The 56,743-nt window shown below is 38.9% G+C and overlaps 1 protein-coding gene across 2 annotated transcripts; it reads left to right on the plus strand.

Annotated features, from left to right (window-relative positions):
* The first annotated feature begins 14,444 nt into the window (after positions 1 to 14,444).
* On the plus strand, positions 14,445 to 56,432 carry ZNF148 (zinc finger protein 148). Of its 2 annotated transcripts, none has more exons than XM_063116658.1 (7): positions 14,445 to 14,691; positions 34,713 to 35,058; positions 36,162 to 36,290; positions 39,226 to 39,349; positions 39,955 to 40,038; positions 48,629 to 48,747; positions 49,805 to 56,432. In XM_063116658.1, exons 2-7 carry the CDS (start codon positions 34,729 to 34,731, stop codon positions 51,407 to 51,409), a joined length of 2,391 nt encoding a protein of 796 aa, XP_062972728.1. In that variant the 5' UTR covers positions 14,445 to 14,691; positions 34,713 to 34,728; the 3' UTR covers positions 51,410 to 56,432. The 2 variants fall into 2 exon arrangements, with proteins under 2 accessions (XP_062972728.1, XP_062972729.1); XM_063116659.1 differs by having other exon boundaries at positions 36,165 to 36,290.
* The last annotated feature ends 311 nt before the right edge of the window (positions 56,433 to 56,743 follow it).

The following is a 56,743-nucleotide window of genomic DNA, read 5'->3' on the forward strand; positions in this document are numbered from 1 at the left end:
AATAACCATTGCTTTTTACAACTTATATTTGAAACATATTTGGCATAACTTTCTGGACTGCTTTGATAAACTGGGTTTCATCATCTTCTGAAGCTTGCCTCTCTTTGATTTCTTTCCGTGCCCTGTGCAGTTTGGGCACGCTACTTGAAACAAAATGGCATTCCCAAAGTGTCTCAGAACAAGTGTCTTCCCATATAGGCTCCTCAGACAGCTCAGCAATGCTGTGAAACTATGTTCTGTGCTTGAAATATTGGCCACTCAGAGATAGAACATCTTATGCAGAGCCTATCTAGAACGTTTCTGAAAGCAGGTGGATGGAAATGTCTTCCTGTTTCATCCCCTAAATAACACATAGAAGGTGATGTGATTTCTCTCAAGCCTGCCATATTTAATAAACTTTTGCCCATATTAAGCTCAGGTTATGAGAATTTATCCACATTACTATGGTTCCAGAAAGACAAGCTCTCAGTTAAGCACATTTAGTTTCCTTGTAGTATCCCAAGAAGGCTGTCAGGAATATGCCAATCATAATTATTTGTTCTGTGGTCTACAACTTAAGCATTTAGCATATAAAGTTTAGGTATTAGCAGTGGGATACAGGCATGCACTCTGTTTGTCCTATATCATCCTTTAGCAAGGGAGCCCACTACCATTACTATCAACTATACTTGAAGTTCTGTCAATTAAATTTTAAACCTGTAAACTACTTTATGCAAAAGGAATGTGTGTATGGTGTACATAAACATTCAGGATTGTATCCAGTGGTGACCATCACCAGATTAACACACTGCTTTCAGAATGGATTCCACCTCCCTCTACAACTTCCCACACCCATTAAATCTGCTCCAAAACATTGGAGGACCCTCCGAACGAGATTTTTTTTGGGGGGGGGGGACGGGACATGGGGAATGCAGGGAGTAGAGGAAGTCCCATTGTGCAAGTGGAGGTCTGCTCACTCAGTGCTGGATGTAGCCCTTAGATATTAAGTAGTTTCCATATATATAAGTATCAACACTATAATTTATTGACTGAAGTATTGATATGTCTGTTTTTGACATCTCAAATAAGTAATTTCCTGACCACCATACAGATACATTACTATATTAAAAGCTAAAAAAAAAAATCTGACTATGAAAATAATTCTTCAGACCTGTTTTATACTCATTTCTAAAGGTGTCCAATCATGACTTTGTTTTCTTAAATACAGCTAAGAGTTCACCAGTTGAAATACATGAAACACTTTAAGAGGATTGAAAAGGTAGAAAAAAGAGGCAGCATCTCTAAACTTCTGAATAGTTGCTGGAGTTTGCATAGCGCCAACCAGTACTTTCCAGGGAGACTCCTGAGGAATTTGCTTAATACATGATATGGTTTGAAAACTCTCTTAATTCTTTTTAGCTGCACTTATTTGTTGAATGAACTTGTGTGCAAATATTTGCTTGAAGCAAAAGCTTGCTTTTAGCATAATTTGATTTATGAATGTATTTAAGTGATTGGTTTGGTTTTATAAAATAGTATGTGTATACCAATGTGAATAAACATTCCTCACTCTCTACTAATATTAATGTTGTAAGAATTAAATGTGATTAGGTAAAATAAATGTTTAATAAATATTGCCCCCTAGTGTCTTAAGTATTTCAGGATGGACCGAAACAAAATAAAAATAAAATTTTATTATTCATTCATTCAGTACATTTATATCCTGCTTTTCAGAGAAATACCCTTGCAAAGTGGATGAAACAGCATTGGATACAGCACATATAAATGTACAAAAACAGCATTATCAGAATTGAGAGAATTAAGTGCACTCCAAAAGTCAAAGGCCATGGAGTAGAACAGAATTCACATAATAATAATAACAACAACAACAAGCATAAAATACTAATTAAAAACATAGTATACACTGTTAAAAAAACATCCTAAAAGCATACTAAAAGTATCCTAAATTTCTACTGGATAGGCCTGCTGGAAGAGATCAGTCTTGATAGCTTTCTTGAATGCTAAAAGATTGTCAAGCTGACAAGTCTCCTCCGGCAGGCTATTCCAGTGTCTGGGAGCAGCAGAAGAGAAGGTCCTCTGGGTAATGGTTGTCTACCTAGTCTTTGCTGACTGAAGTAGATTCTTCCCAGAGGACTTGAGTGTGTACAGGAGAAGGCGATCCCGCAGGTAGCCTGGACCCAAACCTAACAATCTTCTGTGACTGGATAGGACTGGAGCCATTGAAACACAGTGCCTCCTCAAGGCAGATAACCAACTCAAGATACTATGACCAGTGGTATCAAAAGCCACTGAGTCACCCAACAGGACAAAGAGGGTTGTACTCCCACCATACAATTTGAAGTGGAATTCATTCCCTAGAGCACCCTTGCCCAAGCTGGTGCACTCCAGACATTTGGACTATAGTTCCCATCATCATTGACCACTGGCCATATTATTTATTTATTTATTTATTTATTTACATAGGACCATCAATGTACATGGTGCTGTACAGAGTAAAACAGTAAATAGCAGGACCCTGCCACATAGGCTTACATTCTAATAAAATCATAGTAAAACAATAAGGAGGGGAAGAGAATGTAAACAGGCACTGGGTAGGGTAAACAGGCACAGGGTAGGGTAAAACTAACAGTATAGAGTCCAAACAACATCAGGTTTTAAAAGCTTTGGGAAAAAGAAAAGTTTTTAGCTGAGCTTTAAAAGCTGCGATTGAACTTGTGGATCTTAGATGTTCTGGAAGAGCATTCCAGGCGTAAGGGGCAGCAGAAGAGAATGGACGAAGCCGAGCAAGGGAAGTAGAGACCCTTGGGCAGGTGAGAAACATGGCATCAGAGGAACGAAGAGCACGAGCGGGGCAATAGTGTGAGATGAGAGAGGAGAGATAGGAAGGAGCTAGACCGTGAAAAGCTTTGAAGGTCAACAGAAGAAGTTTATATTGGATTCTGAAGTGAATTGGCTAGAGTGGAGGGGTGTAGTTATAGGGAAAGCTATCATAGAGTTATGAAGGCTGCTTCTGACCCAAATGCTGCCAGAATTATCTGTAAGAGATAAGTACTCCATAACAATTCCCTTCAAATGTTTCCCAATGTGAAAAGGGAATGGTAAAGCCATTGTAAATTCGCCACCTTTTGTTAGCTCCAAGACGTCCTATATATGTACAGCTAAGTAGGATCTGGCTTGTTGAGCAGTTGGGATCTGTTTTATTTGAACTCCAGCTACAAACTATTATATAATGTCATTGTTGGCAAAGGTTTTTTTAAGTATCAGCTTTGTGAGCAGGTGAATTGGAAGGAGAATCAAGGCTTAAACGCTTCACAGCTACTTCTGATAAAGACCCATGAGCCACAGCTTGCTCCATATGCCCAGTAAGACTTAAGATTTGTGTTGCTCAGAGTGAACCCATCCTTGCCTCTGATTTCCATACAAGAAAATGCTTTTTGAAATTCAGAATAGTTTCAAAAGCAATTATGATGCAGCACAGAGTTTGCGCTCCAAAGAATAATGGTACAGAATTTCAGTGGCCTTGTGTAAGCACTTGGACATGCCTAATACAGCTCTCTGGATTGTAGCTTTCACTGTATTTTAAACCTGCTTAGTTTTGACAATTTGTTATCTGCTTGAGTGGATAACCATTGGGAGTGCCATATGAATCACTCTGAGCTTTCTGTGGAAGACTATATAATGGTCCAATTCTGGCATAGTTCATTTTATTACATTTCTATATCACCCCACAGCCAAAGCTTTCTGGGTGATTTGTAAAGATCAAAAACTTAGGTTTTACAAGGTCTGTGAAGAAGCTATATTTACCCGAGGTAAAGGTTGCATATTGTCATGTGTTTTGTTTTGGAATAAAGACTGATGTGTGGAGGGTTAACTGAAAAGGGGAAAAATGTGTATTTTACTTTGGTTAGGGCCAGAGAAATGATACACTGTTCAAAAGTTTTGCTAGTTGTCTGACAACTGACAAATTGGCATTTTGTTCCTTATGGTTACCAAGGAGGTGGCAATGTTACATGTGTATGTGAGGTTCCTGGGTTTTTTATACCAGAGTGTGGAATCAAAATGTGTTCAGATAGAATTGCTTCACTTGTGGACTTTCTATCCAAATCTATTGGTTCATTATTAGTCTAGTGGTAGTGGGGAATTCTACCCCCCAAATGACCACGTCATACTTGAGTTCTTGTTTTTAAAGGAAGCAAAAGCTGAGTGTAGCCATATGCATACTCTGGGTTTTAGGAAAGCTAATTTTAATAAACTCCGAACTATGATGAATAAGGTCCCATGGCAACTGACCCTAATGAAACAAGGAGTCCAACATGGGTGGGAGTTTTTTTTAAAAAGGAATTTTTAAAGGCCCAATTACAAACAATTCCAACAAGGGAAAAAAGATAGACGACAACAAAAACCAATGTAGCTCCACAAAACGCTTAGAGATGACCTAGAAAAAAAGAAGACACATATAGAAAGTGGAAGGAAGGCCAGGCTACAAAAAAAGAGTACAGACAGGTACACAGAAGTGCAGGAATGACATCAGGAAGGCTAAAGCTGAGAATGAGCTGAGGCTAGCTAGGGATGCTAAAAGCAACAAAAAAGCTTTCTTCATGTACATGCAAAGTAAAAGACAGAGTAAAGAAATGGTGGTTCAACTACTCAATGAGGATGGCAAATTGATAACAGATGACAAAGAAAAGGCCGAAGTGCTCTATTCCTACTTTGGTTAAGTCTTCTCCCAAAAGCAGGTCTATGCACACCTGGCAAAAATGAAGTACAAGCTGAAGGGGAAGGATTGAAGCTTGAGATTGATAAACAAATGGTTAAGGAACACGTAATTTCTTTGAATGAGTTCAAATCTCCAGGGCCCTTAGGGTGCAATCCTATGCATGTCTAGACAGAAAAATATACTATAACTCCCAGCATCACCCAGCCAACACTGCTGTAGGAGTTTTCTGTGTCTAAACATGCGTAGGATTGCACCCTTATTCAGCTATACCTAAGCCAGGAGAGAAAACCATCTCAGCGCAATGGCCCAAGAATAGCAGTTCGTTGGGAGAGAAAGTTGTGGAAGAGTTAGAACAGAAACATCACAACCCCACTGACATTTGGGCCAATGCTTTAACCATAATTCCCCTGCAATTTAAATAACCATAGACTGCCAAACAAATTTGAGAAGGGATGGATACCAGATGAAGGAGTGGCCTTTGTTATGCTAGAGGCCTTTAATTCTCTTTCTCATCGGGGAACAGACTAGACATGGTGGTTTAGACCCATATGTTTAAATCCATATCTGCCCCAATCATGTGAGAAACTGTGAGTTGAGGGTCCACATTTAACACACTAGGGAGATGCTAGATTAGGGCAGACCCAGTTTTAAACAAATGGCTCTTCTTTCATGTCCATTTTGGCATCTGAATTACTTTTAAAAATATGCAACGAGCAAAAGAAGCTGGAAACATACTTGTCACAAAAGAGGCAGCATTTGTAAAAGTGGAACATACTTTAAAAGAATATATATTTTGAATTAAATTTCCATACTGAAGTAGTAAAATATAAGTTCATTTTAGGATAAACAAATAACAACAGTAAAACACTGTGTGTACTGCCTACATGCAAGCAATGTCAATTTACAATTATTTAAGGGATAAGATAGGCTATTAAAACATGGAACATTCAGGAAAAAGTTGAATATCCTATTATCTGCATATTGCAATCTCAATTCCCTGTTTCTCCATTGCTCTTTCCACCCCAGGAACATAACCCTATAAAAGGCTGCCCCATGAACTTCCTACTACACAGGGATAGAGACTACATGAGTACATGCACTATGGAATAGCAGAGTACATGCACTATGGATTAGCCATGCTTTGTTTACTTCCCTTTTACAGGCATTTACTTGACATTATAATCAAATGGCTTTCCTGTGTTTTTCCATGTTCCCTCTGTTTATTCATACTGAAAAGCATCTTCAACCTTTTTGGGCCCATGGATACATTTGGCTTTTTGAGACACAATTGTGGGCACCATCAAAAATGGCTGATGTTGGAGGGGACGGAAGGGAGTCATAACATTTACTGTTGCAACAAAATACCCATTTCACAGAAAAGCAAAGAGGTGAGGCTAAAAGAGAAACAAACACAGTAACTGAGTTCTCACGTCACACCAGGCCATGGTGAGTTGTCATTGTGGGTGGTCATAGAGTGGATTATAGTGACGTCCGAACCCAGAGTGGTTTTCCACTCGTAGATAGTTTTGTGCAAACAAACCATCCTGAGAATTCATGGCTTGTAGTAGGGTTGTTTAGGTTGGCTTGTTCTTAGGGTAGCATTGTCTGAATCTGGCAGGGTGATTTTTTCATGGGTTATTGGAAAGGCTAGCAAGCTGGCTGGCAAGAGCAGCAAATAGCAAAACAACACAACAGCAGAACACCTGCCACTCCATGTGATCTCGCTGTCTTTTGAACCCACAGATTTCTGCTCCAAGAAAGACAAGAAAAATCAATTTCATAGAAAGGCAAGGATGTTTCCCTAGTCATCTCTAAATACGGTCTTATAAAAGTATTACCTCCCCAAAATAAGATCGTCCACAAGACATTCCCCCCTAAACACATACACACACACACCCCACCAATACACGAAAACTACACTCTCTTTCAAGATAACCACTGCCCCCTGCCCCAGAACCTCCCCCCACCACTCTGCTCTGGATCATACCCCCCCCCTCTCTCTCTCTCTCTCTCACACACACACACACACACACACACAGACATTCCATTCACCCATTGCATAAATGCAACACGCCCACCCCAACTGCCCAAAGATTGCTTCCTAGCCCACCTCCGCCACTGGCTCCCCCAACCCCTTCTGCTGGTTTCTCCAATAATCTTCATTAGCTTCCTCCCTAGTCCCCCCTCCCACCCTGGCTGACCCTCTCAGCACCCCCCCCTTTCCTTGCCCCAATGCTGGCTTCCTCAACCCTAATGCTGGCTTCCCCAGCCCTTCCCACAAATGCAATCTTTTTAGAACTACTGTTCCATATTTTTAAGAGGGTTGATGTGACAGTGACATTTCATGCAGGTGAACTTATCACCCACATTTATAACTTGCCACACCTTCAGGATTACCTTTCCAGTCAGCAGCATTTTACCTACATATTCTTTCAATCTCTTTATTTGTACAAGTTGGTTCCTGCAGACAGTTCGCAGAGAAAAATCAAATCTAATAAAAGGTTTAACTTAAATTAACAGAGTTTATTGAAACATTAAAGGTGTTACATCTTTTACCTTTACAAAACTTCCTTAACTCCTGTTATGCTCCTGCACTCCAGTCCTGAGTGGAGTGAACTAGCAAGGCTTTCAGCACTTACTCAGACTTTGGTTTCCTAGAAGGGGGCACTGGAGACCTGTGGTGTTTCTTTTATTTAAAAAGGTTTGTTTACACTGTGCTCAGGATGAAGGCCTACAAGATCACAACTTCAAAGAAAACCCTGCTTCCTTTCAGCTGCCCAGGGATCGACTTCTGCAAAGCAAAAACTTTCCCCAGATTCATTTCCTCCTGCCTCTTCAGGTCTTGTAGAACAAAGGTTATCCATTCAAGGTAACTTTTCAGGAACTTGCCCAAAAGACTGCATTGGGGAAAATCTTCAGCTTCTTTGTACTCACCTGCACTAAATGGTAAGGGATTCCTGGAGGTAATAGACTTACCCCAAACACATAACAATACCATGGTCTTGATGTAAACAATGGTGTAAACTCCAGGGCGGCCGCTATAATGTCCTTCTTCTGGTCCATCAAAGATTTGAATCTTGAGGTTTGCCAACGAGCACACACAACTTGTGGGAACATAGAGTTGTTGTCCATGGCAGGAGACAGGTGTAAGCGGATAGATGCTAACTTGGTCCACAGCCTGTCCCTGGCTCTTGTTAATGCTAATAGTAAGGACCAGGTGAATGGGGAACTGGTAACACTTGAATTGGAAGGGGAGAGATGGTTGGAAGGTGCAAGTCTGATGTTTGGCAGGAAGATCTGCTTGCCCTTAGCCTGTCCAGTGAGGGCTTTCTGATGCAGACAGTTGTTGTATGTAGCAAGCACAATGAACCTTGATAAGACCCTGATTCATGTCCAGATTCCTTAGCAGGGTGACCACAGCACCCTTCCTCAGAGTCAACTTGCTTGGCAGCAAACCATTATGGTTTAGAGTGTTTATGGACATAAACTCCAGACTTTGAATTATAGTGAATACTGTTGTTATTTGGGGAATCTGCATTTCAAGAGCTTTCCAAAGAAATGTTTTTCACGAGAATGGTCAACAGGAAGCCAATCAAAAAGGGATGACCTTTGAATATATATATTCAAACTCCTGACTTTGAATATATATATATATATATGAATGATTTTTATTTTGTTTTAAAAATATTTTTTGCAAAAGCTCTTAAATGATAAAGTATTTTAGGTCATTTTTTTAAAACACACACACACACACACACATTCTGTCAGCACCATTTTGTCACTGTTTATTTTTTTCTTCTCCCTCCATTTTAAAGTAATAAAGTAATAACTCAATGATGAACATTTTTTTTAATTTAAATTATATTTATTCATTAAAATACTTCTATATTGCTTAATATAGTAAAATCGCTAAGCAGTTCGCATTAAAATACAACATAACAATCCAACAGCCCAGATAAAATAATAATTAAAAAAATTTAAAACATTTGAAAACATGACAATACCATAACAAGAAGGTAGGAACAGTTTCTCTCACAAGTCAAGGAAAGCCTGTCTGAATAGGTGTTTCAAGAGCCGTTTAGAACTTGCCACTGTTTCTGCCTCTTGAAGCAAACGTTGAAGAAGGGTGGGTCCACCACTAATAAGGCCTGATTATGCACTGCTACCAAGTGTCATTCTGTTGGCCACAGAACGACCAGCAAGGCCTCCTCAGAAGATCTCAGATTGCAACTGGGTATCTATAAGGGAAGACAGTCGGCTAGGTATGCTTTGGTATGAATGTTCTAAATAGTTTTTTTTTTTTAAGTAAAAAAAAGAAAGATGGCATGCTCAGGCGAATTGTCCCTTCCACATCCACAATGCTATGTCACACCAACTAATGTGAATGGAGCATAGTGGGACACACACACACCATTATACACCATGAAATGTGAGTAGTCAATTACAGTTATGCATGTTGTGGAAGAACTGTTAGGTAGCACTCTTTATTTAGGAGCCATCGGTTTGGAAGCAACTTATTAGTGCAGCACAATCCTATACATGTCTGCTCAGAATTAAGTCCTATTAAGTTCAATGGGGCTTGCTCCCTTGTAAGAATGCAGTATAGGAGTGTAGCCTGAGTGTCTTCTTGTTAGCTACTTCTCTGGGACGAGTAACAGCTCCTGGGCAACTTGTCTAGGAAAACCACTTCTCAATCCGCCTGGAGATTGACAGTACTGGTGGGCTGGTGTATTTATACATCAAAAACAAGATGAGTACAGATTGCAAACTTTCAATTCCTTTTGAAATGTGGTCTATTTGCTGAGGTTTAATTTTATGATTAATCAGGTAATGGAATCTCACACATTTTGTCTCTTGTTAACTTTGCTATTATTGTATGTGGTGCTTCTATTTTTGTTTTAATTTAGCTTAATTAAGATTAGCTGTTTCTAACAGCATGATCTAAGCATGCTATGGAGATTGCCCAGCTACTATGATATCATGGCCAGCTTGTGACACTCCAGCTTATGTCTGCCACCACTCTCAATTCATCCTAATTCCTGAATAAGAGAAGTTGCAGTTTAATTTTGAACCTGGGAGTAGGAAACTACCAGCTACGTAAATTCACATTTTTGTGCAAATTCATGCTGTTTCCTCCTTCCCTCTTTTTCATTAAAGTGTGTTGTGTGAAAATGCAGTCTGACATGCAGAGAAAAGATCCTTGAGTTCTCAGAAGTACACAGTCAAACCTCTGGTTTCAAATTAAGCTTTATTGAATTTACAGATGGAGATATTTATTAATTAATTAATTTCATTTATATACCACCCCATAGCCAAAGCGCTCTGGGTGGTTTACAAAGATCAAAAACACTGAACATTAAGAACAGATATAAAAAAAAATTAAAGCATAAAAAGCATAAAGAGAGATGATCAACTCAATATATGTTGATAAATGCCTGGGAGAAGAGCCTTAACCTGGTGCCGAAAAGATAACAACACTGACGCCAGGCGAACCTCGTCAGGGAGATGATTCCATAATTGGGGGGCCACCACTGAAAAGGTCCTCTCCTTGTTGGTGGGGTACAGTTAGGTAGGATAAAAAGAAACAAAACAGTTTACTCTCTAGCAGTATAATCCTATATGTCTACTTAGATGTAGGCCCCATTGAGTTCAGTAGAACTTACCACTGGTAAGTGTGTACAGCAGGGATGGAGAACTTGAGGCCCTTTAAATGTTGTTAGACTACAATTCCCATCATCCCACCCCTTGGCCCTTCTGGCTTGGAATGATGAGAGCTGGAGTCTAACAGCATGTGCAAGGCCACAGTTTATCCAATTGCAGCCTAAGTAACCTAAGCTGGACACGAGGAATCTCAAATTTACTTTGGCAGAGCAAAAATCACCCAGCAGATCAAGGGTGAGCAAGAAGGTAGCTCTCCAGAAGCTTTGGACTTCAATTCCCAGAAAGCTCTTGCCAGCATGGCCAGTTGTCAGAAATGCCAAAACATCTGAAGATCTACTTTCTGCTCATTCCTGCAGTGCATGACATTCCCACCCACCCATAAAGAATAGTCTCCATATTTTTTTTTAGCCCTGTGGATTCAGGGGTGGGTGCCCAATTGGCTGTCTTCTTCTTAATATTGTAAATTATATAGTGATATCAGAAAGGAAAGATTAAGTACTATAAAAATTGTATATCTTGCTAATAAAATATCAGTGGAGCACTATTTATCATTATTACAAGCATCAGTGTACTATTTAGCATTACTACAAACATTAGCTTCTGTGTGCGTGTATGCATGCATGCATGCAGGGAGCTTGGGATCATGACTGTCTTGTCCTAAGTGCACTGACATAGTTCTCCCAAGCAATTTTTTTCTCACTGGATTTTTGTACCTTGAATGTATGCTGATTGACATAGCTTTTTTCCTCATTTCACTATGGTTCACTTTCTGTACTGTATCATCTTCTGGTGTCTTCAGACCCCTTATATCTGTTCCGATCAATAAAAAAGTTCCCCTACCACACAGAGGCCAGTATTCTGTTCTGTTGCTCCTTACAGTTCACTTCTTCTTGTCATATTGCCTTAAAGAGCTGCTACCCCTCCCATCCCCTACTGTTCACAATCCTCTTCATACTTCTCTCATTGCATCCTTTCCTTGCAGCCTCCTACTCTGTTTCTATGCACATTTTCTCTGCCCCAAAGCTTCCTTTAGTCATCCATCCAAAGCTAGAATGGTTCTGTGATTGCCTTGTTGGATTTGGGCCTTTCAACAAAGGCCCAAACTTGTTTCATGGGTTTGTTCAGGAGAAATATCATAAAAGTACTAGTGGTGGGGAGAGAAAGAAGAAGCTAGATGAGAAGGTAAATATTTCTGGTGGTGGCACAAAGTCAAGGGTGCGTAGTTATTCTTAACACACTTTAACTGTCTTGTCATACAAGTATATGTACGTGGGGTTAAAGGGAGGTGATAGGGTGGATGTTCCCATGTTGCCTAAGAGCATCATCAGGCGAGCATTTTATTGCACTCTTGTTACTGCCCACTCACGTTTTTTCATGGGTCCTTTTGATGACGCTGTCAGCCGCCTGCGCATCTCCCAGTCCTTCTGGTCTTCTTTCCACAACAAATAAGACCTCAGTAAAGCTGATTTTGGGGGGAAAGCGAAATGTACTGCCATTTCCTGCTGTGGGCAGGAAAAGCAATGCGATAAAAAATCCCACTGAATAGGTCACGTGGTCATTGTTTACTTCCTCTTTCTTCCGTGTGTGAAGAAAGAGGAAGTACTGTGGGAGAGAAGCGGGGAAAAGCAATGGTAAGGAAACATGATTCTGCCCCTTCCCCCGATGATGCTTTAAGACTGAAGTGGGAAATCTAATCTGGATCAGCTAGTGTGAACGCAGAACCAGAGTTGGTCATTGTTTTAAACCAAATAATACAGAAGGTTCAAGCCTTTCTTTTATTTCTGCTGAATACTGAAATCATTATACACAGGCTCAGGAACACTTTTAAAATGCTTCCTTGGTGTTCCAGGGCTCTGTTCTACCATTTAAAAGTGGAGATTGAGCTGTTCTCTTGTTAAAACCTTGCTCAAATTGTACTCAATTTAGCCTGATCTTACTGTACATTGTGATACAACAATGCAAATCTGCTGTCCCAATGAACATAGCGGGCAACTTCCAACTCTGGCCATGTTTGTATGTGTAACTTCAGTATTACACATTTTAATTCCTGGACAGTTACTGCTGCAAGAGAAGTGAAAGTGTAAATGGTGGAAGAGAACGTACCCATAGTCCATACTTTTGTTTCACGTACCTTTAGAAATGGTTTGGAAACTGCAGTCAGTTCAAAATGCAGCTGCCAGACTACCGATAGAAGCAAGACGGGCAGTGCACATTATTCTTTCTTTTTACCAATGACACTGATTTCCAGTTTGTTTCCAAGTCCTATTTTAAAGTGCTGTTTTAACCTTTCAAGTCCTTAATGATCAAATTATCTGAAGGACAGACCCTATATGAATCTGTGCGAGCCCTAAGATCAGCAACTGAGGCCCTGCACTCTGGCCAGATGTGAGTAAAGTTCAGATTCATGGGTACCAGGCCTTTTCAATAGTGGGTCTGCAACTGTGGAATATCCAGAGAACCCTGCCAGGCTCTCTGTCTTTCTGCTTTTAAGCTTTTATTTTGCAAATCTTTTTATAAATTTATTTATTTATTTATTTATTACATTTTTATACTGCCCAATAGCCAAAGCTCTCTGGGCGGTTCACAAAAATTAAAACCATGAAAAGCATAAAAACAACCAACAATTTAAAAACATGAATACAAAATACAATATAAAAAGCACAACCAGGATTAAAAACACACAGCAAGAATTGATATAGGTTAAAATATGGAATTAAAACAGCAAAGTTTAAATTTAAGTTAAATTAAGTGTTAAAATGCTGAGGAAATAAAAAGGTCTTCAGCTGGCAACAAAAGGAGTACACTGTAGGCACCAAGCGAACCTCTCTGGGCTCATTCCACAGCCGGGGTTCCACAGCAGAGAAAGCCCTTCTCCTAGTAGCCACCTGCCTCACTTCCTTTGGCAGGGGCTTGCGGAGAAGGACCCCTGTGGATGATCTTAAGGACCGGGCAGGCACATATGGGAAGAGGCGTTCCTTCAAATAACCTGGCCCCAAGCCATTTAGGGCTTGATGTTTTACTGGCTCTTATTTATTTATTGCATTTTTATACTGCCCAATAGAATCATAGAATAGCAGAGTTGGAAGGGGCCTACAAGGCCATCAAGTCCAACCCCCTGCTCAGTGCAGGAATCCACCCTAAAGCAACCCTGACAGATGCTTGTCCAGCTGCCTCTTGAATGCCTCTAGTGTGGGAGAGCCCACAACCTCCCTAGGTAACTGATTCCATTGCCATACTGCTCTAACAGTCAGGAAGTTCTTGTATACATCATCAGAAGCTCTTGTATACATCATTATGCTGATGTGCTTTTTATTTGTCTTATAGAATTTCAACTGCAATTTTATTGTCTTGCAGTTTTTATTATGTAAGCTATCTTCTGGGGGGATATTTTTAAAGGAAGGGCACAAATGACTAAATGTGTATGGCCTGCTTCACCCACTCCCAGCAGAACACCTCTTTGTCCACCATAAATAGTTACCGTTGCACATTCTCTCTTGCACATAAAAAGTGTGAGGTGTACAGAAGCCACACCTTCTCGAATAGGCCAAAACAAGAATACCTAACAGTTTACTTTTATTTGTGTGAATGCAGCCATTGAGTCCAGCCTCCTCGGACACTCTTTAGATAACTGCCCCCTGCCATTCTCTTCTTCTATACGCACGCCCCTCGCCCTCCCCTAATCTGCTTATCAGTGCTTCATTTCCAGTGCTAAATTTCAACCCAGAAGTCCAAGCCTGCTTGGAAACCACATCCTTTGACCTAGGCAGTCCTTGATGCTGGTGGCTGTAGTCACTCAGTGACAGACAAGGGGAAAACACGGTCTTTACATGCTCAGTGGCACTTCTTAACATTACCCCAGCACTCCCCCAGGGGCCCTGCTTCTGCGCCGGCGACTCTCAGAACCGTCCCCAGGCCCTTTTCCTTCCCTGCCCTTTACCCTCGCTATTATTCCTTTTGCCGTCTTCCCTCCCGTTTCCTTCAGGTGGCGGGTTCGGATCCTGCGGGCGGTTTCCCAAGCTGCACCGCGGCGGCAGCAGCGGCGGCGGCGGCGCTCTCTGGCTCGGCCCGTCGCTGTCACCGCCAGCAGGAGGCTGAGGCGGCTGCGCTTTTCCGACCGGCCTGCCGCCCGCCCGCCGCTTGCAGGAAGGAGCCGTTGCTGCTTCTGCCGCCGCTGCCGCCATCATGGTGCCCGGGGCAGGATCCGGAGCCGCGGCCTGGGGGCTCTGAGCCCCCCATCACCTTTCCCCCTCCTTCCTCTCCCGTCGTCGTCACAGCGCTGCCGCCGCCCTTCTCTCCGCAGCTTTGGGCCGCCGGTAAGAACCCAGCAGCGGAGGGAGAGAGAGAGAGAGAGGGAGGGAGGCGGGCCCGGGCTCATTCGCTCGTCTTTCTGCCGCTGGTGGGGCCTTGTCGCTTGAGCTCTGTGGCATTTGGGAGGCGGCGGGGGGCGGGAGGGACGCTTTGGGCCTGGGATGTGAAGAATGTGAGGTAAACGGGACTGGGCTGGGGGGAACAGATTCGGGTTCTTCCTCCTCTCCTCTCAACAGCCCCGCTTTCACGGGGCCTCCAACTGCTCGAGAGCAGGCGTGTTGGGAACCCGGCTGTGGGCAGCAGCGCAGCCAAGCAAGCAGGCCTCTCAGCCCGTTTCAGCCTTCGTAGGTCGGCGAGCCCAAGGCAAGACAAGATAGGCAAACAAAGGAAGGGGCTACAGGGGCGGGCAGGCAGAGCTTCCAACCCCACCTTACTACTTCTTCTTCTTCAGCAAAGGTGGCCTCCTTTAAAAAAAAAAAGGGGGGGGGGGAGCCTGGCAGACAAAGGGACTTGTAGGGTTGACCGACTTTCAGAAATGCACATTACTAAATCTTTTCCTGGAGTGATCTGTTCCTCTCTTTTTCTTTCTCTTCCTTGGCAATTTTATAACCTTGGTTGTTAAAAGAGGCACTCAGACTACCCTTCAAATATTTGACACTGGGACAATCATGACTACAAAGAGTGACCCCTACCATAAGCCCCTTGAACTACCTGACCCTGGAATTGACAGCCGGATCCAGAAGTGGCCAGCCCCAACTCTAGTTGCTTCCTGTTTTAGCAAAGGGTCTCCTAGGATTCCAGAAGACAGACTGATAAACATAAGAGACAAAGGAATTGACAGATCCATACAAACAGGCATCTGCAACCACCTAACACATTGGATCCATCCACGGGCAAATGTTCTGAATCTTGTATTTTGGTAAAGGGTCCTGCAGCACTGTCTCACTTTGTTTTTCAAATCTGTCACATAGAAACTGAGAGACCCTGAATTTGAAAACCCTTAAAATAGATATGAAGAACCAAAGATATCTGACTTCTTTTTCCTGTTTAGCAGGAGACTTCAGTCTACTTAGAGACATATTGTCAGAACCATAGATTAAGGGTGCAATCCTATGCATGTTTAGACAGGAAAAAGTCCTACAGGTCCCAGCATTCCCTAGCCAGTCATGCTGGAAGATGTAGCACTTTTTTTCTGTCTAAACATGCTACAATCCCATGCACATTTATTTACAGGAGAGGAAATCTGATTAAACAAAGTGGATTTTACTTCTAAATAAGCATTCATAGGATCAGGCTTCAAAAAGAGTGACCAATCCAAAAATGCATCAATTCTCCAGACGGTGAGCAATTTTAATCCCTTCTTTCCTCTACTACCAGTATAGGCCAAAAGATTTTCCTTTTTTAGGTATTGAATCATGGAACTGAGCAATGCAGACACCAATTGAGAATACATACTTCCCACCTTTGCTATTTCAATGGTTATGTATCCTGGGTTATACTCCTATACAATAAGAATTTTGCAATTTACTTTTTGGGTTCATTCGTACTTGTAGTTGGCCCTGAACACCATATAGGTAGCAGTCCTATATGGTGTTCATTGTAAGTCCATAGAACTCAGTGGGTATACAAGCAAAGGATTGCATAGTTAGTCTTCAATAATTGACATGTATTTATTTGTAGCTATCTCTTAAAGTGACTAACTTGCCACAAGGAGAGCATGTCTAAGCAGACCACAACAGGGTTTTTATTATTTAGGGCAAACTCATCATGAATAGGAAAATACAAGCAGGGGTGACCCTAGGTAAAAGCAGCCTAATGAACCCATGAATACACCTACCGTATCTTCTAGCTAGAAAAATGGTTGAACCAGGACATATGCTTAAGATCATCTAATATTTAGGGTCTCTTCTAGCATTGTGTTTCCTTCAGTGGAGAAATATGAACGTGATAAATTACTTTGGAATTGTTCATGGATTTCTGAGGAAATGTTTGTCAGCAGTAGTTTGTGGCCATGATTGTTTGCAGATTGTGTCTAAAAATGTATATGGATGAACAGTTCCAACACAGAGTTGTTCATGTGTATACCTGCATGAGAATAATTTGAAAAGTGTTTCCAAAATGGCTTTCTTAAGTGATGGTAAATCTTAGCCAAAAGACTTCTCCCTTCCTTAAAAAATGTTTGTAGACTGGACAAAAACATGCAGACCTAAACTGAAATGGCGGCATGCCTAAATATCACTGCCATCCTCTAAATTTTTGAATGTAGTATTGTCAGAGCTGTGACTGGGCTACATATCACTTTCAAATTAATTTCTGATTCCTGCTCTTTAATCTGGTTACATCCCACAAACACAATATATTGGAATAAATGTAAGGAGATTGTAAAGCATGAGAAATATCAGTGCTCTCCATTTGCAAGCTGAAACATTCAAATGAAATTTCAGTTTTATTTTTAAGAATTCTCTAAAATGTAAGACCTCTACTAAGGTTTGGTAACACTGGGGCTGAAATAAGTGAATGCAAAAGGTAATTCATGTTGAGATAAGTTTAGTGAGGTCTTCTTGTGCTGTGTTCTATTTAGACCTTGGGGATCCATTTCTAGAGTACATGTAAAGTTGAGATTTGTGTTGAATATCATTCTAAGACTAGGTTTGGACATCACAATAACCAGTGATGAACTAAATAAGTGATGATGGCTTATTTAACCCATCATGGGTTATTGTGTTATCTGTCAGGAGGTTTTTTTTAACCCACAATGGCTCATGTAATAAAATGTAATAAAATAAATAATAAATAAATAAATTGGACCAAAATAACCCACTCTGATAAACCAAGGTCTGCAGAGTGGGTTATTTAACCCATCATGGGTTATCTTGTTGTATGGCAGTCACAGTGGGTTATTTTAGTCGCCTATGGAGGCACTTGGGAAGAGCGGTCAAAACTACTGCCACCATTCTCCTCCACCTGGCAGATCTGTTTCCATGATTTGCCTAGCAACTGCCTAGCAGTCTGACTCTATCCTAATCCTTTCCCCTGTAGTGTCCTCTGCAACCTCCCAAAGTGTCAAATGCAGTCTCGGTCAGTGGCAGCAATTGCGCAGGGTTGTCATTTTGTCTTATGTGCATCCTTGCCAGGGGATGCTATCTATGAAGTTTTGTCCCTCTCCTGCAAACTTCCATGGAGTTATAGCTGCCACCCCCTTTTTGGTGAAAAGGTGCTTTCGTTCACGTGGCTTTGTCAGTGTGCAGGGTTTTTAGTGGTGCATTCCTCCTAGGGGAGGCTCTGTATGAAGTTTGGTCTTGATCTTGCAGACTTCCAAGTTGTGCCACCCCCTTTTTGGTGTACCTGGGGGTTTCACTCCTTTGTGTGTAATTGTGTAGGGTTTTGATAGTGTATCGGGTGCCTCCAGATTATGGGAGGCCTTGTCTGAAGTTTGGTCCATAACCTGCATATTTCCAGCACTTTAGAGTGCTGAAGTATCCTTTCGTGAATGGAATAGAATCTTCCTTCCATTTGTGGAAGGGACTTTAATTCAACAGAGGCTTCCTCTGGCAGACTCAAGGGGGGGGATTTTTACTGTCATCTCCTTAACCCTGCAGCCCCAAGAGTCACCACCTATGCTATTCTGAAGGGTCCTCCAACACTTAGGAGCCGTTTTTCTTGGGGAATAAGTGAAAATTGATCTACCAGTAGGAGCATCCATTGAGCAGACACTTGCTCATGGGAACTTAAGATTCAACCTGATGTATATTATATGATGACATACTTTTAAAAGATAAGACAACTTGCATTTTTGTATAAATTCAATGGGTTAATTCCAGAGGTATACAGAGTAGAACTCTGCAAACTGGATGATCCTACGGGCAGAAGGGTGGGAACAGTGATGCTGAGTGGAACATTTTCCAGTAATTTGTTTTTCCTTGGAAAATTTTCCATTTCAGAAGTTCGTTAGCAAGAATGTATGTCAATTGTAAACACAATATTTGGCAAGTCTGGCAGTTTAAAAGTTGTAATTAATGCTTTTCAGGTGATTATCCCTAGTAAGTATGTGAGAGAACACATGTATGTCAATGAAATACATATATATCTAATTGTGAAATGGAACTAATAAGTAATGACAGCAAAACTGTGGGTGTCACAACAACCTTAGTGGTAGAGAGAGTTGGACTCTGTTGTAATAGTTATGTGGTGGTCAGCATACTATGCACAATTCTTCAGATTGCTAAAATTTAGTGCAGCCTTTCCCAACCTGGTGTCCTCCCAATGTTTTAGACTCAGCAAGGCTGGGATGCTGAGAGTTGTAGACAAACACATTTGGATGGCATCAGTTTGGGGAAGGCTGAATTAGTGTGTCAGTTTTCAGTGCCTTTGCAGTTTTTAAATTTAGGCAAGGCAAGGCAAGTCCATGCTATTGTCTTTACATTTGTGCAAGTATTCTAGTAAACATGTGTACATAATATAATATTTAAATCACATTGTGTGCTTTAATTCCGTCCGTCCCCCAAACATTCAGGTCAAATAGTTGTGTTGTATTGGGCCAAAAATGATCATGGGGGTACTTTCTAAGCTTTGTTTACTAAATACTAGTAAAGTTAACATGCTAAATTAAGAACATAAGAGCCATGCTGAATCAGACCAAGGGTCCATCTAGTCCAGCACTCTGTTTTCTCAGTGGCCAAGCAGCTGTCGACCAGGAACCCACAAGCAGGATACAGGTGCAACAGCTCCCTCCCCACCATGTTCCCCAACAACTGGTATATATAGGCTTTCTGCCTCTGATACTAGAGATAGCAGATAGCCCTCAGGTTTATTGGCAGCCTTCTCCAGGAATTTATTCAACCCCCTTTTAAAAACATCCAAATTGGTGGCCATCACTACATCTTGTCGTAGTGAATTCCATGCTCTATGTGAAGAAGTACTTCCTTTTATCTGTCCTGAATCTCCCACAAATTAGCTTCTTGGAATGACCCCAGGTTCTAATATTATGTGAGGGAGAAAAATGTCTCCCTATCCACATTCTCCACACCATGCAATTAGATTTCTCTAGCAGACTTGCCCAAACTACCGTCCTTCAGATGGCTTTTGACAACAGCTCCCATAATCTGAGCCACTGGCTGGGACAATTGGGAGTTGTAATCCAAAACATCTGGAGGGCACCAGATTGGGAAAGTCAGCTATAGAACAGCAGAAAATTCTCTGATGCAAATGGTCCTATGCAAACGAACCTGATTTGTATTGGAAAAATTTCTAGCTCAGAAATTTTCCAGAATTACTGGGAGGAAGGACATTTTTTGCACTTTCTTCTCCCCTCCTATAATCTCCTATGTGCCCCAGCAACCTGTTCTATAAGATGGTGGGCTGGGTGGGTTGCAGGGAGAAAGAGAATTCAGCGAAAAAAGGTGCCCCATCTGCTTCCTCAAGCATGGAGCCTCTGCTGGATCCGGGTTCTCCCTGCCAACAGAAGGAGCCCTTATGCTCGTGGAGAAGTAATTCTGGATGCAATCCTATATATTTAAAAAGAGTCTTCTTGAAGTCATGTCCAATTGATGGGAGGAAATATCAGGTAGTTGTTTAATTATTACTAGAATTTCACAAGTTGGAGTTGTGCTAAGAGTGCTTATGTAAATAGTCCGCTTATCATTTTGACTGTGTTGGTCTGAGTGGCAATAGATTACATGATGATAAAAGGGCATCCTTGCAGTAATAAATGAGCTCTCATAATTTAACAGTGTGAATACAACTTAATGGGGAATTCAGTATAAATACCAAGGTCCTTTTGTTGTCTGTTTTCCTATCTTTTACCAATTAAAACATATATTGGATTCTTTAGGAGAAGATGCAGAGGAGCAGAAAACCCAACAACAAATATGTAGAGATGCTCTTAACTGTCATAGTTTGAGATCAGCTAGACAGCATTCAGAGGACAGATACATTTCATTTTTTTTTCTTAAACCAAGTATAATAAAGCTGATCTAATGATTATTTTTTTCAAAAAAATTCAATAAAGTCAGCAAGGGTTAAAAGTTAATTAATATATTCAGACTATTATTTAAAGAGCAAATTGTGTACTTTTAGTGAAGTAAAGCATGGCCCCTCCACTGAGAAACCACACGTATAATCATAACCATGCTATAGGATGTAAAAACACTATCCTTCAACAGGTATAAGGAAATACGTACAGTTTACAATAGAATGATGACATAGTGATTTTAGATGAAACAAGAGAAAACAATATATGTTTTGAAATGCTAATGTTGCAAACAATTTCATTAAAATCCTAGCTCCCAGTGGGCCTCCAATATACCAAGTAAAGGTATGTGGTTGGAAATTGCTCAATAAATTGAATCTGAAACGATTAATATGGAGAAAGGATGCCTAAATTTATTTCTCTCATTCCTCCATGAATTACCAGGTCTTTCAAGATAACATGTTGATTAATCCATATATTTTCTTTTAAAACTTCATTTGAAATGTCATTTTTATCATGTCAAGGAACCTTGTACACTTCTAAGATCCATTGGGCCAGATCCATTTCAGGACGACGTATGGGACAGAAACTGCTTTGGTTGTCCTATGGGATGACCTATGCCAAGACGGGATATGCAACCCCCTGGTTCTCTAGGCTGTTTTGGTATCATCAACCATGGTATCCTTCTGGATAGGCTGTATTGTGATATAGGGAAACTGTATTGTAGTGGCTCTGCTTCCCACAATTCCAGAAGGTGGTGCTGGGATTATTGCTCTGTCCAATGGCAGTTATGCTGCAGGGCTCTATTTTATCCCTCATGCTTTTCATCATCTAATCAAATACAAGTGAAGCAGTTGATGTTCTGAACTAATGCTTGAGCAGCATAGTGAACTGGATTGGAATCAATAAACTGACACTCAGTTCAGACAAGATGGAGATAATGGTTGTGGATGGTTCAGCTGCCTGGCTGAGTGGTATTTACGTATTCTGGAGGGGGTTGCACTCCTAAAAGAGTAGGTGTGTAATTTGGGGCTGCTTTTGGATCCATCACTGTCACTAGAGGTACAGGTAGCCTTGGTGTCTTGGAATACCTTTTATCAACTGAGGCTGACATGCCCACTACGACCCCTATCTGGACGGGAAGAGCCTTGTGATGGTTATTCATGCTCTAGTAATCTCCCATTTGGATTATTGCAATGTGTTATATGTGTGACTAGTCCAAAAATTTCAGTTAGCCAAACACAAGGCAGTTAGGTTGTTAATGAGGATTGCATAATTCCAATACTTTGCCATCTGCTCTAGCTTCTAGGCCCTTTCTAGGCCCAATTCAGAGTCCTTGTTTTAGACATCCTTTTCAGTGGTACTGTCCTGCTTGTAGAATGCCCTCCCAAGAGAGGCTCAACAGGAACCTACATTATTCTCTTTTTTGGTGTGAGGTGAAATCCTTTTATTTTCCCAGGCATTTTAGGAACTGTGTTTTTTTTTAAATGCTTTTAGATGTTCACGCTGTTATATCCCTGCTGCTGGTTTTATTTCTGGTTTTATTATGTGCTGCTAGTTTTTTCTGTTGATTCCTCCTATCTAAAGCTCCCAGTACCACCTTCCCCTGTTCCTCTGGAGCAGGCTTTTAGGGAGCATAGGAGGCTGCAAGGGTAAGGAGGAATTGGTGAAAACCACTGCCCTGCTCCCTTCCTCCAGTGCCAATGAAAGCCCATTGAGCCCAACTCTGGATCCAAGCTCTTGTTTCTTTATGGCTGCATGAGATATTTTTATAGTCAAGTTATTATGGTTTTGGCTGCAACAAATAAAGCTGCAACAAACTAGACTGGAGTTAGTCAATATTTAATAAGAAGGCAGGATTTAGATCAATGTGAGAATTTGTTATTCCTATATTATTAAATAAGCCATATGTCACCCTCACAAGTTTTTTTTTTAAAAAGTCATTATAGCGCTTTACTGCAAGTTTTCTATTTTTTGAGTAGTTTGACATTTGCACTGAATTTTGAATTTTGAAAAGAGCTGTGTTCAGTTTGAATGAAATGTTAACAAAATTAATGTAATTATCCTGTTGGTCTTAAAAACATACAGTTTAACTTGAGTCTTCGGTGATCATTGGATGATATTTATTACTGTAAACATCTTACCAACATCTGTGCACCAACATGGTGGTTTTAGATACCTCCCGATGTCCCTCCTGAATTTTTAATTATAATATTTTTTGGATTAAATTGGGAGGCTGATGTGCTGCAAAGTGACACATTGGCCTTTTGTGTCATCTTTATTTCCGAGAATGCCTCTGGGCCCCACATGGGCCCCAGATAATGGCACTGGAGGCTGCAGCCCAGCACTTCATTTTGAAGTGTGCTGAGATACCCAGGAAAAGGAAAAGTCAACATGGGTGGCGGCATTGAGGATCCTGGAGGGCTAGGGAGTGGGGAAAGGATCCTGGAGAGGCTGGAGGGGATGGCAGGGAGTGTTAGGAGGTTTTTTACTGTGTTGTGCATGTGTTGCCTGTTTTTGTTTTGCTTTTGTTTTTTTTGGTATAGTGTGTGTGATGGCTAGTTTATTTGCTTGTTTTGATGTATGTGTGTTTTTTGCGTGATTGGTTTGGGTGTTTTGCCTGTTCTCTGAGCATCACCAGTTTGCCTTCTGTGAAATGGGTATTTTGTTGGGGCAAATAATGTAATTTCGCATTTTGGGCTCATACCCCACTACTGACTTTATTCAGTTTCTTAGCCTCGTCACTCCTTTCTGACCCTCAGCAGTTTTCCTCTGTGAAATGGCTGTTCAGCCAGAAACTGTGGGTTCAAAGAGTGTGTTTAGCATCTCAGTCACCTCCTTTGCCTTGTCCGTTGATGCTTGGTTGCTTTTCTTTTAGCCTCATAAGTTTCTTTTCTTGAAAATGGATGTTTTGTAACTAGACATCCCCTCTGTCCCATGACAGCCATTTTGTGAAATGCCCACAATATATTCAAAACATTCCAAATGTGTTCACTGTATTTGGGGGGTGGGGATGTTCCTCAGTGGGAGAGCAGATATTTTGCATGTAGAAAGTCCTAGATTCAATTCCTGGCATCTCCAGGCAGGGCTGGGAAAGTATCCTGCCTGAGACCCTGGAGAGCCGCTGCCAGTGAGTGTCAACAATACTGGACAAGATGGACCAATGATCTCACTCAGTATACTGCAACTTCCTATGTTCATAAGTTTGGGGATCTCCTTCTATACTCAGTTATTACAGAAAATGAACTGGATACTTCAAAATAAAACTTCATAAAATGTATAAGATGATTACTTAGCCATCTGAATAAATAGACAACAACAATTCTACTTATTAGAGGATACTGGCCAAAGAACCATGGCAATGTTGTGAAAATTGCCATGTTGCGGATTTCAGATGGAATCAAGATATTACTTCAGAATTTGCCCCTCATTTAGTTTAAGGTACATATTTCAGTTGTCAGTCAGTCTTTTAGAAACAGCCATGCAAATAGGATGAACTATTTGGTAAGTTATGGAAAAATCAGATAGTTCATATTTACCAAATGCCATCATCGTATATTTATTTTATTTAAAACATTTATATCCCGCCCTATATCATTAAGATCCCAGAGCGGCGTACAGATAAAAGCATATTGACCATTCTTTCTACTGACCTATGTACTTTTGTACTGCCTGCTTCTCTCATGTACAGAGGTTTACAATTTCCCTCTTTTGTCGCATATCTAAGGGCCACTTGGACATTACAGCGCTCCAAGTCCAGAAAAAATAAGGAGACAATTATATAGAAAAAAGACCTTCAAAGTATTTTGAGGATAAGTGTTTCAAAGAACATACATTTTAAAGATAAATCAAGGCTTGGAGTCTCCATGCTCAAAGTTTTTCTTTGTTATCACAAGCTTCTTTTTGTACTATGGTATGTGGCTGCATTTGGAATATTTTATTTAGAACATATGCTGCAGGGATAAGCAATATTGCTTTAAAATGTAGCTGAACTAGAATATAAACATTTGGCCAAAGGAAAGACCATCTATTCATTAGCATCCTGAAGATCAACCAGTGCAGCCCACAGTATGTCATAGAGGCCAAGTTCTTGTAGAACTGGTAGTCCCAAATGACTTAAGCAAGAAACCCAAACCAATTTAAAGATGAGATCCTTTGGATTCCAAGTAATATTTTGGCCATCATTTTTTTATTATTGCTGAAGGCAACCAGGCTTCCTAATACTTGCTTACCTGCTTTAAAAGTGTTGTACAGAACTTTTATATAAAAGACCAAATACACAAATAGTAACTGTGTGGGAGAAACCTAGTTATCCTTTAAATAGCAAATGAGCCTTCAGAGAAATTATTATACTCTAGAACAGCCATAGATAAACACTATTCTCAAACATCCATTCCATCTGTAGTATTTTGGCTTTTATCCAGCAGAGAAAATCTAATACAAAAGTCCCCCCCCCCCGTCCCCGTCCCCCCCCCCCCCCGTCGGCATCATTGGTGCTGTTAATTGCCTCAATTGTTACCTCAAATAGAAAAGCAACACCCCCACCCTAAGACATTGCCACTCTGCACAATGAATCTGAAGAAATTTACAAAGTAAAAACCAACACACACAATCTGGAGGCTTCAGTAGGACTTCATGCCTGATCCTATGAGCACAATAGCTTGCAGTGCGCATTTGATCTCTTAGCTCCATTACTGTCTTGCTGCTGGTGCTGTCATACCAGTTCCTCCTGCACTAGGAATTTGCTATGATTCTGGTATAGGGAAGAATGTGCAGTGACTCTTGCATGAGATTAAGAGGACTGTCAAATGAGTCTCTTGTTCCTGTTTACAATTCTGGTCATTTAAGCATCAATTTGACCATGGTCAAATATTCCATGAAGCCAGAAATGCCTATGTGTATATCGTAGCCTAGTTTTCTATTGCACTGTGGTGTCATTGGATAGCAAAGTTCTGCAGGAATCGGCCCTTACCTCTCGTTTAGGAGTGGGAACCTCCTGTCTTGCAATCAGTGTTGTGAAAGCCAATTTTATATCAATAGGAAAACATGAAAAAGAGAAGAAAAATCAGAATGAGAGCAATAACACTAGAAAGATTGCAGATTTGGAAAATGTGCATGTGCAGAACTTCAAACTTTCTGTGGCAGGACACCAGCTATTATATTGTGAGTCAACTCAGAATGTCTGGATTTAATTTTTAAAGATACTGAATTTTCTGGACAGTAGAAATACTGCTTGATTAGTGTTACAGAGAAAAATGGAAATGAAATTGCTTTAGTCTTCACATTTATTTTCATGCTACAGGAGTAATTTTAAAATTTGTAGCCCTTTCTATTATCTCCTCTTGTAGTGCTAGCAAAATCTTATGTCACAAAAGCCATGATGGCATGTGTTGCAAGCAAATGGAGCAGCCGGAGATGGATTGGTTCTACTAGCTCCAACTACTTGGGACAGTCCTTTGCTATAGCTCCTTGTTGGCCCCAGGCTGCTCCAATGTAAGAAATTCATGTCCTTTCTTCCCATCCTGAAAGGTTTCACAGTGTTTCTGTGATATGAAAGAGATTTTCTCCTGTTCTTGGGTAGGAATGCCAATGGCTACTAGTGCTTTGGTGTGGTGCGACTCTAGCTACCTATCAGGATGTTCCCATTCTCTATTTTTTAAAAAATATTTTTATTTTCTACAATACTTAAACATACACCATTACAATTAAAGAAACAACATACTACATAAATGTTGAATAACATCAATATCATATCTATATAACATGATCAAACTTAACATATACGTGCACCCCCCACCTCGGGATCTCATTCCTGATTCCAAAATCTCATACTTTCTTCTGCTGGTGGTTTCCCACTACCCTTAGAAAACACGAATATTAGGAACTGTTTCCAGATTCCTTCAAAATCATTTGTTTTAGCTATACCTCTTCTGAATTTAATATTACAAGTCAATTTATTATTAATAGCTATGTCCCATACTTCTTTATATGATTCTTCAATACAATAATCCCCTTGAACCTTCCAGTTCCTAGCTACAATCAATCTTGCTGCAGTCAGCAAATTCGTTATCAATTCCTTAGTTTCTTTTTTACATTTTAAATCTTCAAATAGTGACAGTAATGCAACTTTTGGTGTTCGTTCTATCTTCATTCCCACAATTTCTTCAATCTCCAAAAACACCATCTTCCACAATTTTTGAACATATTTGCATTCCCACCACATATGTAAATACGTTCCTTTCCCCCCACATCCTCTCCAACAATTTGCTGAGTGCTGATTATTTATCTTATTTAATCTAACCTGGGTTAGGTACCACTTCCATATAATTTTAAAGTAATTCTCTTTTATTCTTACTGACATATTTCTCAACGCTCTTTGTTTCCATAGTCCCTCCCAGTTCTGTTGTCCTATTTGTACATTCAAATCTGTCTCCCAAACCATTTTACCTGAACTATCCATCGACCCTTTCTTCAACAATATTCTATATATTTCACTCATTAAGCCTTTTGACGCTGTTCTTTTTCCCTTATCATTTTCTTTTTTAACTATTAATTCCTCAAACTTCGTCAATTCTCTACAATCTCCATTTTCTCTTACCCACTTTTTGGTCCACTGTTCTAATTGCCAATAATTTAACCAAGTTATTTTTTTATCTTTTAAAAACTCTTCCAAATCCTCTCTTGTATTCATTTCTCTTAACCATTCCCTTAATTTCATTTTATTTTTTTCTATTAAAACTTTACTTAATCTACTCTTTAATTCCTCCGGGAAATTCTTAAGCATTATTACCGGTGATAAAGGTGAGTTGCTCGGGAGCAACTCCCCTTTATATTTACTCCAAACTTCCCAGTGAAACCACAAGAGCGGATTACCTATACTTTCAACCCATTTTTTTTCTCCTTCCCTAAAAAATACATTTTCCAACTTCATCTCTATGTTACTTGTAGTTTTATCCTCCATCCAGTCTAAATCTCCTACTCCTATAATTGCTTCCACAATATGTCTTAACCTATTAGCTACATAATACAGGTTAATATTTGGGAGACCCAATCCTCTCTTTTTTTTACTTAAATACCATTTATTCTTATTTACCCTCGCTTTCTTATCCTCATTACAATAATTGTTTATGATATTTTGCCAACTTTTTATCTCTGATTCTGAAATTTTTATTGGTAACATCCTGAACACAAAATTAATCTTTGCTAAAATCTTCATTTTTATTAATGCTATTCTTCCAAACCAGGATAAATTTAATCTTTTATATTTTACCAATTTTGCTAAAATCTCTTTTTTTAAACTATTTAGATTCTCCTTCTCTAAACTCTCTAAATTTTGTGTAATTTTAATTCCCAAATATCTAATCTGTTCCTTAACTCTCATTTCTCTTCCCTTTCCTTCCCATTCCTTCTCTTCCTTTTTAGTATAATTAAATAACATCATCTCTGATTTGGACCAATTTATTCTTAACCCAGTAATTTTCTCAAATTCTCTCAATTGCTGTTTAATTCTTTCCATCTTTCTTATTGGATTTTTAATAGTTAGCAAAGTATCATCCGCAAACATATTCAATTTTATTTTTTTAATACCACCTATTCCTTCTATCTACTCATCATCTCTTATTGCATTCGCCAATAATTCCATAATCATTACAAACAGGACCGGTGAGAGTGGACATCCTTGTCTTGTCCCTCTGGCTAGTCGTATCTTATCCGTGACTCCGTCGTTCACTACCACTACGGCTGTATTTTGAGAGTACAACTGTTCTATTATAGCTTTAAATTTATTTCCAAATCCCATTTTATTTAAAACCATCTTTAATGCCTGCCAGCTCACACAATCGAAAGCCTTAAAAATATCCAATGCCAAAATTCCCGCTTTAATCTTAGACTTTTTTATCACCTGTATTGCATTTAAAACCCTTCCCACTAAATTATGCATCCCATTCTCTATTTGGCAGTTTTACTTTTAAGCCTTTGTTGTTTTCTTTTGTTGGAACAGAACATAGCATATTATCTCTGAAATAGCTATTAGATTGCTCGCTGTTCCTTAGAGACTTTTTTTTTACTTTCTCACGTGCCATTGCAATTTTTAAAAGAATGCCCTCTTAACTATGCCTATCTGCCAAGTTGAAACCAAATGGCTTGTGGAATGGTTATCTCAGTGTCTGCCTCAAAACTGTGATACTTCCTTCCTTAAAGGCTTGCAAAATTTCAAGCTAGATCATTTTCCTCAATTACCATAAGACCTTACTTGGGCTGACTTTTAATGGCCTATGTCAAAAAAGTATGAGGCAATATTTTATGTGGTGGGGTTTTTTTATATTTAGTGTATTTTCTCTTACTAGTTTTAGTAAGTAGTGGTAAGAAAATAAGAACAGCCATGCTGGATTAGACCAAAGGTTCATCTAGTCTAACATTCTGTTCACATAGTGAACCAACTATCTGTGGAAAAGCCACAAGTTGGACTTTATGAGTGCAATAGTTCCCTCCTGGCTGTTTTCTCCAGCAACTGGTATAGTGCCTCTGATACTGGAGGTAACATATAGCCATCAGCCATTGATAGTCTTATCCTTCATAAATTTGTCTCATCCCCCTTTAAAGCCATCCAAATTAGTGGGCATCACTACATCTTGTAATACAATATGTGATGCTACAACTAGTACAAGATGTGGATATTGGGTATTACAATTGTAAAAAACTATGTCCTTTTATCTGCTGCCCTCAATCTCGTACCAATCAGCTTTATGGGATGACCCTGGGTTCTAGTATTTTTCCACATCATGAATAATTTTGTATATCTCTATTATTATTATTATTATTATTATTATTTATTTATTTATTTATTTATTTATATAGCACCATCAATGTACATGGTGCTGTACAGAGTAAAACAGTAAATAGTTATGGCTTTGTTAACAAAGATTGTTAAGATTTGAACATAGTTTTAAATCATAGACAAGATTCCAAGCACTGGTATGTACTGATGTATTTAGATTCTGTGGCTGAGCTGAGAGGTTTTTATTGGGCTTTTAAAACAACATATTCTCAACATTTGTGTGGAAAATTATATGGCAGTACCATAACCCACACATGACACTGCATGTTCTTCTAATCCACTGCTGTGTGATGAGGATCATATGGAGCATATGCAGCTGTCCAGGTTCTCAAGCTCAGAAATTTTGCAGTCCTGAGTTCCACTTTTAACAATTGTTAAGGATTGAATCTGGACCTTCTTAACTGCTGGTGCTCTGTAGTTCATGGAGGCCTGTTTGAGAGGGCTGTGTTGCTCCCAAATTGTAGAATGCACTCCACTTGGTGTTACAATCAGCCCCTATTCTGCTTTTCAGGGTCAAGATGCAGCTTTTTAACTTGACCTTTTGTGTATGTTGATAATTTTTAATGATAGTTTAATGCTGGTTTAATGTTTCTATTTTTTAATTTTTTAATGATGGATAGTTTTGGATTTAATGTTTATTTTTTTATTATTTTGAGCAGTTGTACACTGCCTTGGTGGTTTTTACAAAAAGGTGATATAAAAATACATAAAATAAATATAAAAATTTGGGCACACACACAATACAATTGGTAAAGGACAAATTACTTAGGTTAATAACTATGAATTCTTCCTTTCTTTGGTTTTTTCAATTGCATGTTTTTATGAAATGTCAATTCTGCCCAGTACTTCCTGTTTCCTTTTGCCAAAAAGAGTGTGCTTTTCTATTGTTATAATCAAAGATATTTTAAATTAACATGGGAAAGCTGATAATGACATTTTATGATCAAAACATTCAGATTTCTGTAACTTTGACTTAAATCTGTTTGTTTTTATATTTTTCTTATATAGCCAGAACCCATTGTGAAAATGGTGTGAGGCACATTGCAAATTTCTCTATTATATTACATTAAAAAGCAGCAGAGCTGGAACTATGCAAATATGTGGATGAACTTGTAGGCAGCTAGTTGAATACTCCTGCAAGGAGAGGAAGAAACTGCACTGCTCTTGCTTATGGAAGTTGCCTCTGCCTGAGACCCCATTCAGCAGGGTCTCCTGAGCTGTCAGCTTCTGCTGACAGGGCTGCTGTCAGCTTCTGTTAGCCCCCGTTCTGCACTCTTTTCTATGGATCCAACCTGCTCTCTCTCTCTCTCTCTCTCTCTCTCTCTCTCTCTCTCTCTGTGTGTGTGTGTGTATTTGTATTTGTGTGTGTGTCCTCTGTGTGTGTGTGTGTGAGGGAGAGGGAGTTTAAGGAATTTGTGTGATTATTGGATCAATATTTGTAGGTACATATTTTTAAAAAATGTTTCTAGTTTATCGAGGATTACTCAAGAGTTTTGAATGTAGTTTTTGAGGACTAGGAAAATGCCTGCTTTTAAGAGTCATTTTTGTTGTTGTTCCAGGGAGCATATTAACCTACCAGAGCTAGCACATGGTGTATAATATCAAGTATTCTGTCAAGGGTCAGCTTGTTTTGGAAACACTTTCATTTGTAGATACAATCCAGTTTCTGGCTGACCCATTACAATTATTGTAGTAGTTGGCATATAATTTCTTAAAGAAGGCTTTGCTCATCTTTAACTTCCATCTTCTGTATAAAACTAGTGTAAAGCCCATGTCGGCATGGACGCTGGTAGTCCTGCTCCTTTCCCGCTTTTTTACCCCTCAGTCCCCTCACCACAGAGGGGTTCATGAATAATGCAAATGTGGGTCAAGCTTAGTGAATTCCCCTTCTGAAATTTTCATGTGGCACAGCCCCTTCTTGTGCACCCTCATTCACTGCCTTCATCATTTCTCCCCTTCCTGCTGGTGGTTACAGCCTAATTGCGCAGCTGTGGCTGAGGCCTGCCTTCACGCCAAACTGAGTGGCCAAGCAGGGCTGCCGGTATCCAACTGATAGAGGGACTGCCCTGCCTGTTTAGCGCTGAAAGAAATGAAAACTTTGAAGTTTTTTGAAATTTCAAAATTTTCTGCATGTCTACACTGCTTCAGTTTAAAACAAAAATGAGCAAAATCAGTGTGGTAGATCTTGAGTAATAAGCCTTCACTACTGTATTCTTATACAAGAGTGGGGACCTTACAAGCAAATAATTAAAAAATAATAATTTCAAGTTGATTGTTGTGTTCTTGCCTTCACTTCTTGCCATCTGAACCTGAGATTTGCAAGAGCATCTTTCCCTAGTTGCTATAAAATGAGTAGGAGGTACATTGAGAAGAGCCTCCTCTGCAGTTTTTAAGACATGGCAAGTTGATATAGGGAGTGTCATTCATTCAGGTATTTGAGTGCCAACCCAGTTAGATTTTATAGGTAAGCAACAGCATGTTGAATTGGGCCTGGAAGCATACAGGCAACCAGTGCAACTCCTTTAGGACCAGTGTAACATGATAGCTGACAGCACCGTGAATGTTTTAGCTGCCACATTCTACACTAGTTGAAGTTTCTGGGTCATCTTCAAGGGCAACCCCATGCACAACACAATCAAGAGAGAGGACAGTTCCTATCCAGGAACAGTTGTAGCTGACAAACTAGCTGAAATTGGTAGAAGACACTCCAAGCCACTGAGACCACCTCGGTCTCTAGTGACAAACCTGGATGTAGGAGTGCCCCCAAGCTATGCACCTGTCTTTCAAGGGGAGTACAGTCCTGTTTAGAATAGGCTGCATATCCAATTCCCAGACTTGAAAACCACTTACCCACAGGTCCTCCATTCAACTTAAGTTTATTGACTGTTATCCTCCGCTTGACTGAGTCCAGACATTGCTTCAGCACTTGCACATTCTTTCCTGACTTGGATGACAAAGAGAAAGAGCTGGATGTCATTAGCATATTGATGGCACCTCTCTCCATATCCCCTGATAACTTCACACAGTGGCTTCATGTAGATATGTAAAAGTTTGGGGGATAAGATGGAACCTTGCAGAACCGCACAGTATAAATGCCACAGAGTTGAGCCATCCCTCTCCCATGCTGTTTTTGAAACCAACCCAGCAGATAGGAGTGAAGACATCTAGGAGAATTAATAGGGTCTCAGGAGAGCAGGGCTCCACGCTGATGCTCTCAAAAGTCCTCCTCAGAGTGAGGCATTAGCCTGGGCCTGGTGGTGGTGGCAAAGGAGAGGCATGATCTACCTTCTTCCAGATTTGCTACCTGAAGCAAGGTGTTCACCCTGCCTCATGGGAGGACTAGTCCTGCTAGCCATCTCCTCTCTGTAATGTCTTTGTCTTTCTGGCTGCTCTAGGCTTCCCACAGCACTCTATGGCTCCTGGAGGAGAAAGTTGTTACCTCTGCTTTCTGAGACAATTTCTCCACTGCTGCTACATTCCTCACTGTTCTCTACAACGAATCAGTTGACCTCAGCTCATTCTCCAGTCTTTGATTGATTCAGGAAACTCAGTCAATTCAGCTGTCTCTTTTTAGTTTTAGATGCATTTGCAGAAAAAAGAAATGTATGGGAATTCCCAATCCCTTGCCCTATGGCGATGAAGCTATTCTATCAGTCATAGTTTGCCTCTCTCAGTAATGACAGAAGAGAGAACATAGGTGGAAATGGGATTTACCCCTTATTACTAAAGCTCTGCAGCCAGAGTTTCCTGTAGTTAATTGAAGTCAGTGGCATGTTCAGTCATGCCTTAATTCATTGATTTCAGTAGGAACTAGGTCCAACTAAGTTAATCTGGATCCAACCCATTGTGTAAGAAATTAGGTGTTTAGGTCTGTTGGCTACAGAAATTTATTTCAAAGGGATGAATTGGAAAGTTCCCTTGCACTTCTGCCCAATGATGTGGGTTTTCCAGAAGATTTTGAATTAGAAAATTTTCCAGTGCGAAGTAGATTCATTTGCATAGGAAAATTTTCAGTTTGCATCAGAAAATGTTCTGATGCTCCAGAGAGATATAATTTGGCATGTTTATTTTACTTAGTATTTCGTAAACAACAAAGCTAAAGAAAAGAAAGGACCCCATGTTAATTCTTGGCCCAATCAATATATCTCCAGTATTTGACCTGAAATATCTGAAGGAAAAAATTAAAGCACACTTAATGTTGTTTAAAAGTTATATTATGTAGATTTTTTTATTGGAATACTTGTAAAAATTTAAGACAATAGCATATATTATCCTTACTTTATTTAATTTAAGGAGGGAGGGGAACAAATTTACTGAAAACTGTTGACACACTAATTAAATTTAGCAACCCAAAGAAATGTGAATGATATGTTGACAATTAATTTATTTCAATATAATTCAACTCTCTTATTTTGAGGTTGTTTGAACAGCTTCAGTTTCGCTGTCACTATTTATTAGTTTCGTACACTCTGAGACATATGTATTTCAATGACATATATGTATTTTCTGACATACTTGCTAAGGATAATCACCTGAAAACCATTAATGACAACTTTGGATCTTCCAAGCTTGCCTAATATTGTATTTGCAATTGACATACGTTCATTTTTATTAATGAACTTAAGAAAAATGAAAGCACTGGGAAATTTCTGCCGCATGTCACTACTTACGTCTCCCTTAAAAATATATAATTATAAATCATGAGTATATATATTATATGCTACTAAATTAAACATATATTTTGTAAATTTAAATCTATATTTCTTTTACTGAAAGTATCCCAAATGTAAGCCTGAAGAGGCAGTGGAATTTCTTCACCCCAACATTCTGCCCCCAATGTGGCTTGGTTTCCTTTATGTGGAGTGCTGGCGTCTAATAGTGTAATGTATCTTCATTCACCCCACTCTATTTTTTACTCTTAGGTGCAAATATGTTCCATTTTGAGACTCCTTTAGTAATAAGCATTTCTTGAGCTATGCATATATCAGATTTTAGGTTTATCGGTGGCCTGAAACCTTATATGTTGAGAGAAGCACTCTTTGTCCCATATCTTATATTCAGAATACTTTATATATAGATTTTTCCAATAATTACAATCTGGTGTTACACATGTAAATTGTACTTGATCAGGAAGTATCCCAATATTTTCAGTAGTTCTGTTACTCGCTGCGACTTGAGTATTTAAATACTCTGCTTAGTTTGCTAATTTTGTTTTGTTGTAGGTTATTGCACTTAAGAATGAACATTGAAGATAAGCTTGGAGGATTGTTTCTTAAATGTAGTAGCATAGAGCAAATGCAGTCATCCAGGGATATGGTTGGAATGGGTGCTGCATCGGACCAGTCAGCAGTTTCTGTGGAACGGCAAGAAGCAGTGCTTCAAGATCGGACTATGGCACACCAAGAAATACTTTCTGCAGATGAAGTGTTACACGAAAGTGATCTTCGACAGCAAGAAATGATCCCACATGATGAACTCATGGTCCACGAAGAGACGGTGAAAAATGATGATGAGATGGAGGGACAAGACAGACTTCCTCAAGGGCTTCAGTATGCAGTCAATGTTCCTGTAAGCATTTTCCCCCCGCAAGTATTGCACTTGGGAGTAGAACTGACAAAATCCTGTCCAATGTGTTATCTTATGAGTAACCAAATGAAAACTAAAATAAATGCATTTAGTTCCTTTGGGAAGCACAATTGCTTGTTTTACCTCTGATATTATTTGCATGGTTAAGAAGTTAATCAGAGATTGATTAAACTATAAACTAAGAAAAGCACCTCTTATTTCATCTTCTCTAAATAATAATATGATCAGTGATAGGGATAGTTTGCAATCAATAGGGGAGGGGGGAAGTTACATGGATACAAGGACTACTTTTAGGATTACAATCATAATCAATCTTTCTAATCATCTTGGTTATCCTTGATGCTGTGAATTAACTATTGGTCACTTATAGACATGTTCTCATGTCTTAGCATGTATTTGAACACTTAAATGCATGTCTTATATAGACATTTCTCACTTGATTTTGAGTGGCTGCATTCATCCTGTGCATTGACCGTATAATAAGTGCTTTAAAATGTTGCTGTTGCTATATTAATAGAAATAGTGTGTTGTTGAGGTGCTGCATTTCTAATGCAATTTATTATTGGTATTAATATGTAAATTTAAAAGTAGTGGAGATCAAAGTTAATTCTCCATAATTGAGACAATTATCTTGCTAGAGAGAATTCTGCAGTCCTCTTTTAACAATAAGAATTTCCCCTTGAAGAAGGCCTTTGAGAGAACACAGGCTGAAATGTGTTGGGCTTTATAATAAAAACATTTCCATCCTGAGAACTTGTTTCTCCTTTTTTCTGACCTGACTTGGATGCTCTCCTCCTTTTGGTTTTGGTTTCTGTATTTTGGCAAAACATCCCATGAACAACCCATGGTTCTGGGTTCGCACATAATGACAACCCATAGTTAAAACCAATCAGAGTTCACAGCCTATCAACAAACCATGAGTTGTTTCATAACTAACCCATAGTTAACCCATAGTTTCACGTTCACGCGTAACGACGACCCAGCATTCAATAACCTTTACTCAAACCATACTCTCGGTTGTCATTATGTGCGAACCAGGTCAACGTCTCTTCAATGGAATTAATAAGTTGTACTTGATATCTTAGCAGATCAATGTGAAACAAGAAATTACCTTTACTGATGTAACAGAACAGCAGAAAAGGGACAAAAAGCTAATACGAGAGGGTTTAGATTTGCAAAAAAAGAAAAAAAGGAAACAGCGTTCACCAGCAAAGGTAAGACAATTAATTTGAACCTTGAAGACAGCCTTGTCATTTACCAACTGAAAATAATGGTTTTGGAAATTCAGTAATCTAACTGTAATTGCAAAGCAATGACGTTTCTTTAAACTTCTTTTCACAGCATGAATATTTGACATACTTTAACATCTGCCTCCTCAGGCAGCTCCTTCTTCAAATATTATTTTTGACAAGTGTGTAGGTTTTTAAGGACCACTTATAAAATGACCAAGATTGTTTAGATGAATAACACAGCTTTTGTAGGACCTCCAATGTTGGGATTTAAAAAAAAATAACATAGTGGTTTTTAAAACAAATTTATTTTTAATCAGCCAATACATTAATGCTGAAATTATTTATTGCATACACCTGAAAAGAAGTGACCACTTTACAATGTAACTTTACAGTGTAATTTCATCCTGAATTTCCTGATGAAATGCAACAAAAGTGCCCAGTGCATGAATTTTGCAGCATAAAATACTTACATTTTAAAATTCAGCTTTCCTGCCATACAATTGATATTTGGACATTCAGGCTCAATTTTGTTTGTCTGCATTGGTTTCTACTCTGAAACCTAAGGAGCAAGTTTTAGTGGGGTTTTAGCTTAGGAATGTCAATATTGTGCTGAGATTAAAACAAACACTGCTGCAAATTTTGCTTGTGTTATAGCATTGCTCCAGTTTACTTTACAATTCCTGAAATCTTTTTTAATTGTATGCAGCACTAATTAGAAGCTATTTTTGAATTATTGTCTCATCCATGGCTTGAGACTAACAAGAGAATCTTCTTTCCTCTTTTTCCCTCCATTTTAGAGGTTGTCTTTCAAATCTTCCTAGTATTGTATAGAAAGAGTTTTCAAACCTGACAAGAGAGTTTTCTAGCCTTAATTTTGAAGATTATAATTTCACCTAGCTGGAGCACGTAAATTATATATGCTTAAATTTAGTATTGAGTGAGCGGACTTCCCCATCCTTTCCTCATCCTTGTAGCCCCTCCCCCAATCTGCTCTGGAGGATCCCCCAACCATCTGGAACAGATTTGGGGGGCTGAAGGTGGGAGGGGAAATCTCTTCCACCAGAGGGTTCTGTTCTGTAGGTGGAAAGGTCCATTGGATCCATTCATTCCATTTTAGAAAGGAAGTATGAAGGAAGAGCCATTTTGTAAAGTTTTTGAATGTGCATCTATTAGCTATTTTGGAAGTAAGGTAGAAGTCAAGTCCATATCTGAATTTCAAGAAAGACTATCCCCCCCCACACAACAAACATAATTAATGATGTACTTGCATTTTTTTCCTTCTGTGGAAAGTATATGATGGTGAATGTCACTTGTTTCAACTGCCCAAGCATCTCAGAACCATCAGGATCTGTCAGAACAGGTTCTGTATTGCTTTGCCTGATTCTCCTTGATTTGAAGACAAATATGTTTTGTTCCATGACAGTTAGGTATAATTTGCATGGACAACCTCAAAAGGTTTTGCAAGCACATAGAACATACTCCAAAGAACTGCTTGTGTTTTGTGTACCAAGGGACCTTTAGGCTTCTGTTTTTCAAAAAACAAAACAGACACATACCAAAAAAACCCAAAACAATTCTCCATGCCACATGGCAAACTGTTTTTAAAACTGAAGGAACAAAGACAGTTTCTAATATAGCTTGTGGGTGGGTCTGCCATTTAAAGAAATGTAGAAAGCCTGTGGCTGCACCCGACAGTAGCTAGTTGTTTATTGTTCTCAGTTTGAGATGCATAATTATACAAAATAATTGTTGTAGTTAATTGAAGTCAGTGGCATGGTTAGTCATGCCTTAATTCATTGATTTCAGTAGGCACTAGGTCCAACTAAGTTAATCTGGATCCAACCCATTGTGTAAGAAATTAGGTGTTTAGGTCTGTTGGCTACAGAAATTTATTTCAAATGGATGAATTGGAAAGTTCCCTTGCACGTCTGCCCAATGATGTGGGTTTTTCAGAAGATTTTGAATTAGAAAATTTTCCAGTGCGAAGTAGATTCATTTGCATAGGAAAATTTTCAGTTTGCATCAGAAAATGTTCTGATGCTCTAGAGAGATATAATTTGGCATGTTTATTTTACTTAGTATTTCGTAAACAACAAAGCTAAAGAAAAGAAAGGACCCCATGTTAATTCTTGGCCCAATCAATATATTGTATGCAGTAGCTAGTTGTTTATTGTTCTCAGATTGAGATGCATAATTATACAAAATAATTGTATTAAAAGTCACAATATAATATTAAAACAGCCTTAACGTTTAAAACATTGTCATACATTGTAACCTGTCATTGAGACTGAAACAGTTTAGAATTTTAACTCACTGATCTACTGAGACAGAAGAGATACAGTACACATTTAACATTTTATCAATCCATCCAAGTAAAATTACCAAAATACACTCTTCACACCAGTATGCTTGTACCAAAAAAGCAAACAATCCCCAAAACAAAACTAGTTGCTAAATGTGTTTCAGGTATTGAACAATGAAATGGGGGGGAACATGAACATCTGCACTGTTTATGTTGCTGTCTGCTCCTAAGCCCAGCTGAGTAGAATTAAAATTTCTGCTCAGGATGTAATCACATATTGGGAAGGTGGGTAATAGTTCCTTTATAGTGCTATCATTTGGGAAGATAATATGTTATAGCAGCGAAAGTGTTCTGATTAATACTTTTTAGAGGATAAGTATTGTAATGCTTCATCGGATGCATTGTATGTTCATATATATATCTCACAAATCTTGAAAAGAAAAGGTTCAATTATGTTACCTAAGTAAATAGTTGAGATTTATAAATGCTTATAATCTCTCTTGCACTGTGGCTTTATAAAAAAGTGCTTGGTTTTATCTTTTTATGTATCTATTTGAATCTAAAACAGTTCTTCAGAAATTAACATGAGAATGAATTTTGCCCTTTTAAAAATAGATCCTTACAATAAATGAGGATGGATCACTTGGTCTGAAAACTACCAAATCTCACATTTGTGAACATTGCAATGCTGCCTTTAGAACCAACTACCATTTACAAAGGCATGTCTTCATTCATACAGGTACTGCTTGAATTTAAATTGTGTTTTCTGTCATCTAAAGAATTGCTGAATCTTACAAAAATGCACTGAATAATGGAAAATAATGTGTAATTTAGATTCCAAAGTGCAGGAAACATGGCATCTAAGCTTAGGTATTCCATGCACCAAGGTGTCAAAAAATACCAGAAAATAATTTATGTTCTTCCTATTAATTTGAGATTTACTGAGTTCTTTATGTACAAGGGTATGATGTGTTGAGTATGATTGGGTATGATGGCCCAATTTCTAGTTTGTCTTGTTTGGCAATAGCTCTGGATCTTATTTGGCCTATGAAGGATCTCTTGTAATTGATGAGAAGTTTAAGTTCAACTTTTATAATACATCTAATCAGATTATAGTGTGCAACCTGATTTTCTTCATGAGTTATACTCCTCTGTTAGCATTATATGCTCACAGGATTAATTGCCAATTTTTTGCCCAGGTAGTTGAGGCAGGCCTTTAATACTAAAATATTTTGGAATTCACTCAGATGCTGGATTCCAGTAGTCACCTATTTATCAAAAGAATTTGTTAGAAACATATGTTTGTAGCTTTTAACTTACAGATGTGGAATTATATTGTTTAAGGTGAAAAACCATTTCAGTGCAGTCAGTGCGAGATGCGTTTCATACAGAAGTACCTGCTACAGAGACATGAGAAGATTCATACCGGTGAGTATAGTGCCTTGACTATCTTTACTGGTGTGCTTAAAAAACTATTCCCCAAACATGGCCAAATACTGGGTGATTATGTAGCCTTTTGAATGTAGGTTTGTGATTTAGCTTTGGTTATTTCTTTTACTCTGCCCCCTGCCACATTACTAATAACTGATATGAGCAAAGCTTAGGAGAAAACATATTTACTCTTGGGTAAGTGATAAACGGATATATTCACAGAACTATGATGGCCAAAATGCCTAGGCATTTGCACCTTGTTTTTTTAAAAAGTTATATAAAGATGATTGATGAGAGAGGAAGCTTTAGCAAAAGATAAAGAGAAGAAAAGAGGCCCAGAGTTAAAGCAAAATAGTTACTTTATTTTTGTTTTAAAACTCCTGGAAAACAACATTGTGTAAACAGGCTTGGCTTTAACGGGTTTTTGGCATTTTGGTGCATGGCCTTTCATTACCTCCATAAATATTTAGAAATACGGTCCTTTTGGGCTTCTAGATGCCAATTTTCAGCTTCTTTTACAGAAAAGTGGAGCTTGCAAATAAGTGGAGTGTTGCTTGGTGAGAGGTTTCATATCTATTAAATTACTAATGTTTAGTACTTTGTGTGTACGTACGTAAACTTTGAGAAACCAAAACATAACAGGATATTGTTTTCACAGGGGGACTTACATGCACAAATGCCCTAGTACTCTTGGAATGTTTGCATCTTAATCTAGCTAGTATTTGGGTTTGCACTTTGGCTTACATTTGATTCCTTTGTTTTCTTCAAGTCATGCTTCCTTCCCTTTGTCTGGACTCCTTTCTGCTGTTGCTCTTCAGTATTACTGCTTCCAGTTTAAGCTTTCAATATTGATTATATTTCACATATAGAAAGACATGCATTGCATTCCAACAAAACAATAATGACATGCCCAGTCCCACAAATCATGTCACGTGTATTTTGTACATTGAATGATATGACCAGAGTGTATTATCTATTTAATTATTTATTTGATTTATAACCCCACCTTTCTACCAAATAATGGCACTCAAGGCAGCATATTTTGGCACAGAAATACTTCTCTTCCAATGAGTTTGCAACATTCAGAAGCATTACAGGATTGGCTAAAATGTTCCTTTAGTGTCACTTGTAAAAACACTTAAGTCTTACTCAGATAAATTATACAGATTATTTTTCAATGCATGATTAATTTAATTTGCATAATTTAAAGTATAAGATTAGAGAAGAAAGGAAAAGAAGAAGACAATGTGAAGGGCAAAACACAGGGATAATGAGACTGATCATCTATTTGTGACAGGGCATTTGAAAGGAAGCACTAAGGATTACAAACTTGCTTTAATAAAGAAAAAAGTTATAATTCCGTTGTCTGCTATCCAAAATACATTCTACATGGAGTTTAGTGTAATGTCCCTGAGGGGTTCTCTTTTTACTTATTTATTTTTAAGGAACAGCCACTGGTCACTGTATTCAGAGGCAGGGATTAGGGGAGGGTCATGCTAATGATTTGTTCTCTCAAAATACACCCCCTCAAGCTGCATTTCTCCCTACAGGGAAAAAGAGTTGGTGATCTATATCTTTCCCTAAGGTAAAACAGCTCAGGAGAGCAGGTATGAAAGGAAAAACAGCTGCCAGGGAAAGGGATATGCATTCCCATCCCTACCTACTTGCTGTTTCTCTACAATCTCCAGCAGCTGCTTTTCTTTTCTATTTTTAAAGTTTGGGGAAGTTTCATTGAATTTTGTATAATGTGTAATTTGGTTCTTCATCTGATGCCAAAATTCTGAATTGTGCAATGAACATAGGTTCATACAGCTGCCATGGACACATTAGGAGCATAGGGAGCTCCTTTATACAAGGTCAGTCTGTTCTTTTTCAACCTGCATACAAAGCACGTGTTCTATTATTGAGCCATGGTGCTTACCTAGATTGTTTTCTTGCCACTAAAAATAGGGAAGGAAATAGTCTACTTCAATATCTTACTTGCATTTAATTTAAAACATAAGTAAGTATGGGATAGATCATGGAGCACTTTATTTGTTCTTGATGACCAACTCTGGTCAATAGGCATGTTGTTGCAATTCAAACTTCTTAATAGCTATCAAAGATAGCTTTTCATAGTGTGTACTTCTCTAAGAGAGCAATCCTATGACCCGTAGAAAGTGTCTTGCTCTCTATCCTTCGACCCTGGATTCCGAGCTCCCCCCCCCCCCACAGCCAACACAGAGAGCAACGTGCCAGCTGTCTCTCTGAGGCCACAAAATCTACCTCAGAGTGAAGGGAAAGGGTGAGGAGGGGAGGGGCCTGAGGCAGCAGGGATATGAATATCCATAGCCCTTCCCAACCTCCTCCCCCCCCCGAGCCTGAGCTAGATGGGCAAAAATGCCCATCTAACAGAAATGCAGAGCAGGAGAAGTGTGGAGATGTTCTGCATAGGATGCAGAGGACAACATGGTCGGCCCCAGGGGGCGTGTCCAGCACCAAGGGGTGGGGGAGTGCCCACCCGAACATAACCTTGGTCACATATCTGATTTTACAGCACAGACAAATCTGTTCTACATAACATCTTAATGTTAAAATCATTGAAATAAAGAACAAGTGAGACATTTAATGTATCTGAAATTAAGTTCACTTACTCCTGCTTTTGTAGCTTTTGCTGTACTTTGAAGCTTTTGCTATACTCTGTGTGATAAATTCTCCCCTTCCCTCAGATATCTTTTCTGACTGTATCCTCACTCTGCTGCAAGCTGCTGCTGTTATTAATGGGGTTTGCTGCTGGCTGGCTTTTTTATTTTTTTATTTCAATTTTTTAAAAGACTTGTGTGTGATTGTCAGAAGTTTCTCAACTCTAACATTAGAGTGGGTGTTGTTGTTAAGAGGGTTTGCTACTGGCCGGCCGGATGGCTGGCTTTTTAAAATTTCATTTTTTAAAAAAAGCTTGTGTATAATTGTCACAAGTTTCTCTACTCTACAAAATGGGTGTTGTGGCAGTGAACACTACTTTGCCCATTCACACTTCTCACTTATATACATTAGCTTCTCAAGGCTTGTGCGTTGGCACCACTTCGCACATCCAGACTTTGAACTACTGTCTACTTCCTGCACAAACACATGACTCTGAGACCCTCTTTTTAAAGCCCTGCATTGCATGCTAGCACCATGAGGCTAAGTTACAGCAGGTGTCTCTGTGCAGTCTCTGTTGTCTCTCTCTCTTAAGTCATTGCAGCCAAACAAAAGCCTCCAGCTTCAAACAATCTCCCTCTCCCTCTCTTTCTGCCAAAGTCTCCCGACGGTCCAGCCAGGCTGCGCACTTGTGGCTGGGGGTATTGCTTATTGCAGATTATTGCTTGGTCATGTCCGGTGAATCTTACTTTAAAAACCTCTGCCGCCAGCCAGCTCCACCTCCTCTCGTCTCGCACAACCGCTCGACTCTGATGCACTCTTAAAACACTCTGGGTGGCAAGCCAGCCTCTCAGGGCCAAGCTACAGGTGCATCTGGGTTGCCTTCAGCCCCTCTCTGCCTTATGCCAGCCAGCTAACGTCTACAAGCTACAGCCTCAAACAATCCCCACCCCTCTGCAAAAGTCTCCGAACAGCCCAGCTAGACTGTGCACTTGTATCCTGTGGCCAGGGGGTAGGGTGTCAGCTTATAGCTTGATCACATCCAGTGACTTGTTTTTAAAAAAACACCACCACCAGCTGCCTCTGCCTTCACCAACACTGGACTCTGAGACATTCTTAAAAGGCTCTGTGTGGCATGCCAACCTCTCCGTGCTCAGCTACAGACATCTCTGAGTTGTGTCTTCAGTCTAACACCATCTCTAAGAGATATGCCAGCCAGCCAAAGCCACAAATCTATTTATTTTTCTTTGACATGCACTTCAAACGGTCCTCATTGCATGCCAGCAGTGCAGACAGAGCCTAGCTCACAAGTGAACAAAGTGTAGTGGAAGGTAAGGGGTAGCGAAGCAAAGCAATGACATGCCAGGTTCCAACATCTGCAGCAACAGGACATCCGCAAAGATGAGAGCCTCTCTCTTGACTGGCACCTAAGGATGCTGGTTGATGACCCTTCATCGCCTATGACGTGGTACTCTGAGAAAAAGGTCTCTGGCCCATTCTGTTTTGCCCTGTGCGCTGCTTTGACTGACCTCTCCTTTCCCACATTTTGATCTGTGGATGCCTTGCCTTTGCTGAGCTCCAGGTGCCTGACTGCCCACCAAATCTGCAATGGGAAAGGCGCCCTGCTCGCCCATCACTTCTTAGCCAAAAACTAGAGATCCCCTTTATGCCAAGGGCTGAAACTGCTCAAAGTGCAAGATCACAAAGAGGAGGTTTGACAACCTGAATTTAAAGGATATGGCTCCAACAGTTTTTTTTTTTTAAGAATTTAAAACCTCAAACTTAAAAAAAATCTTTAAAAATCAATAGATGAACTGATGGGCTTTAAACTTGGGATTGCTAAAGCACTACCTAAGAGCTATCATGGTGCCAAGTTTCATCTCATTACCTTTAAAAATGACGGAACTGTAAGCGTTTTAATTCCCATTAAAGTAGAACTGCCCCTTTGTGTGGGAATGGGGAAAATCTGGATTTTTCTTCAAATTTCATAATTCTCCCCTTTCCTGGATTTGTTACCAAAAATCCTGACAAATCCGGGTTTTTCCTGTCATATAGTCACCATAGCCATGGTGGATCACCCAGCAACTTCTGGTTGTTGGCTTTTTGAAAAATAATAATGTTGGACTACATGAGCTTTGATCTGATCCAGAAGGGCACTTCTTACATTCTTAAGCTAGAATTGAATTCTCAGGGATCACAAATTATTTATGCCTTCTGCGAAGTTATCCTGGTTATGCCATCTTCCTTTGCATATGTAAAATACATCATTGAATGCTAGTTTTAAATGCTAGGTTTTTTAAAAAAGATAAACATACAGAAGTGAAGTCAACTCACTCACGTTCTAGAATTTGTTAACTTCATTAGGAAGCAATGCCCTCTTCTACAATTTGAACGTTTTGCAAGAAGTTTTATTTTGCCTTTGCCTCTCAGTTGTCCTTAGGCTCTTGTTTAATAGCAATAATGATTTTAGCTTTGTGGGCTCAGGCATACGTTCAAAAAGAGGCAAGTCACAGAGCAAAGCTGGCCGTTCCATGAAGCAGGGTAATGTAGGTTGCTCCTTTTCCTGATTCATTGCAAGTGGGACTGGCAGATTCTTAGTTTACGATTGCTGGCCACTTTCTAACATAGTTCCAAGCCCACTGTCCCTGTTTAAATCTGTCCATATGTTAAGAGTCTGTTGTCAGCCAGAGCCCATGTATGTGAGCCTGTTTTCATGCTCGGTGCCTGTCTTTGTGTGTGCGTGTACACATTTATGTATTTATGTTTTTGTCTGTGTCTGTTTGAGAGAGCGTGCTTGTGTGTGTCTGCTTGTGTCTGTTGATTATATGAGTGTTTCTGAGGGCTGGTGGTTTATACTTCTTTAAAATGTGCAGTGATTGCTAGAATGTTTTCTCTATATATGTTTAACTCTATTATTGAATGCTGCATGTGTAGGACTTCACAATTTTTGAGTTCGGCATGAATTTAGTTCCTGCTTTCTGGTTATGTGGTGTTGTGTTTGAGTTTAAGAATGTTCTTCTATAGATATACTGGCTGGCTTGTGGGGATTCTCCATAATTTAATATATGAATGTGTTATGTAATATCACTCATATTAATATAGGATAGTATAGCATACTATACTATAATATCATTAACACTGCTAAGCATAGCCTGTCCAAGAAATTCCTGACTTGCCTTGCTGACAATTTTCTCCTTCAGAGGGTAAGGAAAGGAACCAGAGGATCAGCCATCCCTGTCTTGATTTTGATCACTAGGGAAGAGTTAGTTGATGTGAAGAAAATATCAGGATCTTGGGGGGAAAGTGACCATGTAATTGTGGAGTTCTTGTTTTTAAGGAAAACAAAAGCTGAGTGAGTCAAAAGCCTACTTTGGACTTCAGAAAAGCTTTTTTAAAATAAATTCATAGCAATGATAAATAGGCTTCCATGGGAGGAAAACTTAACAGGACAAGAGGGATAGTAGTTCCTGAAAAAGGAGATACTAAAGGCACAGTCAGATACAGTCCCAATGAGGGGGGAAATGGAAGACAACAGAAGAAGCCACTGTTGCTATACAAAAGTTTAGCAAAGATCTGAACATTAAAAATCACACATATAGGAGGTGGAAGTAGGGGAAAGGTCACTAAGGAAGTGTACAGGCAGATAGCCCAGAATTGCAGAGATCGTGTTTGGAAGGCTAAAGCTCAGAATGAGCTTAGGTTTGCAAGGGAGGCTAAAGATAACGATTACCCAGAGGACCTTCTCTTCTTCCGCTCCCAGACTGCGGAATGGCTGTCAGGAGAGATTCGCCAACTTAGCAGTCTTTCTGAATTAAAAAAAAGCTATAAAGACTGATCTCTTCCGGCAGGCCTACCCAGTCAAATTTTAAGATGCCTGGCTGTTATTTTAATAATGTATTAGTTTTTATATGTTTTTAATCAGTTTTTATTTAATTTATTACATTTATATACCGCCCCATTGCCAAAGCTCTCTGGGTGGTTTACAAAAGTTAACGAAAGTTTACAAAAATTTTATGTTTTACCTAAAAGGTTGTCACCAAAAGACATTGTGGGTTATTTGAAGGTTATTGAGAGTTTGCAAGGATTTTTAACCCTCAAATAAGCATGATGGCTGGGTTTGCATGACTCACTGCAATTCTGATCATCCTTATCGGGGGTTGCATATTCAAAACGACAGTTGTACATGCCCAGCATGCATTGCTGCTCATTGTGGATTAAATAGGACAGATTGCAACATGCCATGTAAACCTGCCCATTCAAGTAGCCAGTTTTTAATGAATAAATAATGTGGCACAGAACATTTTCTACAATTAAAATTGAAGCGGAAAATTAAATAACCCACGATGTGCCTGTCGTGTCATGCAAACCATGTCACTTGAGGTAGGCATGATTTGTGTGCCTCTTTTTATAACGACGTGGGTGGTACTGCTTGCCAGTTGGGTTTGAGTACCTGTAATATATAATGCTATGGCCTTGTAGATATCTAGGAGAGGTGATGGGTGAGACTTGGTGTTCTGCTTCAGGCTGAGCGAGAGCCTAGGGTAAAACAGATATTTCAGCAGTTAAAAAAACTTTCTGAGAAAAAAACCCTGCAGTCCCAGGAGAACTGAAATCCTTGGATTTAAGTCACTTCAATCTCTCAAGACAATGGGATAACGTTGACTTAATTCCATGGAATTTTATTTTAACTGTGAAATGGGTTCAACTTAAGACAATATCACTATTTTATGCAAAAGGAAACAATAGATAAAAGAAAGGAAATTAAAATTATAACTAATGAAGATTGTTTTGTGTTACAGTTGAAAATTAATATAAAGCTACTTGCGTTAAAACAAAATAACAGGGAACAAGCTATGATATTAAAGAGCAAAAATGGTGTGAGCCTTTAATATAAAAAATAAATCATTGCTGGCATAATAAATATTTTGTCTGGAAGATTCCACTTCCCAGACCAATTTTTAATTTTCTAATATTTTTTTTTTAAAGGAGGTGTCCAGTGAACTTCCTCTAGCCCATTATGCAAAACTTCTCAGTAATACTAAAGCGGAATGCAAAATATATAATGGTGATGATCCATGAAGAGGTCTTTCTTTTTGCATAGGGCTTTGCACAGTTGCTTAACTCTTGTTTCATAAGCAGACTCAGGGCCTGCATCAAGGGTGTTGCAGTTGCCAAAGGCCCACAGCCCAGCAGGGCCCCACTGACAAGAGCCCCCAGTATTTGCTCTTCCTTGTCACTGTGCAGCCTGCTTGCTCACCTTTCTCTTGCTCTGGTTTGGACAACAGTAGTGGTGACAAAGAGGAGCAGTAGATGCTGACTTGCTCACTGGCAATGTGCCTGTCAAGTAAGCAAGTGGTAGCAACGATGAGACAGCAAAGCAGGAGGCAGTGGCAATGGCAGTGAGAAGACTCACTGAGGGAGGTGGGGGCACTATATTTTTTACAGAAATTCATGAAGATGCATGTGGCTGTTCTGGAAAATGGAGACAAGCTAATTTGAAAAAATTACAAAATTCATGCTCTATAAACAAAGCCTTTTAATCTGAATATTAAAGTATGCAAAAGCTACATAGGTGAGGAGCTTTTGTCTGTCTTCTCTCTCACTTTGCTACTTCTGAAGTACATAGAATCAGAATAGTAGAGCTGGAAGGGTCCTAAAAGGCCATCGAGTCCAACCCCCTGCTCAATGCAGGAATCCACCCTACAGCATACTTGACAGTTGGTTGTCCAGCTGCCTCTTGAATGCTATTGGCACCTGGAATTAAAATGGTGATTGATTCAATATTATTTGTTTTCTTCCATTTCTGTTATGAATATTGTGGCATTCTTCTGTTCTTTTTTGTTGTGGTACTATTCTATATTCGATTAACAATTGATTGCTAACTATCAACATTATGGAGAGATCTACATGCCACGGCTTTCCCTCCATTTGCTTAAACAGAACTTTCTCTTGTCATTTTTATTCTTAGGTGAGAAACCATTTCGATGTGATGAATGTGGCATGAGATTCATACAGAAGTATCACATGGAAAGGCACAAGAGAACTCATAGTGGAGAGAAGCCTTACCAGTGTGAATACTGCTTGCAGGTAATTTTAAGGAGAGGAAAGAAGGGAAAGGTTTAAAGGAAATAGTTTAAAAATATTTGACAAATGTGATTCTAAGTAATTCAGATTACTATCTTACGAAAATTGAAATAGACCAAATGATAAACAGATTTTGCTGATATTATATTGGTTGATTTAAATATGTATACCTTGCAGTAAGGGACTGCTTTGTTTTGTCTTCTGAATATCATGTACATCAAAAAATTCAAAGCATTTTTTGGGGGAAAAATTGTCTTATATCTGAAAAAAGAACAGTTCTTCATTACAAAAAATATTTACTTATTTAATTTATTTATTTCCTTTCTATACTGCCCAATAGCCGAAGCTCTCGGGGCGGTTCACGAAGTATATACCTACTTAGAAGCCAAGTTAGTAACTTAAAGAATATGCAGAGTTAATGAGGATCTAGACTCTTGAGGCAAATTAATGCTAGTTGGGTGGGGCTTTTAGGATACTCTCTTTTGGGATTCTTTCCCACAGCTGTGGTCATGGCAAAAGGGGCTTTCCAGGAAGAGTTTGATTGATCAGGAATAAAGGGTTGGGTTCTGTGATAACTGGAATTGTTTGAATATGAGTGCTGACTCTGCTAACCCACACTCAGTGGCTGAGTATGAGTTGTTGTTGAATCTTGGGTTATTATTGAACCATGGGTTATCATGTTGTCTGAACGCAGCACATTTTCTGCAGGGTGGCTTAAAATCATGCAGTCCTGCTTGTTATCCACCCTGAACAATCCAACAATAACCCCTGGGTTCTCAAGGTAGCTTGTTTGGTGGAGGTGGGGGAGAAGTTACACTGCATTGTTCAACAAGAACCCACACAACCATTGAGTGTGAGTTAGCATGTTATGTGAACCCAGTCCACATCTTCTAACATGGTAATGTTTTCACAGTGTGACTTTGTTAACTGTAGTCCCGTGTGGGAAACTTGAAAATAATCATGTCAGTGAAAGCACTTATGAGGATTTTACCGTGTCAAAAACATGTGAATTGGCTAGAAGGCTGTAGTTGTTTGTCTAATTTATAAATGTCCCCTGTAGTTCTTCTCAAGGACTGACCGTGTACTGAAACACAAACGTATGTGCCATGAGAACCGTGACAAGAAACCCAACAGAAGTGCCACCAAAGTTGGCCTTTTGACTCCTGATGAAGATCAAGGCTTCCCTATGCCTTTGAAAGACAGCTCTTTGCCAAAGAAGAAAAGGCAAAAAACAGAGAAATTGAAGTCTACTGGGCTGGACAAAGAAAGTGGGACAGATAAATCTGAACATAAGAAAGATAAGAATGATTTCTTGCCTTTGTATGCTGGCAGTACTAAAATAAAAGATGAATATATGGTGGCTGAGTATGCAGTTGAGCTACCACATCCTTCTGTCAGTGGAGGGCACTTACAAGAAGCAAATTCTGGAGAAATACACCCACCTAAACTGGTGCTCAAAAAAGTTAACAGTAAGAGAAGCCTAAAACAGCCGCTAGAGCAGAGTCAGACCATTTCATCCTTAGCTTCTTATGAAGACAGCAAGGTTTCAAAGTATGCCTTTGATCTTGTTGATAAACAAGGCCTGTTGGACTCTGAAGGCAATGCTGATATTGACCAAGTCGATACATTACAGGAGGGTCCCAGTAAACCTGTACACAGCAGCACAAACTATGATGATGCAATGCAATTTTTAAAGAAAAGGAGGTATCTCCAAGCAGCTAATAGTAATAGCAGAGAATATGCCTTGAATGTAGGCACCATTGCCTCCCAGCCTTCAGTCACGCAGGCTGCTGTTGCAAGTGTGATAGATGAAGGTAGCACAGCATCTATATTAGATACATCAGGACTGAATGTGGAGATTAAAGGTAACCATGACAAAAATGTCATTCCAGATGAGGTACTTCAAACACTTTTAGATCATTATTCCCATAAAGCTAATGGCCAGCATGAAATAGCATTCAATGTGGGTGATACTGAAGTAACTTCCAGTATATCAATCAATTCTTCTGAAGTGTCAGAGGTCACACAAACTGAGAATGTTGCATCAAGCTCTCAAGGTTCCTCATCCGATAAAGCCAGTATGTTACAGGAATATTCCAAGTTTCTTCAGCAAGCTTTGGACAGAACTAGCCAAAATGATGCCTATTTGAACAACCCAAGCCTTAATTTTGTGAGTGACAACCAGACTCTTACAGGGCAACCAGCATTCTCTGCTATAGACAAACAGGTCTATGCATCTATACCTGTCAACAGTTTTCGATCAGGAATGAACTCTCCATTAAGAACAACTCCAGACAAGTCTCATTTTGGACTTATTGTTGGTGATTCCCAGCACTCTTTTCCCTTTTCAGGTGATGAGCCAAATCATTCTTCCTCATCCTCTACCCAGGACTTTTTGGATCAAGTGACTTCTCAGAAGAAAGCAGAGGCACAGCCTGTTCATCAAGCGTATCAAATTGGTTCTTTTGAGCAACCATTCAGGGCTCAGTACCATGGAACAAGAGCTGGAATATCATCTCAGTTTAACACTGCTAATGGACAAGTGAATCTCCGGGGACCAGGGACAAGTGCTGAATTCCCAGAATTCCCCTTGGTGAATGTAAATGATGCTCGAGCTGGGATGAACTCTTCACCTGATGCCACAACAGGCCAGACATTTGGCTAACAAAATCTGTAAAAATAACATTGGCACTTTAGCACAGGTCTGTTGATAGTAAGAGTAGTCTGTATAAAATGGAGTCCTATACAGATTTAAGGCCTTGTGTTATAATGAAAAAGTAAGCTGGTACAGCATATTGGTAACTACTTTTTTGGGGTTAATTGCCATTCTTTTTGAATTGCCTTATGTGGTTGTCCACTGAAAAGGCAAATGGTTATTTGCTCATTTGAGATCAGGAACTTGCTACGTTGAGATTTAATACAAGACGAAACAAACCAAAAATCCCAGATAAGATATCTCTCCTATAATAATTTCCTAGTTTGGTAACATTGATTATTTGGGGGGAATTATAATTATGAGGATATTCATATTGGAATTTCCTAATTAGTTAATCTAGCCATTGCACTTCAGCAGGGAATATGAATAGACTGTACAGACAAAATAAACTCAAACATTTAAATGTCAGGAGATTATGGCTTGACAACTATAGTGCATTCTGGGGGAAAATACCATTTTATCAACTCTCTTAAAAAGTAATATACATAATCCTTTTATTGGTTTCTTTCCATTTCATCTTACTACATTTTGAGAAAGGTAATGATGTTTGCTAAACACACTCCCCTATTTAAATGTCCAATTAATTAAAAGTAGTTTAAAAGCAAAGTACCTACTGTTAATGCGTTTACTTCCTTCCTGAAGTATTGCATATTTCTTTGTACCTTCAAAGTTGAACATAACTTTTCATTATTTTCCCCCTAATGATCAGTATCAAGGTGGTTAGGTTTTAGCTAAAATGCTTTGTAGACGACATTCCCAGTTTCATAATGTTTATATGAATGGTAAACTTCAGGATTTAAACGTTTAATTGTACTTCATCCTACAAATCTGCAATAATTAACATTGGAGCACTTAGATTATTTACAATATTTTTTTCTTTCTCAAAAATAAAACTATTTTAGATCTTTAGGCTCAATGTGGCTGCATCATTATCACCTTGCATAACAACAGAAAGTTTTTTTTTAATGAAAATGAATGGGATGCCTTAACATTCGCACAAATCGGATTTTCTCATCCTGGAACTTTTGGCAATTCCATTTGTTAAATATAGTAAATTGCCCTAGAAAGTGGAGGAAGTAGACATTCTTGCTGCATATCTTACCTTAATGAAGAGTTTCACTGCGGTTTTGCCAAACACTGCTAGTCAGTAAGGACAAGTGACCAAAAGATTAATGGTCAAAAAATTTATTGCATTTCACATATTAATAAACTGTAAACTTTATCCCTCTCCCATATAGATGTTTTAATAATAGATTGTCTTGAGTTATACAGTGTGGTGAAACAATGAGTTCTGTATACAGTTTTAAAATGGTGTGGTTTGACTTAACATAAATGTTGGGATAATTTAACCATTTTTAAAATTGAAACTTTTTTCAGTCTATTGTACATTCATTAATGGGCTGTTTTAAGATAAACTTTAGACAGTGTTTTACCTAAAGGCTGAGTGACAGAAACATAGATGTTTCCCCCAAAAGATGTTACTCATCTAGGCAGAAAAGGGGGATGCATATATTGTTTTAGAGTATTATGCCTGCTTAACATCTCTCACCAAATACATATAGCCCAAATGATACCTCACTCACTCACTCACTTACTCAATGAATTTGGTATTGAAAAACAAAACTGCAATTCCCAGGGAATTTCTCACTTCTATTTAAATGGAGCCCCTAATTCTGGTGGTCCTCCTCCACCTGTTCCATCAGTGCAATTTCAGGCCCCTCTTAGAACACACACACACACACACACACACACACACACACACACACACACACATGAAACCTATGGGCAGCAAGACTTAGATAGACTTATGAATCTGCATAGATTCGTAGGTAACAAAATGCATAGCTCATTCCTGTGGGTCACAAACAGGAAGTCCTTGCAATAAGATGTTGTTACATCCTACCGCTCACTACAAACTGATGATTTGATTCATAGCAAAGTAAATAAATACAACTAAAATATTAAATAAAAATACACTCCGACATGAAAACTTCTAAAAAACTGAATCTTCTGTATGGCCGGATCTATACTACTGCTTTAAAGCATTTTAAAGTGCTTTAAAACAGTTTTGAAAATGGTATATAGAGTGTGTCCTGGGCCCCAACAATTGTCAAAACTGTTAAAAAGCGCTTTAAAGTGCTTTAAAGTAGTAGTGTAGATCCTGCCTATGTTTCAGGTTTTTTTTTATATATATATATATTGTCTCTGCCCCAATACCAGGACAGCTAGCATATAACTTATATTAATTTTAACTAAGCATCTCCAGCACAGTGTTTGAATGCTCCCCTGTTTCTTTAGTTAACAGTAGATTGTCGTTCAGAGAAGCAAGCAAGACTGGCAGGTGAGAGATGTACACATTTAGTAGTTGGAGGGTAATGATTTGAAAAAATTAGAATGGAAATGTGGATATGGCAAGACAAAGTCAGTGTGTATAGGGACAAGGTGTAAAATCTACAGAGAGGAAAACAAGGGGATGCTTCCCTGAAAGTATCCATTATGGAAAATTGAGCAGAGAGAAGTAGAAGGAACTCTGACTAGGTTCCTCTTATGTTTGTGGCCAAGCATTACCATACATACACCAGAGCTCTCCAGGCTTACCCTTCTGATGGCTTCTCTTTGCACTTGCATTGAGGGAGGCTACATGAGGGGCTGTGGTGGCAAAGGTAGAGGGGTACAGAAGCCCTGGAGTATGTATGGAATATATCAAGCATGAACAGAAGCTCCGCTTGTAGCTCTTTTGTTCCTGCCCACTAAAATCATGCAAGAACTTGCACCTAAATTGCTTCTTACCTGGAATCAAGTTAAATCTTAATCCTTCTTAATTATCTTACAGTATACACACACACACACACACACACACACACACACACACACACACATATACAGATTAGGAAACAGTGCTAATGGAGTTTTTATATATATACTTGGTGATATAATGCTGTATTAAAGCATATTTTGGACATCTCCTATAGCCCGGTTAAACTCAATGGTATATTTACAATTCAGTTAATTTAATGTCTTTGAAATCAGGTTTAAATGCAAACATGCTGCTTAAGTGTTTTTAATCTCTGCCTCACTCTTTAACAACTCATGTTGTGGGTGTACGTTGGGTTAAGTATCTTTCTCAACACTAATTTGCTGTCCCATTTACTATGAATATAAGCATGTTAATGAAGGAATTGGCTGTTGGGCTTATAGCTGAAGTAGCCACTTTATCTTCCTTTGGTCTTAATGATTCAGGGTAAACGATTTATCAAGGATGATTTATCTGGAGAGAAACGTAGCATCATGTACTGCAGTGCACTACAGTTTTGAAGAATAGTTTAGAAGGATTTGTTTTTCATTTATATTGGATCGCCTCTTCCTGCCTTTCCTGAAATTTCCTATTATTACAGACTCCCAGGTAGGGAGGTTGCCAAGGTTTTTGAAAGAGGGAACAGTTCAGTGAAAGCCTGAAGGTGCTTTCTAATGAGAATGCCTGATAATTCCCACACAAGATGGCTTTTCCTTGTTTTTCTTCAGTGGTGTAAAGTCTTGTGGTTGAGGTCTTACGAAAGTCTGACTGTAATTTTAACCAAGCATTTTGCAGAATATTTGTACAAATACTGCAAACAACACCACAGTTGTCAAAATGAATGAAATACATTGTAATGTCATATGCCTGCTTTTGTTTGCTTATTTATTTTGTGATTTTAAAAATGGATTTTCAAATCACTAGTGTGAATTAATGAGTTTTTAGTGTAGCTATTGGATTTCATTTCCATAGTTTCTGGCTTGTCTTCTGAAAAATTTGAACTTGGATACATACAACATATTCCATTTTTCTTTATATTATTTTTTATGATGTGTGTATCATGTTTCGTAAATATTTGAAGAGGATCCAGAGTGGATCTAGGATCAGCCTGCTTGAATATTTCAGTATTAACTTGCTTTGTATTTGTAAACTTGCAACCTAAAATTTTGTTGGGTAGAAATTAAATTCTTTTGCAAGTTGCAGGGGAATAGCTATTAGCATATAGTTCAGAACTTTAGAAGGCAGATATGTGCTTGTGGTCTGAGTATTTTGGTTGGTAAAAACCCGTATGTAATTTTTCCAATTGATATGATTATTAATAAAACAAGCTATGTTTATGTTTTCATAAATTCTGCTCAACAGAAGCCTTGCAACTTTTGGAAATGCTTTCATTTTTTGTTAGTGCATGCTTGTTAGGTATGTAGCACATTTAACTACTCCCTTTGCAAAGAACATGTCCTGAGAAAGTATTACAATTAATGAAAAACATCATTATGTTAAAGATTTAACTTTCATTATTTTTAAACTACTTTGTTTCAGGGAAATTTTCTAGTTGCTTTTGCTATACATATATAAAAGCATTGTTTCCTTTTCAATAATAATTTTAAAAAGAGAGAGATCTTTTGGTAGCGAACTGAAGCAAGGAAACATTTCTCAGAGTTGTTTCTTGCTTTCTTTATCCCAGTGGATGGAAAGGTTAAAAAAAAGTGTAAATGTTTATTTTATTTTTTTATGCAATATTGTTCTGTAAATATGAGTTATCAAATAAGGATGTACTTATGATTGAATCTTCGATTCTGCACAGTTAGAGTTTATATATAAAAATATAAATGTGTCTTGACAATCAAGGACTTACTGTCAGTCTTCCTTTATGATGTTTTATTAATGTTATGCATTCCATTTGTTAGACTTGAGTACCAATGTGGGAATTTGTATTGTCTGTAAAGTATGTAATGTTTTTACAGCTTGTTTTTAAACAAAAAAGGAAAAAAGAACCTTGTATATAAACAGATTACAGTACTGCTTTATATCAGGAGGCATATGATGTACTGTATGTAAGCAATAATGCCTAACAGTGCTAACTTTACAAGTAGCATAAGGATAGTTCCAAAAACTGTTTGGGGGAGTTAATAGCTTTGTTTAAGTTAATGTTTTTAATCAATAAATGCAACTTTTTTCTGTTCGTAGTATAAAGTTGTTTACACAGCACAATATAAGTTGCAGAAAGAGCAGTCCTTAGATCTATACTGCACCTGTGCACACATTCATTACGAAACTAATGGCTCAGCTGCACTTCTGTCAGATAAGGAAGACTGCAAAAATTCGTGTCCATGTCCTGGAATTATGGGTGGGGCTTTATTTCCATACTACTTCTGCGCCGATTGAATATAATTTAATTTGAAATCCAAGTCTTAATATTAATTCAGTATAAATTGGCTTTGTGTGATATAAAAAATGGTTCTATTCATAATTTGCATTGCAGTTGAGTA

The sequence above is a fragment of the Elgaria multicarinata genome, chromosome 2 (genome assembly GCF_023053635.1).
Source record: "Elgaria multicarinata webbii isolate HBS135686 ecotype San Diego chromosome 2, rElgMul1.1.pri, whole genome shotgun sequence".
In the NCBI taxonomy this organism is placed as follows: Eukaryota; Metazoa; Chordata; class Lepidosauria; order Squamata; family Anguidae; genus Elgaria; species Elgaria multicarinata.

Bases quoted from the DNA above. Each gene is read 5' to 3' on its own strand.
- ZNF148 (XM_063116658.1), top strand. From the start codon at position 34,729: ATGAACATTGAAGATAAGCTTGGAGGATTGTTTCTTAAATGTAGTAGC. The intron at 36,291-39,225 runs GTAAGACAATTA...TTTTAAAAATAG, and splicing joins AACAGCGTTCACCAGCAAAG to ATCCTTACAATAAATGAGGA. The intron at 40,039-48,628 runs GTGAGTATAGTG...TTTTATTCTTAG, and splicing joins ACATGAGAAGATTCATACCG to GTGAGAAACCATTTCGATGT.